This window comes from Microcebus murinus, chromosome 4, assembly GCF_040939455.1.
Source record: "Microcebus murinus isolate Inina chromosome 4, M.murinus_Inina_mat1.0, whole genome shotgun sequence".
In the NCBI taxonomy this organism is placed as follows: domain Eukaryota; kingdom Metazoa; phylum Chordata; class Mammalia; order Primates; family Cheirogaleidae; genus Microcebus; species Microcebus murinus.
This window is the reverse complement of record NC_134107.1, coordinates 108,302,326-108,371,429: the sequence shown is the minus strand read 5'-3', so window position 1 is coordinate 108,371,429 and position 69,104 is coordinate 108,302,326. Positions and strand designations below refer to the sequence as shown.

At 56.2% G+C, this 69,104-nt stretch overlaps 1 protein-coding gene across 5 annotated transcripts; it reads left to right on the top strand.

Annotated features, from left to right (window-relative positions):
- The first annotated feature begins 9,176 nt into the window (after positions 1-9,176).
- On the top strand, positions 9,177-57,975 carry IGSF9B (immunoglobulin superfamily member 9B). 5 transcript variants are annotated; one of them, XM_012739605.2, is made up of 20 exons: positions 9,177-9,451; positions 19,721-19,918; positions 21,569-21,715; positions 27,002-27,153; positions 27,477-27,594; positions 28,746-28,887; positions 29,206-29,351; positions 31,654-31,796; positions 32,092-32,232; positions 32,318-32,434; positions 32,636-32,786; positions 33,910-34,021; positions 36,237-36,412; positions 37,345-37,571; positions 38,425-38,509; positions 40,541-40,702; positions 41,397-41,442; positions 42,002-43,651; positions 51,068-51,189; positions 53,973-57,975. In XM_012739605.2, the coding sequence occupies exons 1-20, from the start codon at positions 9,388-9,390 to the stop codon at positions 54,179-54,181; spliced, it is 4,308 nt and encodes a 1,435-aa protein (XP_012595059.2). In that variant the 5' UTR covers positions 9,177-9,387; the 3' UTR covers positions 54,182-57,975. The 5 variants fall into 5 exon arrangements, with proteins under 5 accessions (XP_012595059.2, XP_075858774.1, XP_075858773.1 ...); XM_076002659.1 differs by having other exon boundaries at positions 33,910-34,033; XM_076002658.1 differs by having other exon boundaries at positions 29,149-29,351.
- Positions 57,976-69,104: the final 11,129 nt, after the last annotated feature.

Below are 69,104 nucleotides of genomic sequence, written 5' to 3'. Positions count from 1 at the left end.
CACAGCACACACAACACACAGCATACACAGCACACACAGCACACGCAGTACATGCAGCACACACAGCACACACAACACACAGCATACACAGCACACACAGCACACACAGTACATGCAGCACACACAGCACACACAACACACAGCATACACAGCACACACAGCACACAGCACACACAGCACAGGCAGCACACACAGCACACAGCACACACAGCACATGCAGCTCACGCAGCACAGGCAGCACATACAGCATACCCAGCACACAGCACACACAGCACACACAACATACACAGCACACACAGCACACAGCACACGCAGCATATGCAGCACACACAGCACACACAACACACAGCACACAGCACACACAGCACACACAGCACACACAGCACACAGCACACACAACACGCAGCACACAGCATACATAGCACACGCAGCACACAGCACACGCAGCACATGCAGCACACGCAGTACATGCAGCACACACAGCACACACAACACACAGCACACAGCACACACAGCACACACAGCACACAGCACACACAACACGCAGCACACAGCACACACAGCACACGCAGCACACAGCACACACAACACGCAGCACACAGCACACACACCCCTCCCTGCATTCTCAAGCCTTTTCACACTTCTCCCGTACCCACTGACACACATGCACTCCCCTGTGTTACAGTGCAGCACTCAAATGTGCACACAAGCACTAACACACGTGCACGCGAAACATGGGCACCACCCCAAACCTCTGACAGACCACACAGAGGTGGCTCCACCGTTCCCTCCCTCCTCTTTCCTATCTCTAATCTTCAGCTTCTCATCTTCTCCTGGGGCTGAATCTTTTGTCCTCTTTCTTCTCTCTCTTAGCAGTGGCTTTCTTTGGCCTGGTGCTCTTGGTGGACCCATCCATGGGGCTTGGCCCCAGCACAGTAAGGAGGGTTACACATCCACCGCACGACCACATTTCCACTCAGAAACGTGGATTTGTCCTCATTAACGCGAATCCTGGTGACATGAGGCTCCTGCTGGCGCCACCTGCTGGTGGCTGTTCCCTAGCGTCTGGAGCAGGTGCGGGGTGGGGAGCTGGGTACCCCAGAGGCCAGAATCAAGGTGTGTAGTGCAGGGCAGCCTGGATTTCGGGCTCAGGGCGAGTGTAAGGAAGGTGGATTTCATGTGGACCAGTCTCCATGGGGCATGCCTTAGGCAAGAAGACGAGAGTGTTCTAGGGACATCAATCCAGGAGTTCCGGCGTGGGAAAGCACATGAACTGTGGGTCATGTGTGTTAGCCTGTGATGCTTGAGGATGTGGCACACACGGGCCCACACGAGCAGCTCCAGAGGGTGTGGCCTTTGTAGATAATGTATATGTGCTTATCTGAGAGATTCTGCATGTGCGTGTGTGCACAGGAGTGTCCTGCATTTGTGTGTGTGTCTTTGAATGTGTGATTTTGCGTGTGCACATGTCCCTACAATAGGTGTGTGTGTAATGTGCTGCTTGCATGTGTTTGTGGAGATATGTGGGTTTCAGTTGCATTAACATACCATATGGCAAAAGCCTTGGCATTTCTGATTGTGCCAAACCCTTCAACCTTGACACAGGGCCCCGAAAGTGTCAAAATTCCCTCTACGCTACAAACTCCTGACCCTCGCCAAGGGTCCTGCCCAACCGCCAGCTGACACTCAGCGTCCTCCCCTTCTCTCCCGTGGTGCCCTTCTCTAAAAGCCCGTCATTCATGAGGCAGAGGCAGCGGCAGATTTTGGAATTCTGTGTACGGAGATTTCCCAGCTACCATCTCCTCGGGGTCCGAGGGCAGCTGAACTGGCCACTGACCCCTTCTTGTCTGTTGAGAGTGGCCTGTTTGCCCGGATGCTGAGTGGCATGCCATCCACCCGCCCCCCCCACCCGCGCTGCAGCGCAGGACTCACGCCTCAAAGAACCTCCACACAGGGCAGCAGCCGAGGGCAGAGAAAGGCCCCTTCTCCCCACAGCAAATGCTCTTTTCACGCCAGCCTCTGTCTTGTTGGAATGTTGCAGAGACTGCCTGGTGCCCCTCAATTAACCTTGGGGAGCTGCCAGGAGAGCAGTCCTTGTGGCAGCTTGCCCCTCCACCCGCTTCCCGCCACATCCCTCCTTCTATCAGCTTATTGTCCCCGTTCCCCACCAGGCTCTCTTTTCAGTGCCTCAGCTGTCCCCTCCTACCCCGCCCCACCCGGGCTCCCCTGGCAGCTGGGCCCACCAAGTCCACAGGCTTTGCTTTTCTAAGTTGGTTTCCTAGAAAGGGAGTGGGGAGCTTACCTTCTACGCCCCCCAAAGGCAGGCTCTGGATACACTCTCCTCCTCCCCCAGACAGGTGCATGCCCTCCCCCCATGCCCGGGAGCACACCCTCTTACACACACCCAAGTCCCTACATCTGGGACTTCCCAGGCTGAGGAGTCCTCTCTCCGCTGTAGATAAGGCCCTGCTACTTCGCGTTGTCCCCTAATCACTTAGAACAGACCCTGGGCTGCAGGCAAGGTTAGAGGTTAGCACCACCCTCGAATTCTAACCGGAGCCGTAGCAGACTGGTCCCACAGCACAGAGGAGGCCAGCCTGTGCGTTCCTCACTGGGCTCTGGCAGACCTCTGTGCACAGCACCTTGAACCTGCACTGGAGACTGGCCACCATACCAACCCCTTAGCTCATGCTATTCTTCCGAGCAAGCCTACTGTTCACGAGCTGTGAGTTCTGTGAAGATAAACACATGTGTGCATTGTCCAGCCTGAACCCTGGGTGCTTGGCTGACAGCAGGCGCTTGACATGTGCGGGTGGGTTCAGGCTGCTGCTGAGATGGTGGGACCTTTACGAGATTCCCAGTGGGGCTTTGGGAGGTTCCACGACTTGCTTGCTTGAGGATGCACTGGCAGTGAGGACAGGCAGGGATGGGACTCAGGTCTCCTGACTCTGAGTCCAGCAATCCCTCCCATATGTCATGTTTGCCTGTGTCCAAGCACCATGGAAACTTGTTGCTGTGGTACCCTCTGCCACGGATGCATTCCCAAGAATAAATCCAGCTCTGTCTCTAGGCTCTCCGTAGCACTCTGAAGCCCAGCAAGGGGAGGGACGGAGAGGAAGAGAAGGAGGAGAACGGAGAAGGCTGTGATGGGGCCGTGAGCGAGGCAGGGCAGCGGGGCAGGCAGTGTGAGGGAGGGCGGGGCGCTGAGGGGAGTCTCAGAGAGGAGGCAGCGGGACGGAGGCTGCCATTTCCATCTGACCTCTGGTGCCCGCCGGGTCCCCAGCCCTCTTTCCCCACCTCCTGCACCTGCGGGAGCGATGTCCGTGCCAAGGCTCCGGCGAGGCTGGGGGAGGCCGTGGCACAAAGACGCTCTGGGCATCTCCCAGCACTGCCACACAAGGCCCTTCTGTGTGGCGCTGAAGCTCAGTGTGGAGGGGTCCTGCAGTGGCAGTTCTGGGGTCGAATGGGTTCCAGAATAGACCCCCTGAAGCCCTCCAGCTGTGGCTCCAGGGCGGCCTCTCCTCCCCATCCCCATCCCTCCCATCTGTGGGTATGCAGCGAAGCGCAGGCCTCCTGCACCACCGCGGGCCTTTCTCTCCTGCCCACCTCTGTGTGTTCAGTTCCTTTGGGGCCAGGAGGCATGTTTTCTCCTCGGCCTTTTTTTGGACCAGACCTTCCTCCCTTTATCTGCACTCACCTGCACCATTCCCACCTGCGCCATTCCCACCCGCCTCGTCTCCACCCTTCTGAGCTGACCATTTCCTCGCTCTCCCCCAGCACAGTCTCTGTTCCAAACATGGCAGCTTCCTCATGCCACAAACTTACCAGCCAGGTCACCTCCTTGCCACCTCCTCCTGGGCATTCGGTTGCCACGCACCTTTACCGAACGCCCACTCTGGGTAGGTGCCAGGGTCACTAGGCAGACCAGACCCTTGACCTTGGTGGGTTGCAGACCACCAGCTTCCCTGGCTCGCAGTCTCTCATCTCCCCACCCTGTCTCTTCCTCTTCTTTCTTGAAGACTGAGCTCAGATCTCATTTCCTTTGCTCAGCCCTTACCATTTGCACCACCTCTGTCCCCTGTGGTTCTGCTGCGATTTGGGCCTGGACCGCTGTCTCTCTGGAGGTGCCATGTGGACACAGTTCAGCAAGTGCTGCTCAAGTGGTCAGCCTTGTCTCTCCAACCAGACGCCAAGTGACCGAGACTGTGGCCAGCCCCTTGGATGTCCTCCACAAGGCCTAGTGCAGTGCTGACTGCAAGCTGGTGCTCCGGTGCTGCTTGTTCCTCGGGGAGCCCCTTCTGTGGGTGCTTCTCCAGCTTTGGGCCTGGCTCTGTCCACTTGTGGCATTCTAGCATGGCCTGCCCCTTGGCTGAGTCCACTTATCTTCCTGAGACTCTGCTAGAATCACTCTTTAGCCAGTTTCTAAAAGTTGCCAGGGGCTTGAGTCCATGATTCCATGTGCCTCTGTGGAAGCTTCTATGCTATACTAGAATCCCTGGATACCCAAGCCTCCAAGATTTCAGGATAAAGCTAGGTTCCATTTTCCTCCTATGTAATATCACAGGGGCATGTCATGGGGCTTTCAGGGAAACTGGGACTAAGAAACTGCCCACAGGAATGTTCAGATCCACCTCTCCTGCAGACCATAGTTCCTGCTACCTTGTATAGTTCTTTACACAGATGGGGGATGATAACTCAGGCAAAAACGAATGACACAAAGCCCCAAGCTGGTAGGGCCGGAGCCAGATGGTGCCATGGAGCCCTGACTCCAGGCTGTCTGCTACAGTCCTGAATGCCAGGGTGTGTGAGTGAGGTCCACTGCTGCCAAATGACCCGGCATCTCACTGCGTGGGCCTTTAGCCATGGGCAGGCAAAGGCACACTCAGGTGGGTTAGAGTTGCCCCAGGAGGCCTAGGAACCACAGTTTCTAAGATGCAGCTCCTGGTAAGGTGAGGAGTTGCTGAACAGTGATGGTGACATGTTCTCATGGGACAGTTCACAATTAGGGATCCTGAGTTCTGTGGGACAAATGTCATGCAGAGCAGCAAATCTCCTTTCTACACTCCCAGCTTAAGCCACAAAACCATCAAGCATGTATTCTCTGAGATTCTTTAGAGTTGGCCTGAAACACCAAGAAGAAAGAGAGGGATCAGTATGGCTGAAGGTGCTATTTATGTCATTTTCAAGCAAACTTAAATTATGAATCCACTTTCTACTTCAGGCAAGAACATGTTCCCTCTTCAGCCAGACAAGGAACAAATATAGTTTGGCTAAAATTCCAGGAACTGGTTTCTTTACCAATTCATTTCTACTATGTTGCAACAAACACAACTTTAGGAACTCTGACTTAAGGCTCAGCACGAGAGAGTTCTGCTCTGTGGATATACACGATCAGACCTGTGCATGGCCAGGACAGGTTGTGGGGAGTGTCATCTGCTGCCCACTCTCAGGTGTGCCACATCTGGCACATGTACAGGATGCTCAGAGCACAGGGAAGCAATGCTGGGCTGCACCCTTGCAGTGGACGGGGTTCTCTAGACTCTCTTCCTGGGCTTGTGGACTCATCTGGATGGGATAGCAGAAAATGATCCACTTCCATCGTCGAAACAGGTTATCTTAAGTGAGGAAGAACTGGATCAGTCTCTAGGCCAGTCACCCCCACCTAAGTAAGCTGTGGCCTTCAGGGGAAATTGCAGCTCAGTAAGAGAACTCTGGATATTCCGCTAAATTTGAATCATAATGAAGTGAGTTTTAGTAAGAAAAAGGCTTCAGGAACTTACATTTGGAGAGAGCAAGGTGGATTGTTGAAGGGTGCTTGGGTCCAGAGAAACAACTTATGATCGGAGGCCACTCACCCACGAGACAGGCAGGGAGCTAGGAGGGAAGGGAGCTACGCAAGGTGCCTGCAAAGTTCTGCCAGCATTTTGAACCTAGATGAAAAATTCTTATGATAGGAGAGTTTGAGAACCTTTCAAAAATTTTCTACACTTCTGCATCAGATTGTAAGATTAGATATTTATATTTTATAAATCCAATTTTCTTTGTTTATTTTCTTCTCTCTTTCCAAGTTCTTTTAAAACATGCTGACTGGTCTCTGGTATATTGAGAGAAAACAAGGTGAAAGGATTTGCTTCATAAATAGGCTAGTTTTTATAACGGTCAAAGGCACATCTCTGAGATGTGGGACTGATGATGGCAGCTTAAATTAAAGTGAGAAAATTCTAAGATCCAGCTACCGTGTGTCAAGCCCTTTGGTGATGGTTAGTTTTAGGTGTCAACTTAACTGGGGTAAGAGATGCCCAGAAAGCTGGTAAAACATTATTTTGGGTGTGTCTGTGAGGGTGTTCTTAGAAGAGATTAGCAATTGAATCAGTAGACTGAGTAAAGATCTACCTTCACCACCAGTGTGGGTGGGTACCATTCAGTCCATCCATTGTGGGGTTTTCATAGACTAACTGATGAGACTAGTGTCTTGTATTGCCAAAAAGTAAATGCCTCTGTGAGATTAAGAGAAGATGACATACACTCCCATACCTGGTATCCATAGCATTCCTGGATAGATCACTGCACTTACTGGTGACATTGATGGCTATCAAGTACACCTAGGAGGTGCTTTTGAGAATGGCTCATGTTCCTTCCTGATATCCTCTCCAGCAGCTAGGGTCCACACTTAACTGGACATGTCCATGCCAGAAGGGGCTGCCATCCTTCCTGGATCCAAAGCTCAGCCATATGCCCAGAGGAAACGATTTGGTTGGTCTCATTCCTCACTGTGACCTGATATGGTGTATTTCTCTTGAGATAATCTGAAACCCAATTGAGACATATCTGATGATGATGATGATGATGATAACTTTTCCCTTTGTATTTCAATTTTCTTTCCTTTCCTTTCTGCCTTCACTCCCTTGCTCCACACTATTTCCAGTAGACTTACCCAGAAGAAGTTTATTCTCCTCTTTAGATAGTTCCTTTGAACCCTTCCCAACTCAACTCCTACTCTAGAGCTTGTTTTGTGTGTTTTTTTTTTCTTTCCAGTCTGACAGATGCTTTAATTCCCTAGTAGAAACCCCCACTCTGAGTAGGACAAAGTAGATGGTCAAACAAATTCAGTCCAGAAGGATGGTGAGAGTGGCCTTAGCCTTGGCCCTAGGGGAAGCTTTCTCTGACCCCTAATGCTTCCCACTCCCGTGACTTGCTTACACTTAAGAATGGTGAGGAAAGGAACTGGGGCTAGCTCTTAGGAATCCAGTCTCTCTCTCGTGGCCAGTTAGCTGCTTAGAGGTTTGGAAGAAGGAGAGTCCTATCATCACTAGTTCTGCAGACGGATTCCAGTAAGGCTTCAAGCCGTAGGACCCTGGAAAAGTGTGTGGGTGTATGTGTGTGTGTTGTGTGGGTGCGTGTGTGTGTGGGGGGGTTGGGGTGGGGTTACCTTAGGGAATGCTGCCTGCAAATTACTGCATCAATGAGCCCTGGAGCTTCCAGCTCACTTCATAGCCACAAGAAAGGCATCTTGTACCAGGAAGAGAACCTGAAGCAATGGCTCAGACAGAGAGGTGCCCAGAGCTATGCATCTTGAGTGTGTTTGCATGAGTAGAGTGGGTGGAGAGGACAGGAGGTTATTCCAGAGTTCTGGTTCTCCCAATTATAGCCACATGCTAAGACTTTACCAGTGTGTTTACTACTCTGCTGGGGGTCCCGGCTTTTCACTTCCTGGCTGGCAGTGAGCTAAGAGGGTTCAGGTTTCAGAGAATGCTGAACCTCCAATGTTCAAACCACTTTCTATGTGTGTGCATGTTGTGTGTGTGTGTTTGTACATGTGCATGTGCTTTCTCGGAGAAAGTCTCCTTGTTTTTCTTTTGGGTGCTTGACATCCTAGAGCCAGGGCTTTGTGGCTAAGGCGTGCTTTAGAGGATGACGTTCCTGAGCTCTCCCTCGCTTCCCCTCTGTCTTCCTTCCTTGGCCAACGGTCCATCCTGGGGAGCTGTGTGATTCTTACCACTGCTTTCCCTCCTTGAAAGAACAAATATCTTCACTGCAGCCTCAGAACACTGGTGTGAGGCGACTGCTTGTAGTAGATGTTTCCATGACACTCATTTATTTCTTTTGCAAATAAGACTGTGCTGGGGGAGGGGATGAGGAGAGGCTACCGTAGGGGTATTGGGAAATATGAAGATCTTCCGTTTCCTGACCTGTGTATCTCTGAAGGAATAAGAAGCCCTGTTTCCCATTTCCTGGGGTCTCTTCCGTCCCGAACTCCTGAACCACCCCCCAAATCCATCTTGGCTTCATTCTGCTGAGATGGGGCTAGGTTCTGAGTAAGGTGGGAGGGGAGGACTCATGAGCACGAGGATGAAGCCTTTTTTTAGGAGAAGAGAAAAAAAGAACTTTCATTGCTCAAAGTTAAGATTTAGTAATGATGAGCAACGATGACCGGCACTGGGGGTGGCAGCATGTGTGTATGCGTGTTCCAGAGGGGTCTGTGACACTTCACAGCTGAGCGAATGACTCATTCCACATCTTAACGACTTTTAGAGGTCATTTTAGTCATCCCCCTGCCTGCAGGCTGGATGGAGCCTAACTCAACATCACGTTTGGTGGAGGTGGTGTGCTGGGAGAAGAGTGTTTGTGTGCGGAAGGGACTGGGGGTGGGGGAGGCAGCGTGTGACCTCTTTGAAAAAATCTCCAGCGAAGGACGTTCCCTAGCTCTCCCAGGATGCCCGTTCCTGGGCTTCCCCATCACTGCATCAGCTTGGTCCTCCGGGAACTGCTTTTTTCTGGATGGAAACCGGATGTTGGGTTCCATGGGTGGGCGGGGGCTCCATCCCCTCAGACCTGACCAGGGTTATTGAGATATGTCAGGGTCCCGTTGGAAGCTACCATTTCCGTCACCAGAAACTTGCCATGCAGTGTGAGCAGAGAACAGAACAGAGCGGAGACGCTACAACGCCTTCTCTCCGGCAATGCGCATGATTCTGCGGCTCTGTGCTCGCCACACTTCAACGTACCTTGAAATGGGCTCGCCTCCTTCGCGCTGCGACGGACAGATATCCGAGCCAATTGCAATCTAGATTTGTGGGCACTGCCCAATAGGCAGGAGGCGGGGGGCGGTCCCGGAGGCCCGGCCCCGCTAGGTTTCACCGTGGACCGGGCTGCGCTCTGCCTCGGCTCGCAGTGCAGGTGCCGCTGCGCCGGGCCGGGGAGGCTGCGCGCCGAGCCGAGCGGAGCCGAGGAGGGATGGAGAGCTGGCCGCCCGGGCTGCAGGAGCACCGGCGCGGGGCGTAGGCGGGCGACAGGCGGGTGTGAGGCGGGCGCTCTGGCACAAGAAGTGTGCGGGCGCAGGGGCACTTTGCGATAGGATGAGGTTCTTGGCTGGCGCGCGGTAGTACTATGATTTGGTATGTGGCCACTTTGATAGCAAGTGTGATCAGCACCCGAGGTCTTGCGGCTCAAGGTGAGTTGAAGTGCAGTGTTCCTCCTCTGCCCCTCCCGGCGCTGTCTGCCCCTAGCTCCCGGGATCGGGCTCCCCGGGGCGCCGCGCCTTCCCACGGGGAGGCTCGGGCTCGGGCAGGCGCATCCCGGGGCGCTGCCGGGGAGGGCCCGGGGCCGCAGGCTGGAGGAGCGGGCGGGAAGGGGACCGAGCCCACGGGCTGCCGGGCACTCGGGGAAAGGACGCCTCCGAATCGAGGTTGGCTTCGCCCACCCTGGGCCCTATGGTTCACACCGGCGTGCCGAGTCCGTTGCCTCTTGCCCTAGCAGCCGCTTCCTCGAGCTTTGGGGAGTCGGCAGCTCTTCTAACTCTGGCTGCTGCGGAATTGGCGGGTCTTCGGGCAGGCTGCAGCACGCTCGAGCCCCGCGCAGCGCCACCGCTCCGCGGAGGAGCCCTTGCAGGGAGGCGCGACCCAGAGCCCTGGGACTCTCAGCACCAGGTCTAGGGCACGGAGTTCTCGGCCCTGCGGGCACCCCCCCGCTCCGCTCGCGCCCCTCCTGCCACACATCTTGGCAGCTAGGGGTCGGATCCCCTTTGCAGGGACGGGGGGGGGGGCTCTTGGCGCCCCGTGGGAGGAGAATTGATTGAGCCAGCTCGGAGGAGAGGAGTGTCCGCTTTTGGCTGGCCCTGGCGGGCGCCCGCGTCTATCTTAGCCGCATCTGGGCCCAGGCCAAGCGAAAGTTCCCCGGGAGCGCGCCGCAGCCGCGCGGACCCCACGCCGCCCTCCCCCCGGCTGCGAGGCAGTGCTGGCTGGGGGCGAGGGCGGAGGGGGAGAGGGTCCCCGCTGCCGCATCCCGGAGCGGGGGAGGGTTCTCTTCGCTTTCCCAGGTCTGATCTGGGGAAGAGGCAAGAGGGAAGCCAGCGAGTTGGGCGATGCGTGCGCGAGCGCGCGGGCTTTTGCTCTGGAGACGGGCAAAGCGACCTACAAGCCTCTGGGTGGCACCCCGGCTCTCGGCCCTTGTATGGAAGTAGGAGCGGAGCCTGGAGGGTGCCAGGACTCTGAGCTCATGGCTGTCAGCGCGCAGACACGACCCGGCTGCGGGCAAGTTCACAGAGCCGGGAGGAGATGGCGGCAGGAGAGAGCCGGTCCGTGGGTGGAAGTCAGCGGAGGACCCGCCACCGAGCAGCCACCGCCAGTGGCGCTAGGGCAGCAGGGGTCGGCAGGAGGCGCCTCTAACAGGGTCCTCTCATCACCTCGTCTGGGGGTGCGGAGGGGGAGTGCTTAGAGAAAGTTTCTGGAATGGAATATGTCTCCTATGCTCCTGGCGGGGGACGGTGTCTGAAAACAGAGCCGGCGGAGGGTGATTTTGTCAAGTGATTTGTTGATCTGGCTGTTTAAAACTCCCCATTTGTCAAGTGGGAAAACTGAGGCCAGGGCAGCAGCAGAAGCTTATGGAATGGGGGTGGATGTGAGGTGGGTCGGAAGTGAGGTGGGTCGGGTGTTCTAGAGAATCTGCCTGTAGCCTCATCCTCACCCTCTCCCCCATTTCCTTGTAGTCTTCCAATGCCCTCATCCTCCTCCCCGCCGGATTTTGGTATGTTCCTGCTATGGGACTGTCCCTGAAAGCACAAAAGGAGGAGCTGGGATCTTTGAATAGAAAGGAGACGCTGAAGGAAGGTTCTGAAATAGCCTCTAAACCCAACTCAGGATTGGGGGAATGGACTTCTTCGTAACTTTAAGTACAGAATAAAGGAAAATGGGTTTACGTTTCAGCAACACACAGAGTGGCAAGACAGAAGGAAGAGTTTCCGACATTGAAGGTTGTTGGGCATGAAGGTTATGCCTAGTTTTAGGATGCAGAGAGGTCCTTCTGTCTGGGATGAGTTGACATACAACCCTGTCTTGACATAGAGGGTGACCTTACTAGTCTTGGGGTCTTTTTAGCCTAAAGTGGCTCTATGTCTGGTGGTTAAGGACCCAGGTCTAGAGTTAAATTACCTGGATTCAAATCCTGGCTCTACTACTTGCTGACCCTCTGACCTTGGACAAATTACTCAACCTCTCTTAATGTCACTTGTGTCAATAGAAAATGGGTAATAGTATGACCTTAGAGGTTTTTGTTTGTTTGTTTGTTTTTGGTGAACATTAGTGCTATAAAGAAATGAGTGGCTATCTGTTATATAGTATATGCTCAATAAACATTAACCTTATTATTTCAATGAGATCCCAGGCTTCTTCTCAATTTCTTTCCCTTGGGCCATTCAAGGCACCAGGAGCTGAGTGTATGTTGAGGGGGGAGGGATTTTGTTAGGCTACCTCTGTCAGGAACTGAGACTCCTTCATGGGCTGACCTTGTCTGGGCAGAACCTCTTGTCCCCCTGCCTTCTAGGGACACACGTGCAGGACGTGCAGGCCTCAAAGCTGCGTGGAAGTCCTTTGCAAGGTCTGCAAAGCTGGAGGGTTGTCAGTGGCCAGAGGCTTGTGGAAGGACGCAGAGCCCAGGAGGTGAACTGCTGACAGCACGGAGCCTCTGGAGGGAGGGGCGCCTGCTCATGTGAGAAGCAGCAGTGTTCAGATGCTGGTGAGGGTCACCATGAGAGCTCAGCTGTTCTCTGACTGGGAGAAGTGACTTCTGGGGCAATCCCTGAATGGGAGGGAATTTGAGATGTTGCTCTTAGGCATTGGCTAAGCAGGTGCTGCTCCAGCAGAGGGGTGAAAGGGGATGGGACCCTAGGTACTGTCGTATTGGGATTATCAAGCCCAGGTGTGGGACAAAGGTAGGGATGGATGGGCTCTTCTATTTGACTTGGATCATGTATGTTTGGGAAGTGATTGAGGTCAGTGGACAGGTTGGGAGGGTGAAGAGGGTTGGAGTGATACCTGGAGTCTGGAGTGTGGTGATTGGCATAGTCTCAGCATCTCAGACAACTGCTGAGCAAGCTGGGAGGAGTTTGCCCCTCTGTGGGAGGCCCCTGGCCCTGCTTAGCTGACTCTGGACTCAGATGGGGGCGGGAAGTCTGGGCCTTTATGCCCAAGGCTGCCTTCTCTGTCACAGACCCTATGGTTAGATTATCCCTGACTATAGTGTCCCCAGATCAAAAGGGGTTCTGGCTCAGATCCTGCTGGTAGTTGGACCAGAGCCCTTTACCCTCTACCTGGTTTTGGCCCACACTTGTTCCTTTTGGTAACTAAGATTGGGGGGAGGTTTAGACCTGGAGTCTGCTGGCAAGACCCTGAGGGTAGCCCGTCAGCTGAGAAGAACTTGCCGCAGGAAGCAGTCAGTGGAGCGTGTGTGTGTGTGTGTGTGTGTGTGTGTGTGTGTGTGTCCCCAGCACATATGCTGGAGGCAGGGGTGTGTCTGCCAGCACGTGCCCTGGGGAAGTTTGGGGGGATGTGTTGGAAAGGGCACGGCCGAGGGGCAATGGGAAGGATCAGCTTTCAGTTGCTGGCCTATGGCCCAACATGTGACAGTCTTGGAGTTGTTGGGTCCCAGACCCTGGGTGGTTTCATGTTTATGGCTCTGAGACAGAAACTGGGATCTGGTTACCCAAGGAGCAGAGGCTGCCTAGCTGGAAGCTGCTGAACCCCAGCATCTCTCTGCCCCTCCCTCCCTCCATGCCTTTGCTCTCTCCTGGCGAGGGCACCAGCTCTCAGACCCTGGCCTGCTGTGTCTCCTCCCTTGGCCCTCTTCTTCTCAGCCCTGCTGGGGGGTGCTCCCTCGTTCCCCCACAGCCTTCCTGTTTACCGGGCCCGAGACGTCGGGGTGGGAGGTGAGCCTCAAAGAGGGCTGGGCCTGAGATTTAATGTAGCTCCTTCTCCACCTCTTGTGGTCTTCTCAGGCTGGGTACAGGGTCTCCTTCCATCTGCTTGCTTGCATGCCTTAAGCAGCCTGTCTGAAGAGTGGGTCTGAATGGTGACAAGAGCTGTAATTGGTGAGAACTTTCAGCTGTCTGGAGGTGTGTGTGCATGTACGCCTGTGTTCCTGTCTGTGTGCATGTGTGTGCAGCCTGTATGTGGGGGTGCACACACATGGCAGGCACCTGTGTGTTTGTGTGAGTGGGTGTGGAGTGTGGCGGGACAGGGACAGTTAGTGTGTGGGCATGAGGTGGGAGCCAGTCCTCTCCGAGTGCTGCGCCCTGAGACTGCCCTCAGAGCAGACTCCTTGCTTTCCTGTCCCCGGCTCTGCACCGGAGTCTAGGCAGCCCAGAAGTTACCAGAGGGGGAGGCTGCAGCCCAGGGGCTGCACTGAAGGCTGCCTGAGGTCCCAGAGAGAAAGCCCACGTCAGGGGCAGGTGAAGGCAGAGTTCGCGGAGGTGCAGGAAATGGTCTGTCTTGCTAGGGGTGGGCTGTGGTCCCGGCTGTCCTTAGCCCGCCACAGTCCAGGGTGCGATGGGAGGACTCTGGGTTGGACAGGCAGCCTATAGCCCCCCACCAGGGGCACTGCCCACGGGTGTGAGGCCGGTCTGCCAGAGGCAGCTGACCTATTTTTCTTAGGAATCTTCCTGCTTTTCTGTTCTCTCTTGCGTGAATAAGCAGGAGGCTGGGGAGCCAAGATGGGGCCTCCAGGAGGGTTCTGGAGGAAGACTCCATGTGGGCCGGGGCTGCAAGAGGGGCTCAGCCCCCTGACTGTCCTTCTGAGGACGCCTCTCTCAGCGGCCTTCTGCGCCCCGCGCCCCGTGCCTCCTGGCATGTGCCCACTGAGACGGGCTGTGGCACAGACTTGCTCACAGGCACAAATTGTACAAGGTGAGTCATTGTCTTTATTTTCTGGCTTCAGAGTGGGCAATGTTGACATTTCCTCAGGAGTAAATATGGGACTTAGCTTTCGCACTGACTTACCCAGGGAGCCCGACCTCGTGGCAGGCCAGGCCCGGGTGCCCTCTCCTGGTGGGGCCTGCCGGCCTGCCTCCACTTCAGGGCAGGCTCCTGGGCACCGAGTATGCTGGGCAGAGTATGCTGGGCAGGGCTGGCACTCCAGGTGGGGGCAGAGGGCTGGAGGGGGAGGTGTGGCTTTGCTTTTCTGCTGAGGAGCCATTAAAGGAGCAGAGCGGAGATTGAATTACTGACTTCCTTCCTGCCAGTGGCTCATGGGGAAAGGGCTCTTGGAAACGTAATCTAGCCAGAGCAAATTACGGTTGCTAATAGCATGGCTGCCTCCCTGGCTGCTGGGGGGAGCCCAGCTGAGAGGGGTCAGGGAGGAGAGGCACCCGCAGAGGGAAGGAGCCTGTGCGCCCACCCCTCCCTCCACAATGCCCTGCTCTTCGTAAGGAGCCCGGTCTGGACTTCTCTGACCTCTTGCCCTGACCCTGAGAGATTTGATGTGGAATGGGGGCTGGCATGACCATGGGGACACTGAGGGGGAGATCCCCAAAGGGTGTCCGGATGCCCTCTGCCCCACCTGCCTTCTGAGAAGGAGAACAAGGACACCATCGGTGTTTGGGCACAGGTCTGTTCTGCATCTCATACTTTCCTGGTGTTCGTCGCTTTGGTTTGGGCCACGGGGAGTCTGTCCTCGGCCTTCTTCCTGCCACCCCTCTGGGTGTGTGCCTCCCACTTGGTGAGCGACCGAGTCTCCCGGCTTCCTGGAATCTCCTGGAGCCTCCTGGCTTGTCGGGGAGGAGGGATTGGGGGACTATTGGGGGCTGTGCCTTTTTTGGACTCAGCAGGGATTATTTTTAGGCTGGCAGATGGAGGTGGCGGTGGCTGTCGCTGGTATTATTAGACAACAGGCCTGTGGTTTGGAAGTCTGGTGCCCAGAGGAGGAGGAAGAAGAGGAGGCTCCAATAAGGACTTGTACTAATGAGCGTCGGCGGCTGGGGCTCACTCTGTGTCCCCCCTTCCCATGGCCGCCAGCCAGCCCCAGGCAGGGGTTCCAGCGTCTCAGGCAGGCCTTCTCCCCAGAGCCAGCTCAGCTGCCTTTGAAACAGGCCGGCCCAGCCATCCTGGGCGGCAGGGTTTGGACTCTGGAAACCTGTCCGGAGTGTGGGTTGGGGAGGGCTGATCTCTGACTCGGTAAGAAAGGGGAGGGACAGTCGAGGAGAGGCCTTGGTCCCCTGGGCCTAGGGTGGGCCAGAGTTGTGTGATGGAGCTAGAATGAGTGGCCGGGTGAGCCACTCAGCCTCCAGTTTGCTCCTTGGCAAATTGGAGACAACAGTACTGTCCGGGGCCGCTGTGGGTGGTAAATGAGATTCAGGTTGCATTTCTCGAACAGCCTGGTATGCAGTAGGTATTTACAGCAGCCCTGGCTCCTCATACCTTCCTTTGGTGGTTAGAGTGTGTCCTGTTCTCTGGGGTCCCTTCCTCCCCCAGGGCTTCCCTGCAGATGAGCTCTGGGCTGTGAGTGTTGGGAGTGGGGCCAGTGCCAGGCTGTGGAGGCCTCGTGGTTCTGTGCTCACAGGGGGTCTTATGGCAGCCCTAGACTCAGCTGCCCACTGGGTACCACCTGGCCCAGAGAGCGGGAGATTGGTACCCTATGGGCTTGCCAAAGGTCAGCCAGACTGCAGGGACCGCCCCATCCTCCCTTGCCCTCCTGCTCTCTCTTTCCTGCCAGAACAGCGCAGAAGGAGGCTGGGCAGGTCCCTAAGCTGCAGATTTGCTAGGCTAAGGGCACCCCGTTCCTTCTCTAACAGGGTGTGTGAGACCCACCTTCCCATTGTGCCACCCCCGCTAATGCCAGTTTTCCCCTGTTGGAGGAGGGGGCCAGCCCCCCGGGGGCTGCTGTGACGGGGCGCTCCACCCTACCCTGCGCCTCCCAGTCCGCCCTGCCCACTCCCTTCACAAGCAGTGGGCAGCTGCTCCACAGCCCTGCTGGAGACAGCTCTGTCCCTGTCCTGGTTCCGGGTGCTCTGGCGGCTGTGTCTCTGTGTTCACGCATGTCTGTCTGCCAGGGCCAGGCTGGCCTGTGCCGGCTTGCACCCGGCCGGCCCTCGGCTCCCTCCTGCCTTGCTGCCTGTGTCCCTGCGCTCCTGGATTTGAGTTTGGTTCCTCCTGTTTGGATTTGTTGGTCTCTCCTCTACCAAGCCCCTCTTCCCTCTCTACTCCCTACCTGATTACTTTTTTTTTTTTTTTTCACATTGAGCTTTTCTGGAGAGAGTGTTTTATTAGACATACTTTGGCTCAGAAAGGATCAGGCTTGGGGGAAGTGCTTGTGTGGATGGGGTGAGAACTCGCTGTGTGTGTGTGTGTGCGTGCGTGTGTGTGTGTGTGTGTGTGTGTGTGTGTGTGTGTGAAGGAGATGAGGGAAAACTGGTAAATATTTTAGGATGCAGAAAACCAAGAGGGCTCCCACTGAGGGTGGGGGCTGGGCCTGGGCTATCAGCCCTCTGCTTTCTTTTGGGGAGACTGTCTCCTGTTTTGTCTTTTTATCATCTTTGGGATGTGTCCTCTCTGCAGCTGCCTCTTCCTGGTGGGGCTGCCTGCTGGGGGTGGGTCCCGGTGGGCTGGGGCTGGGGTGGGGCCTGGAGCATTTGCAGGGCCTGAAGGTGTGAGGAGGCTGCTCATTGCCATGCAGTGGGAATGAGGCGGTGAGGTGTGAGTGAGCAGCCAGAGCAGCCAGGCTGTGGGGACCCGTGTCAATGCAGACTTCTGGCATTGCCCCCTGGAGACTGCTGAGCAAAAACTGTTAGAGGTGCCTACCACTCCCCTCAGGCCTCTTCCTCATACCTGGGCCCTAGGGCTGGAAGCCCTGGAAAGGAGCCACCCTCTGTGGCCCACCCTGCCCTCTCCCAGGTAACCTGGCCCCTGGGAAAAACTCTGTCCTCTTCCCCAGGCTCCTGTAGTTTCTTTCTCATGTCCCCACAGGGCTGTGCTGCAGACACCAGAGTGTGCACCCGTGCACACACATGCTGCTGCTCTGCTTGCTCATGGTACCCTCCGTCCACCCGTTCCTTGTGGTCCAGCATTGGCCTTTGTGCTCCTGGGTGCTGGGAGGCAGGCTCGGCCTGTGAGGTGCCCCTTGGGGTGGGGGGGGGTGCTGCTGCAGCTGGGCACCTCCATGCCTTTCTTGAAGGCTGGGATGCAAACCTAGCCCAAAGCAAGGTTGGGGGTGGGGAGAATCGGGAAACCTGCTGGGGCCTCAGGCAGGTGAGTGTAACACTCTGCTCTGCTCCAAAAATACTCTGTGATCTTAGCTCTTTCTCTAGAAAACAGTGATGTCACTGGGAGCCAATCAGCTTCTGGATGGGCTTGCCTCCTCCTCTTCCTCCTCCTCCCTTTGCAACTTGCAGGGGAGGGGGAGGGGAGAGCAAGACACACAGAGATGACATACAGACAGACACGGAGAGACAGACACAGAAGCACACGCATGCAATGACAGAGCCCCTGCACAAAGAGTAGCAGGCAGACCCCTTCCCCTTGCACAAGCCAACAGAAATCCACAGGCCCCCATCCCCCAACACACACACACACACACACACACACACACATGCGCGCGCGCGCGCGCACGCGCTCATAGGACAGAAACAGGCAGGTAGACAGGATCACCCACATAGAGTGGGAACTAGAGAGAAAGAGAGACACTGGCAGAGACATAGAGAAGGAGCAGGAGACAGAGACACGTACACACACAGAAGAAGCCAGAGAGAGACAGAGACAGAGAGACACAGAGAAGGAGCCAGAAAGAGAGAAAGACAGAGGGACACACATTCATAGACACAGAAGGAGCTAGAGGGAGACAGAGACAAACAGATGGAGACAGGGAGACAAAGGAGCAGGAGAGGGAAACTCAGAGAGAGACAGAGACAGAGAGACACAGAGGAGCAGAGGCAGACAGAAAGAGCAGGGGTGGGGGGACACACAGAGGAGCCAGGGCAGGTGTGCACTCACACACGCACACACACGCACATGCACACGCACATGCACACGCACACGCACACGGACACAGAGAGGTACCAGACAGAGACAGGAAGGAAAGACGAGACAAGCAGAAGCACATGGGTCAGAGATGCAGAAAGTCAGACCGAGCCCTGGGAAGGACAGAGTCTGGTGCTGCTCTCCGGGCATCCTCTGTGTGGGAGGACCCAGCAGGCTGCTTGGCTCTGAGCCTCTGGCTTCCGTGCCGCAGCTGCTGTCCTAGGTGCTGCCTGCAGAGTCAGGACGCCCAGCCTGGGCCTGGGAGGGGTGGGCATGGGGAAAGCCTGGGTCCATGCGGGAGTGGTGGGTAGTACCAGGAGTGCAGGGCAAGGCGTCTCCTTTGCTGTCCCTTTCTGTGGGGCATAGCTAGACAAGGTGACCTTGTGGCCTGGCTGGCCGCAGAGGCCTGGTGTGGGCGGAGTGTCTGCTGGGGTGGGGCTGCTCGCCCTGTTTGGGGCCCAGGAGCCAGTGCTGCGGTGCGTGGGATGGCGTGCTCCAGTTTGTAGGAGGGGTGGGAGTGGGCCTCCTGCCTGCCTCCTTCCTCTCCTGCCAGCCAGGATGGGGACGCCCTGTCCAGCTATCTGGTTTCGTTGTCCTTTGCCAAAGGTAGGGACTTCCCAGGGCTTCCCTCCTCAGTTGCTAGCATCCTGTTCTCCTGTAGGTGATCATGTCGGGGGCTTCTTAGAGAGGCTGGTGGATTTGGGGCTGGGAACTGGGGGGCGGCAGGCCCCTCCCACTCCCCCTCTGCAGTAGGGCTGGCGCAGCACTGTTGGGGAGGAGGGGCTGGAGGCCAGCTGGGCCTGTGGGGTTTTCCTCTGGTGTTGCCATGGGCAGCCTCGGCTTAGCTTGTTAGGGAATCCCTGCTCCTGCATGGAGTACCCTTGTGTTGTGCAGCGCACATCCGGCCGGGCTGGGGGCGGGCATAGGAGGAGGCTGGCTCTGCCGTCTCCTACCAGGCTCTGGTGGGAAGCATCCTGGTTCAGGAAGAACATTCCATGTTCATAGGCGGCTGCAGCTCGGCAGGGCCATGGGCCTCCACAGAGAGGCTGAGGACCCTCTGCCTCCATGTCTATGAGTTCTTATGATTCTAGGGGGGTTGTCAGAGGGGGGCAGGGCATGATTATACCTGCTGCTCTTTGGGGCTGGGTAGGGAAGGTCTGGCTTGCAGGACTGAAGGAAATGGCTCCCCTCTTCTTCCTTCCTCTTCCCTTCCCCCAGGTCTGGGGATGCTTGGGCCCCAGGGAAGGGCAGGTGTGAGCAGAGGGGTGGAGAAGGGGAGGGGTGTACTCGGGGCCCTCCGGGGAGGGCAGGGTGGGTGGGGGCACAGGGGCCAGTAGAAGGCAGCCGAGAGGAGTGGGGCGCAGCCCCGTGACACGGCATGGAGCTGCCAGGGCAGGGTCTCTTGTCACCTCCTTTCTATGTCCCACTGGCTGTCCCATCAGGCGCCCACGGCCTTCGAGAGGAACCCGAGTTTGTGACTGCGAGAGCCGGTGAGGCTGTGGTCCTGCGATGCGACGTGATCCACCCGGTGACGGGACAACCCCCGCCCTATGTCGTAGAGTGGTTCAAGTTCGGGGTGCCTATTCCTATCTTCATCAAGTTTGGCTACTACCCGCCCCACGTGGACCCCGAGTATGCAGGTAAGGCTTGGGCGCTGGGCTTCCCTTCCTGGTCGTGGTCTTTCTGTGCTTTCTCTCTGATTCCCAGTGGTCACCAGGAGGTCACAGGCTCCTGCCCTTCTCTCTCTCTATTGCTCCTTATCTTTCCTGACAGCTGTTATCTCTCCTCTTCACAGTCTCTGTCTTTTTCCTCTGATCTTTTCTACGCTGGTAGGTTTTAATTAAGTGGTGGGAGGAGAGGGAATAGGAGGTGATGCAGATATAAAGCCCTTCCACAGAGCACTGCCGGGGGCTGCAGAGGGCAGGAGCAGGAGGTGGGGAGCAGCTCCTGCCGGCAGAAGCTGAGTCAGCGCTGCCGCCCTGTGCCGGGCGTGGCCGCGGTAGCGGGGCCAGATCTGCGCTGCCTGGCTTGGCTCTGAAGTGGGGGCGCCCTCCCATCCCTGAGCCTATGGATGCATCTCTGGCCCTGCTGTCTGAGGGGCTGGCGGGCGCCGGTCTCTGCTGCCTCTGCCGCGCCGCGCTCCCCTTCTCCTGGCCCCGCTTGTGTCTTACTTGGCGGTTACCCCACCAGTGGTGGCCCCGCTGTGACCCACTGCTGCTGCCTGCCCCCAGCCTGCGGGGAGCAGGGCATGGGGGGTGTGTGTGAGAGAGGGAGTGTGTTGGGGTTGACAGGGAGGGAGGAGACAGGCAGGACGTGGCCTGTCAGAGTGCTTCCATTTCTGCCTCTCCTCCTGTCCTGTGAGTGTGTCTCGCGCTCTTTTTTGGCTAGGGTTGGATTTGATGGTCTGGTTTCTGGGCAGATTGCTGGTGTCAAGGCTAGGAGGAAGGCAGAGGCGGGTGAGGTAATTGGCTCGGGCTGAGGGGTAGGTGAGGTGGGGGCCCACCCCGAGGGCAGCTCCGCCCTGATGCCCTGGAGGAGGCTCCAGCCGCACCTCTGACCTTCCCCTTGCCTCGAGAGTGAGAGAAAGCTGGCGTGCTGATGGGGGCCAGGCTGGGGTTAAGGAGGGCTGGCTCAGGGCTCTCTGCTCTGCCTGCCAATACTATGGGCCCCACTGCCCTCAGTTCCTAGGGTCGCTGGGCGTCGGTAGGATGTGTTGTCTCTCTGGCACTGGCAGGAGGATGGGGAGGGGACCCTAGCATCTGGTGCCCAGCCTGCCTTCCCTCTGCCCAGGTGAGGGGCAGGTGAGGGGCGGCCAGGTGAGGTGGTCCTGGGCACCCAGCTGGGACAGGGATACCACTCAACCTGACCAGAGGTGCTCCAGGGCCCACCAGAGCCCCCATCCTCTTATGTTGGCATGCTCTGTCCCCTCTCCCCCGTGTCATCCCTTCTCAGCTCTGTATCCATCATGCCTTACCTTGGTCCCGGGAGATCTCCAAAAGAATGGGAGTATTCTAAGGAACTGAGGCTTCTTTCAGTGCCAAACACGTTGAGTTGCCATTGCCGGCTGGGACAGGGCCAGCTGGGGAGGGAGAGTGGCTCTGTGGCCAAGGCATAGTGCCTTTTCCTTTGCCACCTGCTGCCAGAGGTGGGTGCCAGCTGTTATTTTGGGGACCTGCCATGGGAAATGGCATGAAGGTTATGACGGGTCCCCTGCCTTTGGCTGGGGTGGAGGTGGGAGCTGCTGGCCTTGCCCTGATGGCCTCTGGGGCTTTTGTCCACTGTTCCCTCAGGCCGGGCCAGTCTCCACGATAAGGCATCCTTGCGGCTGGAGCAGGTTCGCTCCGAGGACCAGGGCTGGTACGAGTGCAAAGTGCTCATGCTGGATCAGCAGTATGACACCTTCCACAACGGCAGCTGGGTCCACCTCACCATCAACGGTGCGTATGGGCTGCCTCTGGGGTGGCCTGGGAACACTGCTTCCCCAGGGCAGCCCTCTCCTGACTGCGCTGTGCCCTCCCCTTGCTGTGGGGGGTGGGGGGTGCCTTGGCCCTGTGAGCTATCAGCTGCCTCCTCCAGTGCCCCCTTGGCTGTCCTGGCCTTGGGCTCGGCAGGGGTGCATAGGAGGGCAGCTCCCTGAGCGCATGCGCTGCCAGAGCCCCATAGAGGGGGGAGGGAAGCTGTTTCTGGAAGCCAGGAAGGTTAAGGCTTTGTGGAGGCAAAACCGGTCCCTGCTGGGATCATTTCCCAGCCTTGGGATGGTCCTGACAGCCCACTCCCCTGTGGAATCCCTGCAGTCCCGCTGCTGGTCTGTCTGCTTGGATTGATATTGTGGCTCCTCGTTAAGTGTGTTCCTTCGAGGAGTATGTGCCCAGGGTCTGTCGTGGGCCAGCCCCGCCCCAGGGGGCAGCTAGACCACGGTGAGCAGCCTGCACACGGTCCCAGCTGTAGTGGGCTTTCCCGGCTAACAGAGCGTGAGCATCCTGGGAAGAGTAACAGTTTTAATGGCCGTCAGCTATTTATAGCTCAGGCTAGATGAACTGTGCCGTGTGTGGACGCTTGCGTTGCCAGCGTCGGGTGAGCTTGCTGAACCTTGGGCGGCTGTGACGGCACCAGGGGCTGGGGCCTTGGGGTCTGCTCGGAGGGTAGGCCCCCCTGTGTCACCTGGGGAGTCCTTACCTGGGAAGCAGTACTCTGGAGGAGCCAGAAGCTGGAACCGAGGAGAAAACATGAAGGAGAAGTGGTCTCCGCAGTGGGAAGGGGGTGGGGTTTTCCATTGTTTTGCTTGTTTTTTTTTTTTTTTTTTTTTTTGCCAGACCCTTATTCTTTATTCAGTTGATGACAAGAATGTATTCAGCCACCACTATGTTGAGACGCGGGTAGTTATTGAGGCTGTGACAGTGTCAGTGCTGGCATGTGCCACTTGCCGCTCAGGCCCTTGTGGTTTTGGGCCGGAGACTGTGGATGCTGGGCTTGGGAGACAGAAGCTGGTGCTGCTCTGGCTTGGGGGCTGCTCTCAGCATTGGTTTGCCGCGAAGGGCGGCTCTGCCCTCCCTGCCTAGTGGGGCTCCTTCTGGTCTGGGAACCTGTCCAGGGTCCTGGAGGAACAGAGTGTTTCATGTGTTAGCAAGACGACTGGCCTGTGGGAAGAGAAACCTCCACGATGGTGGCCCCACATCCATGTTGGTCTAGGCTGCCCGGCCCGCCCTCCACGTGGGATGCGGTTGGCTCCTGTCCATCAGTCCTGACAGACTGATCGGAGGCATATTTTAAATCTTGGGTGGGTTGTCCCTACCACCCAGCAAGCTTTTGAGTCAACCCCTTTTGATGCCAGCTGTTGTGTGAGCAAGGAATGAAAACTCATCTGAACAGTAACCCAAGCAAAACATAATTAGGAAGGTAAATGTGCTACTACAAGCTTGCCTGGATGAACACCAGGCCAGGAGTCCCCGTGCTGCTTCCTTTGCTTCCTGTGCCCTTTCCTAAACGGGGTGGAAATCATCTTGCCGTGCTGCCTGCTTTCCTGTCACTTCATCCTGGTGGGTAGTGTCCGTTTCAGGAACCCAAGACACCAAGCGTTCAGTGGACACGCACATGACAGGAAAGTAGAACTTAGTTTGGAATTGTATGCTCCGTGGCATCTCTGTCTCAGCTTGTGCGAGTGGGGATGGATTCTTTGGGATTCCTGATTGCGTGGAGTGCAGTGAGCGTGGAGCAAGACCCTTAAGGGATCTGGTTTGTGCCATGAACTCACGGCATGTTAGCTGTTTGATCCGGCAAGGCAAGTTACCTCTTTGAGCTTCAGCTTCGTCCCTTACAAGAACCAATGCCTATTTACAGGGCTGTTGTGAAAATTAAATGAAATGCTGTGTGAGGAAACATCTTGCAGTGTCTGGAACATTAATTACATGTGGGCAATTATGTGTGAGATGCTGGCCATCCTCCTTCTCAAGAGAGAAAAACATAAAATCCGATGAAAACTGAATAGCAGGACGGCAGGCCTGGAAGAGGTAGAGGGTTCTGATAGTGTAAAAGTCCCTGTGGATCCATCACTAACTGTCCATTCAAAGCGCACGTTTGGATGTGCACCCTGCGGCAGGCTGCGAGGGCACCGCAGGAGGCACGACCCAGTCCTGGCTCTTAAGGAGACGTCAAGTCCAGAGACGACCGCAACGTGGCTTTGAGCGCGCAGAGGAGAGCGAGCTGCTCTGGAGAAATGCCCTCTGCCGAGACACCAGGCCAGGGCCCGAGTCAGCCAGGCGCAGGTAGAGGTGGGAAGGGGACGCCTGGCAGAGGGAGGGGGCGGCAGAGTCGCGAGCCTGGACAGGTTGCTCACGCGGCAGTGCTGGGCGGAAGAGCTGGGCATGGCACGGCACGCTGCTGCAGGCTGGGACCCAGGACTGGCGATAGGGCTGGTTTGCCTAATCAAGGAGCCTACCTGCGAACAGGTAGAGCAGACCCTCCTACGGTAAAAGACAGGCCTCTCTGCTGCTTTCCCTCCGGCCCAAGTCCTGAGTTTCCTTTCAGCATAAACATTTCCATCGTTGAAGGAGAGAATCCAAGCACCGGCATTCCATCATTCCATCGCTTCCAAACTGGAATGTTTAATGTCGGCATTTTCTGACACGGATCACCTTTGGAAAGTGAAAGGCCAGTGAAAAATTAGAATTACAAATTGACTTATTCTCCTTCTGTGTTTTCTTTGAAGACCAGTTGGGTGGAAACAAACCCAATTATTTCTTTATCACATATAAAATACCCGAAAAGCCCGAGCCAGGGCTTGCTTTAGGTTTGTGAATTGCGTGGAGGAGAGGCCAGCCTGCTTCTAACCTGCACTATTAATTATAGGGCACTCGTGAAAAAGAATTAAGCCTGGAAGTGCAGCTGGCAAGCTAACATCTAATTCAGTAAATAATTGAGAGTCAAACCATTATTTTCCTGAAAACTCGAAATTGTTCAAAGTACTTTCCTGATTAGCACCTAAATAATAAAGTAATTATGTAATTAGTAAGTAATTTGTCACTTCAGGATGTAAATTTAATTTATTATCTTTTCTTTTAAGCTTGACACCAGAGGTAATCGGCCGTGGCTGCTGGCGTGTTTCAGGGCCAGGCCGGGCGAGGAGGGCTTTCTTGCAGATGCGCACGCACTGCCAGTGGGACGGCAGGCCGCAGGCTGGGACTCCAGGATCCCGGTACAAGCACGTGGAAGGACTTATCATTGTTTTTAGTATGTTCTTGGATATTGGATGAGAATTGGGTTTCTTGAGGACGTGTGTGGTCTGTGTTTCGGCGTGTGATGAAGTGTGCTGCTTAATTCCTTCAGCAGCCACTCTGCCTGTGCCCCATGTGCCCACACTGAGCTGTGGGTTTGAAGGTTGTGGACGAAAGTGGTCATGCTCTTCAGAAGTTGTATGTGTTTGCATTTGTGTTGGCCTGTGGGTGTGCATATGTGTGTGCCCTTCATTCATCTATCTGTGTCATTCGTTTGTTCACTGGACAAACGTTAGCAGAGCACACTGCTGCATCTAGGGACTGTGCTGACGGCTGGGCACGCCACGGCGCCACACAGAAGTGTGTCTCTCAAGGAGCCACCATTGTAATAAAGGGGACGGATGAGAAGCAGGCAAACACATACATATTGTCCAGCACCAGGACTGCGGGGACTGCACCCTCTGCCCACTGCCCTGCCTCCGTGCCCCCAGCTGCCCTCCTGGCTTCTGGCTGGGGAGGGCACACGGCTCTGACGCTCCAGAGACAATGTCATTCCTTGCTCCGGATTTAAAAAGAGTGTCCTTTGTGCCTCCCGTGGGTCTCTGGCTTGGGCTTTGCTGGGAGAAGGGTGGGTAGGAAGCGTGTATGAGTGAGTGAGACACAGAGGGAAGAAAAGAACAATGTGAGCGAGTAGAGAATGCTGGAATACTGTCTTATATGGATGGGCTGACCAAGCAGTGTTGTCGCAAAGACTTGCATGAAGCAAAGGAGATGGGGGGACAGAGTTCCCGGCAGGAAGAACAGCAAATGCAAAGGCCCCGAGGGCAGAAGATCTTGGCACACAGGAGGAAGATGAGGAAGGCCAGCGTGGCTACAGCACAGTGGGAGGAAGGAGAATGTGGGCCTACAGCACTCCACCTGGTTCTCAGGGCAGGGCTGTGGGGGAGGGGAGACGCCTCCCAGAGCTCCTCATCAGTGTGATTGGTAGGGAGATGATCGTGATGGAGGCAGTAATGGCCAGGACAACCAACATTTTACAAGATACTCCTCACAAATATTTATTCTTTACATCAATTCTGGAGGGGAGATGATTTAGATGAAGCTCGGAGAGGCTGAGTGAGCTCCCCAAGATTACGACAAGTGGCAGGTGGTGCTTGAACTGAGCTTTGCCCTGGGCGTCTGGGCTGGCATTCAGGAATGGGGGCCTCCTCGCCATTTCGGAAGACCCAGAAGACGGTGGGACTGATGGTCCAAGGGGTTAAGGTTGACCGGATTGCTTCTACAAGCAGCTCAGGCAAATGAGTCTCTTAAAAGCCGATTATCCAAACAGGATGGAGTTTTAATCAAATCTCCAATGCAGCGGGGAAGATAACTGGGCACAGGCAGAGGAGAGTTGAGAAGGGAGGAGCCTGCAGAGTGGGCTGTCCACTTTCACCCACGGGAGCCAGAGAGGGAGGAAGATGGATGATTTTCTTGGCAGAATCTGGGAAAAGTAAGACTCCTTGTAGCCTTGGCCTGTGATCTGTGTTAGGCCCAGACAGGGCTCGGATGGCAAACGTCCGGGAAATGCGGGGACCTTGCGGAGCTGGGGTCCAGGAAGTAGGGGCTCCTGTGCGCGAGGAATAACCCTGAGGAGAAGGGCTGAAGGGTGATCGGGTAGTCTGGGGCGCTGATGGCAAACAAGTGTTCTGGAAGGGCCACCAGAGGGCCGTCTCGTTGATGTCGTGTCTCCGTGCCGAGCACTGCGGCTTTCCTGCAGTGGATGCTTGATGACATTAGTTCATCGGGGCGCACTAAGTATGGTGGAGACGGTGTAAAGTTTAGATCCAGCCAGGCTGACCTGGTTGCAGGTCTCCCTGCCCCATAATATCAGGCCAGATTTTACCCCTCGCTGTCGCTGACTCCTCCTTGCGCCCCGTGGAGCCACACTGAGGATCGCACGCAGGGCGGGCACTGCCTGCGGGGCAGCCCCTTGGCTGATTCCATCCTTCACTGTCGTGGTGTCCTTTGCAGCCCCTCCCACCTTTACAGAAACACCCCCCCAGTACATCGAGGCCAAGGAGGGTGGCAGTATTACCATGACCTGCACAGCTTTTGGGAACCCCAAGCCCATCGTCACCTGGCTCAAGGAGGGGACACTCCTCGGTGCTAGTGGGAAGTACCAGGTGAGTGTGGGTCTGGGCTGGGGCCGTGGCAGTTGCTCTTCCCCACCTCCCTCCCCTCCAAGGCGATCTCCCCCTGGGGCCAGCTACCGACACTGTGTGTGCAGGCACAGCGGAGGTGGGAAGCCAACAGCTCAGCATGGGCGCGGGAGTCCTGTCTGTCGTTAGAGGGTGATCAGCAAGGAGGCACCTGCCCTGTATCCCCATGTGCATGTGTCCCTGGGGCCATCTCCACTTCAGCATCTCCGATTGCATCCCTCTGCCTGAGGGTAGCGTCGGTGGGGCCCAAGGGTGGGTGCTGAGCTCCATCCATCCTTGGCCCCCAGGTGAGTGACGGCAGCCTGACGGTGACATCAGTCAGTCGGGAGGACAGAGGCGCCTACACCTGTCGAGCATACAGCATCCAGGGGGAGGCTGTCCACACGACTCACCTGCTTGTCCAAGGTAGGGATAGCTCCTTGGGCTCTTTCATGGGACATCAGCCCAGGTGAACTATGGGGGACATTTCCCCCGGGCACACTTGGCACGGTGGGGGGTGGGGTGGAGGTGTAGCCGGCAGGGAGCTGTGCGGGGCTTGCGTGTGCTGCGTGCCTACCCTCAGCTCCTGCACAGGCCTGCCTGCAGAAGGGCTGGGCCCAGAGGCTGCGGCCAGGCGCCACAGTGTGGCAGGGAAGCACTGTGCTGCCTGGGTTCTGGTTTCTCTCTCTGTCCAGATAGCATCCCTGCCATGCCTCCATCTCCCCAGGAGGGGATACCTCTCTCAGGCCATCTATCCATTAGTGACGGCATCAATAAATACAGGAATTCCATCCAAGCCCAGACGGTTAAATAACACCAAGGGCATTTGGCACAGCTGAGGTCTGTGCAGTCAGCACCAGGAGATGCCAGTCTGCCCTGGCTGGAGCCCCAGAGTCCCTAAGGAGGGGCCGGGCACTGCCCTGGATGGGCAGCATCTGAGTTGAGGGGTCTGCAGAGCCCATGCCCCGCTCTGTCGTCTCACCCCTGCCTGCAGGAGGCACGCAGGGGAGGGTTGGCAGTGGCGCATGCGCCGCCACCTGCCTCCTGCTCTGAGTGCAGAGCCATAGCCAGGTCAGAGGTCCCTGCAGCCAACATGGAAGCTGCCCCTCATCAGGAGGCTGCAGCTGGTGCCTCTGTGTGGGCAGCCGGCGCCTCGGACTGTGAGGATTGCTCCCTCTGCCCACTGCCCCGCCTCCACCCCCAGCTGCCCTCCTGACTTCCGGCTAGTGAGCGGCACAGGCTCTGACTCCTCCGAAGGCAAGATCATTCCTTGCTTCGGGTTTAAAGAGTGGCTTTTGTCCCTCCTGTGTCTCTGGCTCAGGCTCTGCTGGGAGAAGCAAGGGCAGGAAGGGTTTTGTGTGCGTATGTGAGAGAGACGGCTGGTCTGGGCGGCCGTGGGTGCAGGTGGCAGGTGTGGTGGAGACAGTGGCGTGAGGCAGCATGTGGGAGCGTCTCCATGCCAACTGCCTGGGCTGTGCCATCCCCAGCGCCCCTTCCTGGGGTGCTCGGAGCTTCCTGGGAGGCTGGTGCTGTTGCCTGCCCGTCAGGTGAGGTGGCGTCTGTTCTTGTTCTCCCAGGGCCGCCTTTCATTGTGTCCCCTCCTGAGAACATCACCGTCAACATCTCCCAGGACGCCCTGCTCACCTGCCGGGCGGAGGCGTATCCCGGCAACCTCACCTACACCTGGTACTGGCAGGATGAGAACGTCTACTTCCAGAAGTGAGCACCTGGCTGGGACCCTCTCACTGAGGTCCCTCCCCGTCCCTGGGGGCAAGGCGTCCGAGGAGAAACTGTGCCTGTACAGGTGCCCCTGGGCTCTGGAAGCTTGGAGAGGCGGGTGGTCCAGTCTGTGTCCCACATGCCAAGGCCAGAGTCTTCACAGAGGGGCTTTGAGACAGGGGTCCTGGGAATGCCGGGGGGCCCGAGGTCTAGGGGAGGTGGAGGTGACCCATTGCCACCTTGCTCTGGTGTCTGCGGCAGGACCCCCTTCTCCCACCTGCCAACATCTCTCCCCACGTCTCCTTGCTGGCTTTGCAGCGACCTGAAGCTGCGGGTGCGGATCCTGATCGATGGAACCCTGATCATCTTCCGGGTGAAGCCAGAGGACGCAGGGAAGTACACCTGCGTCCCGAGCAACAGTCTGGGGCGCTCCCCCTCTGCCTCAGCCTACCTGACGGTGCAGTGTGAGTAGGGGTGCGGGAGAGGCCAGGTGGCGGGGGCTCCAGAAGGTTCAGGTCCATTGGCCAGACTGCAGGCTGGAGGGCAGCGGACACCGAGCACCACTCAGGGGGACGTGGGTGGAGGAAGGATGAGGGAGCAGGAAAGAATGAGGGAGGAGGAAGGGGCCAGCTCAAGAGGAGGCCGAGGCCCTGCGGGGCAGGAGGGTGGCTGGCACCTGCTGGTGTGTTCCGTGGCTGGGCATTGCTGTGTGTGCCAGCGGTTACCTGAGAAGCTGCACTTAGGTTGGGCTCGAGGAGAAGCAGGCCCTCTGGGCAGTTGCTTTGCATGTTGTCCTTGGCTGGACGCTGGCCAGCACCTCTGTCCCGCAAGCGGTTGCTCCTTTCTCGGGTGACTGAGGGAGCGCAGCCTGGAGCCAGGGCAGGGCTAGGTTTCCCGCCAGCCACATCCCTGCCGTTCCGTACCACGGCCATGGCCGTGGCCAGCAAGGGCAAGAGGGCCCTCTTTGGGGGTGTCTCATCAAGCTGCCACGCCTGCTTCCCGGGCACCCCTCGCTGGGGCTGCCAGCGATGCAGATGGATGAGCTGCTCCTCACCCAGAGCAGCCGTGGGCTTTTGTTGAGCACAATAATTCTGTTTGCTAATCTTCAGTGCTGGGAAGGCCAGTCGCTCTCCCACCCCCTGGCAGGCTGAGCATGTGTGTGAGAGAGAAGGATGAGTAATGAAGATTAATGTCTTCCTTTTGATTTTCGGATGGCCCTGTCACTCAGGCAACAAAGGCCCCACGCTGCTGCTGTAGGTGACACTCTCCATCGTCAGGGCTGGTGTGGGAGGATTGCTCACACCCAGAGGGGCAGGGGTGAGAAGTGGCCGCGTCTGAGACGTGGCCCGGGGTCAGCACAGGAGCTGAGGACAAGCAGAGAAACAGCTGGTGGCCCCAGGGGAGGAGCTCATCTGACGGCTGCCTGGAGCTGGCTGTTGGCCACGGCGCGGCCGTGGTGGGGCTGAGAGGGACCTCCTGAACCCCGCGGACCCCCAACCTCGCGTTCTTGCCGTTTTCTCATCGCGATGGAGCACATCGCTTCTCTACTTCACTGTCAACGTGAAAGGACGTGTAGCGTGCAGTGTTGTTAGCGCCAGGCTCACAGAGCCGTGAGGCCCAGGGCCACAGGTCTAGCCACCAGGAGTCGAGGACTTGCTCGTGAGTGAATTAGGGTGCGCCCCGAGGCGGGCTGGAGCCGAGAACGGAAGGGAGGGGAGCCCTGCTCCTCGGAGCGTCCCACCCCTCGGTGCGGGCTGCCGCCGTGCCACCGGGCAGGAAGGTGGCCGTGCTGGGCCAGGAGCCGATGGGAGGCGGTCGTTGGGATGCCTGGCTGGGATGAGGCCCCGGCCTGGGAGCCGCGGGCCGTCCGTCTGTCGGAGGCGAGTGTTGGTCTCCCCATCTCTCCCGGCGCCAGCACCACCCACCCTCCTCGTCCTGTTTTACCTCCTTCCTGCCTTCAAAGAAAAAAGCCAGGGGGTTGAGATTTACAGGTGGGTGAGACGAGGATCTTTATTCCTGCTAAAAAGCAGTGTTCAGAGTATTTCCCATTCATAAACCCTTTGAAAACCTTGGAGGAGAAAAAAAAACTACCATACAAAAGTAGGAAGCTATGTCTAAATATATAACCGGGCCTGGTATTTATGTAATGGTGCTCTCTGAAGAGCTGGAACGCTTAGCAGATCCAGCTCATTCATCCTCGCTGCCGCCTAAGTTCTGTGTCCTTCTCCCCCGTGGCCCTCAGGGGAAGTTGGGGAGACTCGAGAGGAGGTGACTCAGGCTGCGGGGCAGGAGGTGCGGGCGCCCTCGCCGCTCCCCCGAGGCCTTTCGTCTGCTCTGTGGGCAGGGTTGACTCTGCATTTCAGCCGCAGAGTCAGGTGGGGAAACCAAGGCCTGGGGAGACTGGACAAGCAGCAGAATGGAAGGAGGAGGAACACCCTCTTGTGGTTGCACCCGAGATGGCCTTATGTGTAGAACCAGCGGCTGCCCAAGGAGGCTTTGGGATAAGGAGCGGCCGGGACAGGGTGTGGCACCTGTTGGCTTTGGGGCCCAGGGCCTAGGGCTGAGGGCGAGGGTCGTGGAGAGCCCTTGCCCGACGGGCGAGGCGTTTCAGGAGCGCTGTGGACGGGCAGGCTGGAGCGGCCTTCGGGTGCCTCCAGTGCCAGGGCAGCAGCTCTGGCTGGGCATGTGTGCGGGCTCGCCCCGCCTGGACTTCTCACTTGGTGTCCCTGTGTCTGTCTCGTCCCCGCCCACGCTGGCTCTCTGCAGACCCTGCCCGCGTCCTCAACATGCCCCCTGTCATCTATGTGCCCGTGGGGATCCACGGCTACATCCGCTGCCCTGTGGACGCAGAGCCGCCGGCCACCGTGGTCAAGTGGAACAAGGATGGCCGTCCCCTGCAGGTCGAGAAGGTGCTAGAGGGACGCATGCTGGGTTCAGGATGGGAGGCCCTCCTGACACCGAGGTGCTGCCTCGGGGGCCTGGCTTTCTGCCAGGGCTTTCCTGCCCCTTCAGAGTCTCTGGGAAGACAGAGAGCTGCTTCTGTAGGGGTCTGTGGCTGGCAGTAGCTTTGCCGTTCGCCCGGATGCCCGCACGGCTGTGGCGGGCTCCGTCTGGTGTTGTCTGCGCAGCTCAGACCCACCTGGAGGGGAGCTGGGATGGAATGCCCGCGCCTGACCGATCCCCTGCTGTGTCGTTGTCCGGCAGAACCTAGGTTGGACCTTGATGGAAGATGGCTCCATTCGAATTGAGGAGGCCACAGAGGAGGCTCTTGGCACTTACACGTGTGTGCCTTACAACACCTTGGGGACCATGGGCCAGTCTGCTCCTGCGCGGCTTGTCCTGAAGGTGAGGCCCCGGGGCTGTCAGCGGCCTGCGTGCACACGTGTACCCGAACACCCGGCTCCATGTGAGTGCCTGTGCCCTCCCCCAGGACCCCCCGTATTTCACGGTGCTACCAGGCTGGGAGTACAGGCAGGAAGCCGGCCGGGAGCTGCTCATCCCCTGTGCGGCCGCAGGGGACCCCTTCCCTGTCATCACGTGGAGAAAGGTACCTGGGCTCTGGGGCTCCTGGGCCCTGGGGGAGGTGGCGGGGCCCCAGTGCCCGGTTCTGTTCCTGCTCTGTGCCGAGCAGTGAGGCGACTTCCTAGAGCAGTGGGCGCCCTGGAGCAGGGCAGCATCAAGGGTTGGTGCTTCTCTCCTCACCTCCGTTTCTGTCCCCACCCTCTTCCCTGCCCCTTGTTTGGCCAAGGTAGGGAAGCCCAGCAGAAGCAAGCACAACGCCCTGCCCAGCGGGAGTCTCCAGTTCCGCGCCCTGAGTAAGGAGGACCACGGGGAGTGGGAATGTGTCGCCACCAATGTGGTCACAAGCATCACTGCCAGCACCCACCTCACCGTCATCGGTACGCAGCCCGCAGGGGTCAGGTGCTGCATGCTGGCGGCGTCCCATGGTGGCTGTCTGTCCTCTGCGGTGTCTTTCTGAAGTCAGTCCAGCCCCTGAGCCAAGAGTCCAACACGTGCAGCCCTCACCGGTGTGGGCTCTGTAAGGGAAGGTCTTATCCTGGAGGTCTTCCCCTGACGGGGACGGGCGGGTGTGCCCAGCACCCGCTCTGATCCAGCAAAGAGGCAGCTGTGTAGCTGGCAGTGACTGTGGACACGCCCCGCTGGAGGGCCCGGGAGCAAGCTGGATACACTAGGATGCAGAGGAGTGGGCCATGCGGCATCTTGGATGGGGATGCCGAGCTGAGACCTGGGGCCTGGGGCTGGGTGGGGGGACGTCTCTCCCTGGTGCTCCCATTTTTGATGGCTCGAGGTGGGTGTTCCCAGGACCTCACCTGCCCTTGCAGCCTGTCCCTCTGAGTCCTGACAGCTATGATTGTGACCACAGCCAACACTTTGGGCTGTTACTATCGGCTTTAGGCTCTGTACCTACCCAGGGTCTGCAGCCCTCACCATTCATAGTTCAGGAGGTGGGCGCTGATGCTTCCCCCATTGATGCTCGGTGAAACCGAGGCTGGCGTGGCTGGCACCCCTCCCCTGGGTCCTGTCTCTAGTAAGTGCTGGGCCCAGGACTCAAACACCAGTTGAAGATCTTACCTGCTGTGTCGTGCTGCCTCTCACGCCAGGGTTCGGGTGGAATGTTGCTGTCTCGTGAGGCCAGAGAGCTTTGCAGGAGAGGGGACTGTTTGGCTTTGCCTGGGACTTTAGGGGACAGTGTTTCTGGCTTGCCCGAGGAACACAGGATTTGGGTCTGGGATCGGGAGCATTCTGGTTTTCCTTTGGCCCACGTTCCTGATGCTCCTGCGATCTAGTCACAGCAGACTGCACAGTGGGGTGGGCTTCCCTCCCCAGCCCTGCTAACCAGTAGGGGCGGGGAGCCAGCACTAAGAGCATCCCCTCGTCCCCAGTAATGTCACTTGCAGTATTGCACGTTGCTGCCACTGGGGCTCCCCGCAGTGAGACTGTGGGCCCCAGCACCACGGGCCCAGTTCTCTTCAGTCTGAGCGGTCTCTGCTTGGCTTCCAGGCACCAGCCCCCATGCCCCGGGCAGTGTCCGGGTCCAGGTCTCCATGACAACTGCCAACGTGTCCTGGGAACCCGGCTATGACGGAGGATATGAACAGACATTCTCAGTTTGGTACGGACCTCTGTGAGTCACCCCCGCACGCTTTGCTCTCTGCTTCCTCCCTCCCCCCGACAGCAGGCCTTCCCGTGTGGGGGGAGGCGGGGGGCGTGGCTCCGCCCCTGACAGACCTGCGGACAGCGAGGTGGGCCCAGGCAGCGACCGGTTCTTGTGGGCGGCGGCTGCCTGTGGTCTGTGAGCGCCTCTGGACAGGGCCGTGTCCCAGCCCTGCGGTTCGGGTGCCCGTCTGGGCTGTGGCCCAAACCGTCAGCACTCTCTGCTGCCCCTCCTGGCTGGTCCCCTGCTCCCTGTTTTGTGCCCAACTTCATTCCTTGTGGTTCCTTGGAGTCTGGGAGAGACTCCTAATCCGTGAGAGCTTTGTGGAATAGCCCAGCCTGAAGGGTAGAGTCTGCTTTGCCGTCTGTCCCTTCCACAGGGGCCCAGAACCCAGAGTGGAGAAGTGATGCTCCCCATCCTGGTTGTGTTCAGCAGCGGCACTTTCTCTCTAAGACTGTGTTTCCCTCTTGCTTTTATTCCTCTGTTGTGAATGTAGCCAGGTGCAGTGTCCCCAAGCCTTAGGGGACATAGAAATCTCAAAAATGCATGAATCAGGGTGAGCATAGGGGGCCCAGGAGAGGAGGAAAGAGAGGCCCTGCTGACCTCCTCCCATCAGCCCAGGGCCGCTCTTTCCCCACACTCCTGTCCCGAGCCAAGAACTGTGGCCACTTGCCTCGTGGGTGACACCCTTGGTCGACCCCTTGGAGGACGAGCCCCCTCACCACCTGCTTCAGGCCCGTCTCACCTGGGCTTGTGCTGCCAGCCAGAGCCCGGGAGGAGGAAACTGAGACTCCAGAGGGGAACTCAGGGGATTCAGGAGACCCTCGATACATTCTCAACAGTGAGGGAAGTTGAGACGGGAACTTCCTTGTTGCCTGTCGTGGGGGTTGGGTGCTAATTTCCTGGGCATCTTGAGTTCTGGACAGATGAATGCACCTGCAGGGTGGGAGCTGTAACCAGAGCACTCTCCCACCCCTTCGTCCTTCCTCCTCCCGCAGCAGGGCTGGGGGGCTCCTCACGAGTCTGCCCAGTGGCTGCTGCAGACCGTGGTGCTGCCAGGCGGCTGCATGCCAGGGGAGGGGTGTTGGGCACAGCCAGGCCTTCCTTGGGGATGCCCGAGTGGAAGGTCTGTGCAGACAAGGGGCTCCCTTGCTGCTTGTGGCTCGCCCCACGCTGCTGCTCATCTGCATCGCGCCATCACATGCCGCTCACTGCTTTAGTGCCCTGGCGGGAAGGGCGGGTGCCAGGGTTAGGGGAGGTCTCCTTCCCGCCTTTCTTTCTGGCTGCCTCTAACTCCCCGAGTAATGACTCAGGCATTTGGCACTAGCTTCTTTCTGCTGTGCTTTCTGCAGGCTCAGCTCACCCTCCTGGGCATACATGGTAGCAGCCTTTATACCTTGAGGGGAACCCGGTGGGCACCGGCTGAGTTACGCTCAGGGCTGCAGCAGAGGGCCACTCCCACGGGACGACGTCTCCCCCCTGTGGTGACGTGGTGGCACTGCACCTGCTGCTCGCTGGCTGTACCGCTTGTTGGGAGCTGGGGTGATAGAGCCAAGGAAAACCTTCAGCCTGGTTTCGGGGCCCTCCACGCGTGCTGTGACCTTGCCTGCACTGTGATCTCTAACACTGAAGGCTTTAGGGACCCTTGTCCCACTGTGGGGAGACACTGGGCATTTTGTCACATGCCCTGGATGTCCTCAGATGATCCAAATCACACCGGACTGAGGGAGCCTGTGGGTTACGCTGGGTCCCACTTTTAACTGTCCCTGAGTGGCAGCCAAGTCACCGGGTTCCCCCCTAGCCCCGTCACTGCTGAGTTGTGCCTCCCCGCTTCCCAGCGCTCTTGCCCGCCCAAGGCAGAGCCCACTGCTGGGGTTGTCCCCAGGGCGGACTCTCCCACAGTGCGACTGGTACCATGGCAAGTCGTGAGCATGGCTCACAACTAAGGGCCCTTTCAGAGGAGGTGCCAGCCGTGGCTGGTGACCTGGCATCATGAGGATTGGCGTGGCCACAGCCAGGCAGGTCTCCCTTCTCTCATCCCCTCTTCCGGCCCTGAACCCGGAACGCCAGGCCCACCACTGCCTTCTCCGTGAGGACCTTGCACGCACTCTCTTCTCTCCAGTATAACCCACCCGGCCCCTTGCTCCCTGCCCTCTCTCTTTGTTTTGGCCAGGATGAAGCGGGCACAGTTTGGGCCCCATGACTGGCTGTCCTTGCCGGTGCCGCCGGGACCCAGCTGGTTGCTGGTGGACACCCTGGAGCCTGAGACAGCATACCAGTTCAGCGTCCTGGCCCAGAACAAGCTGGGCACCAGCGCCTTCAGTGAGGTGGTCACTGTGAACACTTTAGGTGAGGGCCCCTGGGCTGTCTGGAGGCTGTTTCCGGGGGAGCTGGGCTGAGAGGTGCTGAGCGGGCTGGCCCAGCGATGAACACGTGTGGCCTACCGCATGCCGGCGCCTTGCTCAGTGCTTCGTGGTCTCCCGGTATGGACTTGTCGTACCCTTCCAGGGGCTTTGCCCCATCTCAGAACACTTTTGGCCAGATTCCTGTTGTGTTTTTACATGGAAGAAAGAGGCTTAGAATTTTATTCTTCCTTGTGAGGCCACATGTTTGCAACTTCTGTGGCTTTACAGGGGAGATTGGGACTCCTTCCTCCTGGGCCCTGCCCGCAGGCCCTTTCCTTTGTCCCCAGCCCTGTGCGGTGGCGGGCGTGTGGCCGACTCTAGCTGTGGAGTCGTTTAGGACATGCTAGCTTTTCCTTCCTGGACCCAGTCGCTCACTTCTCCCTGCCTAGCGCGGTGGCATCTGCTGTCCTGGGGGGGGGGGAGGGCCGCTGGGAACAGGCTCCTCCCAGGTGGAGCGGGCGCGCGACCCCGCCTGTCCCCCAGTCCTCTCCTGAACAGCCACCAGGGTGGGCTGCTCACCCGGCTCTCAGCGCCTCTGCTAGGCCTCATTTTGTCCCCCGGGGCCAGGAAGGGAATTGTGAGTGACCAGGGTGCTGTGAGAAGATACACCCAGCTCCTTGGAAGAGCACAAGAGAGACTTTGATTCCCCTTGCATTCTTCCTCCTTCCCTCTTTCCCATTTCCCCCCTTTTGAGCCTCATGGTTCCCTCGTGCATGTTCTCTAGCAGAACTCTGAACGCAGAATCATGAAGCTCTGGCCCCACTGGCCCTGACCTCCCTTCCCTCTTGCCCCGGGAATGATGTGTGCAGGAGCGTGGGGGCCGTGGTGACCTCATCGCTCTGATGCCATCCCCCTTCTCCCCTCTCCCTGCCACAGCATTCCCTGTCACAACTCCAGAACCCCTGGTGCTGGTCACCCCACCGAGGTGCCTCATAGCTAACCGGACTCAGCAGGGTGTGCTCCTGTCCTGGCTCCCGCCTGCCAACCACAGCTATCCCATCGACCGCTACATCATGGAGTTCCGCGTCGGCGAGCGCTGGGAGATGCTTGACGATGCCATCCCGGGCACTGATGCAGAGTTCTTTGCCAAGGATCTGTCACAGGTGAGGGCTTTGCTTTTCCTTGCTGCTTCTTCCCAAATTGTGGAAGTGACGTGACTCTAGAGCCACTAGAAGCTTTGAGTGAGCTGCTCAGACTGAGGTCAAGCCACGTGCTGCACCTCCTCACCACTGTTCCTGGGTTCTCCAGACCTGCTGCTGAGGCTTGGACTCCGCAGGTCCTGGCTGCAGAGGTCCCACAGATTCAGGGCCAGCTTGGTGGCCATGGGAACTTGAGCTGCATTGAGGATTTTCCCCAAGTTCTGACACACGTGGGGCAGGGCAGGCAGAGAGGCCAGCATGGACAGACAGATCACTGGCCTCAGCTCCCTGCTAAGTCTCACCTTGGGGGGGGGGCAGGGCAATTCCCAGAAGGATTGTCTCCTAGGTTTGCCCAGGAAAGAGACCCCTCTTTTAACAATTTAGAACCCCTAGAGGAAGATGCATTATCTGTTTTCCAGCTGATCCTCTTTAAATTTGGATCTCTCTCTGGCTGGGAAGAGGAAGCAGCTTGCTTCATGGACAGGGACAATCTCATCTCTCTTTCTCCCTTCCTTCCCTGGGCACTCATTTAGTGGCATGCTGCAATTGGCTCACAGTGGCCCTTGAGAGCCCGTTGTGTGTATCTCTTCCCACCTCTTTCAGTGATCTCACATTCTTAGCTTGAAACCAGCCATGGTGGGAGTGTCTACACACAGCAGTTGGCCACTGCTACCAGTCACTTGCTGTCAGACACTCAGCAGTGCTGAGCAGTGTGCTGGGCTCTGCGTTCCGTGGGAGGCCATGTGCAGGGCCAGGGGGGAGGGGCCATGGTTGTCTGGGATCCCTCACCGACGGGGTGTTGTCCCTGGGGCTGTAGGACACTTGGTACGAGTTCCGGGTTCTGGCTGTCATGCAGGATCTGATCAGCGAGCCCAGCAACATTGCCGGCGTCTCCAGCACAGGTACTTCGGGGGCGGCGCTTCTCTTTCAACTGCAGGGACGTAAGCCCCAGAGCTGCATGGGAGTCCCTTTGCTAAATAGCTAGTAGGGGAGGAGAGGCTGCATCGGAAACCGCGTGAGTCATGGCATTTCTTAAGCCCATGGGATCCATGCTTATGTGACGCGTGGGATTTTATCCAACTTAGGTTTCCGACACACCTGTAAGATAGCCACATAAAGAAATTCAACTAATCTTATAGTGATCAAAAAGGACTTGATGTAAGCGCTACTTGCTATACATTCTTGGTTTCTTCTAGTGCTATCCTCTGGAATGCGGGTGGGGCCGTGAATCAGTGGGAAGGAACAACAGGTCAAGCTTTTATTGAATGCCTGTTATAGGCTTCTTTATAATTACATGGGTTTTATTTGGAAAATTGTTGTTTGTTGTTGTTTGCCTCCTTTCCTTCCTCTCCCTAGATCTTTTCAGGCTAAATAAAGCCAACTCCCTAGCATTTTCTCCATTTATCTTCCTTTCTCTTGGCCCTGGTCCCATTGCTACACATCTCTCCAGCTACAGTCCCTGAAACGTGGCAGGGTCCTCCCCGAGTGAAGGAGCACCCTTGCTACAGGGAGAGCGGGCAGGCGACGGCGCCGCTTCCTTAGGCGCTGCCCGCCCAGAGCCCCGGGCCCCGGTGGACGGATCTTGGCCACGCAGCGGTGCAGCAGCACTTGCAGAGCCAGGAGGGCACCGGTGTGCGCAGTCTGCAGTGGCGTGCGATCGCAGGGGCCGGAGTGGACTGTGATGTCTGCCTCTTCCATTAGGGGCCACCAGACTTTTTTAAAAAAGAAAGTTGTCCTCCTATAGGCAGCAGAAGCGGAGTACTTCTGTCTTGGCTTCTCTCCAGGAAGAGACGCAAAGATGGAGGAACAGCCAAGGCCAGAGTAGAAGACTTGAGCGTTTTGCAGGCTCACCTCAGTGGCTGTTCTCTTCCCAGTAGCTTCCTGCCCGGCTCCCGGAAGGAAGCATGCCTAGTCAGACCATTCCACATGGTGGACGAGGACGCAGTGACCTCAGCATTCCCTGTAGTTAGGGCTCTCCCTTCTGACAGCTGTAGCGTTCATTTTCCACTCAACCAATCAGCATAATTTCAACGATTTTTATCTGTTATTATTGATGTAGCAATGGATTCTGGCCAAATATATCACAATATATCGATTTTCCCCACGATGAACCTAGAGTGGCACTTACTGGTGTAACTGTCCTATGGGTATAATACACAGGCCGGGGGCTCGTCCTGGCTGTGCCATTAATGAGCTCTGGGAATTGAGACATGAAGGGGGCCTCAGTTCTTTACTTAAGAAGAGAGAATCGGGCTCATTTCTTCTGTCCCTGCCAGCTGTAGCGTTCTTCTGTACCTGAGCTGACCAGAGTATGCTAATCCTCCCTGTAGAGAGCTGCATGCCTACGGGGTTAAAAGATGGGTGGATCTGAATTCTATTGTAATAATCCCTCTCCCTGCTATAGTATTTTACCTTCAAGGCGCCTTCACACCTGGGCTCTCACTCTGTGGAGGCAGCATGGTGGAAGGCAGAAAATCCCAGACTGGAAGTCAGAACGCTGGGTTCTGGTTTGGGGCTGAAGGCAGTGTCTACATAAGCTAGTCTCTCCAGCTAAGCAGGTCGGAGCTTTTTCACTTAGAGAGTGGGAATAATACGTGTGCTCTGTCTACTTTATGGGGGTAATGCGAGAAGGCCCAATAACCTGCATGGAAGTGCTTTGCAAAATGTCAAGCACCAGCAAGCACGGATTGTCGTCGAAGTAAGGCGTAGATACCTGTCTTTTTTAGAAGCTATGTGAAGATTACTTGACTTGTGGGGACCCTCCCGTACCCTCGTCATGTGCCGTGCAGGCCTCTCCAGGTAGAGCCTAGTGTGGGGCCTGAGCCTCAGTACTGCCTGTCCTCAGAGGGAGGGCAGGGGACTTGAGCGCTGTGTGTTAGGGCGGTGGCGGCCCAGGGAGGGGCGGACTCAAGTGCCCTCTGCCCTCCCTGCAGACATCTTCCCACAGCCGGACCTGACCGCGGACGGGCTGGCGCGGCCTGTGTTGGCTGGAATTGTAGCTACTATCTGCTTCCTGGCAGCTGCCATCCTGTTCAGCACCCTCGCCGCCTGCTTTGTCAACAAGCAGCGCAAGCGTAAGCTCAAGCGCAAAAAAGGTGGGTGTCGGGCAGGGTGTGGTGGCTCACGCCTGTAATCCTAGCACTCTGGGAGGCTGAGGCGGGCGGATTGCTCGAGGTCAGGAGTTCAAAACCAGCCTGAGCAAGAGTGAGATCCCGTCTCTACTATAAATAGAAAGGAATTAATTGGGCGACTAATATATATAGAAAAAATTAGCCCGGCATGGTGGCGCATGCCTGTAGTCCCAGCTACTCGGGAGGCTGAGGCAGGAGGATTGCTCAAGCCCAGGAGATTGAGGTTGCTGTGAGCTAGGCTGACACCGCGGCACTCACTCTAGCCTAGGCAACAGAGTGAGACTCTGTCTCAAAAAGAAAAAAGTGGGTGTCGGTCCCCTTCCCCACCTAGCCTGGTTTCGGATGCTCCCCATCAGGAGAGAGGGACCATTGTTGGCATGAACTCCCCTTGGAGATGGGAACACTGGGGTCTTGTGGGCAGAGCTGCCAATGGGACTGGATTTGAAAAAGGGAGTAAAGAAGCAGGGGTGGTGGGGAGAGGCTAGCGCAAAGGCAGGGCTGGGTGGGCAGGGGCTTCTGAGCTGGGCCCAAAGATGCCCGACGTGAAAGCAGCTCTTCCCCTCTGCACTTGCTGTGCCCTGCTCACCCCGGGCAGGAGGGGCCACGCTGCTGGTGGCTCAGGCCTCAGTGGGCTCTGTCCCCTTCTCTTCTCTTCCAGACCCTCCACTCTCCATCACTCACTGCAGGAAGAGCCTGGAGTCACCGTAAGTGTGTCTGACCCTGGGCGAACCATACGGTGGGATGTGGGGAGGAGCTGGGTGGTTTGCCTTGCCCAGTCCTAATTCCAAGTTTCTAAGCTGTTGACTGTTACCTGACCCACGTGTTTAAGTTGTCCATACTGAGAGAGGGAGCGCTAAAGTAATAGTCCAAATTAGCGAGTGATCCATTCCTCTCTAGCCTTGGAAGGCATGTGTCTAATTTGTCTCCATCCTAACAGGCATGCCTTCTTAATATGTCTTGCTCCAGCTGGTATTAAAATGAGCTTGTGTTTGTTGCACAAGCCGGGAGTGGAGCTGGAGGTGCGCTTGGGTGGGGGTGCAGACGCGGGGCAGGCGGAGCGAAGGCACAGGGGTGCTCATTGCAAAGAAGGCTGGGGCACGCCGGACAGTGGAGACGGCCAAGTCTCTCCCTCCTCAGCAAGAGACGCAGCCGGCTTCTCCAGCATCGCCTTCTTAGGAGTCGGCCGGTTGTTGGGAGGAGGATGGGAAGCCCTAGGCCAGCATGCCCCCACGCCTCAGGCCTCCTGGCTCTCACTCCTTGCAGCTTGTCCTCCGGCAAGGTGAGCCCCGAGAGCATCCGGACGCTCCGGGCCCCGTCAGAGTCCTCCGATGACCAGGGCCAGCCCGCGGCCAAGAGGATGCTGAGCCCCACCCGGGAGAAGGAGCTGTCATTGTATAAGAAGACCAAGAGGGCCATCAGCAGCAAGAAGTACAGCGTGGCCAAGGCCGAGGCGGAGGCAGAGGCCACCACCCCTATCGAGCTCATCAGCAGGGGGCCCGACGGCCGCTTTGTGATGGACCCCGCCGAGATGGAGCCCTCCATGAAGAGCAGGCACATCGAGGGCTTCCCCTTCGCGGAAGAGACAGACATGTACCCGGAGTTCCGCCAGTCGGACGAGGAGAATGAGGACCCGCTGGTGCCCACTTCTGTGGCTGCCCTCAAGTCCCAGCTGACCCCTCTGTCATCCAGCCAGGAGTCCTACCTGCCACCACCAGCATACAGCCCCCGGTTCCAGCCCCGTGGGCTGGAGGGTCCCGGCGGCCTGGAGGGTCGGCTCCAGGCCACAGGCCAGGCCAGGCCGCCGGCCCCCCGGCCCTTCCACCATGGCCAGTATTATGGGTACCTCAGCAGCAGCAGCCCTGGGGAGGTCGAGCCACCCCCCTTCTACGTGCCAGAAGTGGGCAGCCCCCTGAGCTCTGTCCTGTCATCCCCGCCCCTGCACAGCGAGGGGCCCTTCGGCCACCCCACCATCCCCGAGGAGAACGGAGAGAATGCTTCCAACAGCACGCTGCCCTTGACTCAGACGCCTACGGGGGGGCGCTCCCCTGAGCCCTGGGGCCGGCCAGAATTCCCCTTTGGGGGGCTGGAAGCCCCAGCCATGATGTTCCCCCACCAGCTGCACCCCTGTGACGTCGCCGAGAGTCTGCAGCCCAAGCCCTGCCTCCCCCGAGGACTGCCCCCCAGCTCCCTGCAGGTGCCCGCGGCTTACCCGGGCATCCTGTCCCTGGAGGCACCCAAGGGCTGGGCGGGCAAGTCGCCCGGCAGGGGCCCTGTCCCAGTGCCCCCCGCCGCCAAGTGGCAGGACAGACCTATGCAACCCCTGGCGAGCCAAGGGCAGCTAAGACATACCAGCCAAGGTATGGGCATACCTGTGTTGCCTTACCCCGAGCCGGCCGAGCCGGGGGGGCAGGGTGGCCCCAGCACATTTGGCCTGGACACCCGGTGGTATGAACCCCGGCCCCGGCCCAGCCCTCGGCAGGCCAGGCGCGCCGAGCCTAGTTTACATCAAGTGGTGCTACAGCCTTCCCGGCTCTCACCTCTGACCCAAAGCCCCCTCAGCTCCCGCACCGGCTCCCCCGAGCTCGCTGCCCGCGCCCGGCCTCGCCCGGGCCTCCTGCAGCAGGCGGAGATGTCGGAGATCACCCTGCAGCCGCCAGCTGCGGTCAGCTTCTCCCGCAAGTCCACGCCGTCCACGGGCTCCCCTTCCCAGAGCAGCCGCAGCGGGAGCCCCAGCTACCGGCCGGCCATGGGCTTCACCACTCTGGCCACAGGCTACCCCTCCCCTCCGCCGGGCCCCGCGCCTGCCGTGCCTGGGGACAACTTGGATGTGTTTGGACAGACGCCTTCCCCTCGAAGGATGGGGGAAGAACTGCTCCGACCGGAGCCCCCGCCACCCACTTTACCTACTTCAGGGTGAGTGTGAGCAGCACCTGCCGCCCGCACCCGATCAGCCTCCCTCCCCACATGCCGCCCCGCCCACACCCGTCCATCCACCGACGACAGGGCTTGTTCCGACATGCTGCAGCATCCCCTTGGGAGAGGAGTTCTGGCCGCCACGGCCCGGCATTGGCAGGCTGTGGGTGCGGGTGGCGGGGCTTACCTGCCCAGGTACCCTGCCAGCAGTGTGAGGGATCTTCTTCCCCTGGCCCAGGGCTCCCAGAGGCCCACACGCTCCTGGGAGCGGATCACCGGAGGAAGGGGGCATGGCGTATCAGAGCAGGTGGCTTCTGAGGGGACGCCCAGCCCCTCTTGGCATTGAGGGCTCTCCACGTCCCCGCGATCCCGGCGTTGGGCAGTGGTGTGTCCAGCCTCCTTTTCCTCCCGGCCCCTCCTCCTTGCTAAGTAGGACCATACCTGGAACCTGGCTTCCCAGGACCAGCAGGCCAGGCGCCTCCTGTTCCCAAACTCTGCCCCTTGGCAGCGTTAGTGAGCGCCGGACTCCAGCCCCTCCACGGCCTCTCCTGGAGTGGTGCGTCCTGGAGGCCGGGGAAAGTCTCAGGCCTGTGACCGTGTGCGGGAGCCACACCCCACCCCTGTGTGCCTCGCAGGAAGCTGCAGAGAGACAGACAGACAGACAAGCTCCCGCGATCAGCCTGCCTGAGAGAGCACTCTCTAAACTGTAGCAGCTGGTATTCCAGGTACCAGAGCCTGGACACCTGTCTGTGCCTCCTCTTCTCTCGTCTTTCTGCCCTGCCCTCCCCGTCCTCTCCAGTCAGTCTTTCTCTCTGCCCATCTTCCTTCCTTCGCCATCGTCTCTGGGTTGGCCCGACTTGCTCAGAAGAGCCTGCCACGTCTCCGTGGCCCTGGATGCCCTCCCCTCCCCTTCTCTCTCTCTCTCTCTCTCTCTCTCTGGCTCCGTCCTTTGGTCTCTCTTCTTGATGTAGCCGCCTGTGGAGGGAGCGGAGAGTTCCAGAGCAGGCTGGCCTGGTGGTAGGCAGGATGGGGGTGGCCGAGGTGGGAGCCCCGCGCTCTCCCCTGCCCCCGTCCCCCACCCTCTCTGGTACCTGGAAATGCAAGCTCACCTCCCACCCTCGGCCCACCGGGCCGCTGGGGAGGAGAAGGGCGCGGCGGGTGGCGGGCGCAGGAGAGCTCCAGCCAGGCCCGGCCCTGCCTGCAGACGCTGTCTGGCAGCCCCGTGTGTGCTTGTGCAGCCGCTCATCTGCTTCCTCCCATCGTGCGTCTGGGTCTCGTCTCTCTCCTCTCCTCCCTCACCCATTCTCTGGCCTCGCCTGTCGGTGCTCGCTGTGCTCCCCCCCTGCTCCCTCTGGGTGTGCGTGGGCAGTTGCCCCCGGCCGGTGTTGATAACTGCTTTGTTTCTGATTGATCTCAGCTATCTGGGCAGTGTTGTCGAGACAAGCCTCTCCTCAGCTCAATAGGTAAGGGAGCTCCTCGGCTGGGCGGGCGGGGGCGGGCAGGCGGAGGGGCTTCGGCAGGGCCATCGCTTCCCGGACAGGGGATCCGAACCATGTCCCCTCACCGCCCCTGGGGTGGCAGTGCCGCTCCTCGATCCTCACGGCTTCTGGGTTCCCCACATCGTGCCGCTCCGGCTGCCTCACCGGGCCACGCTGGCTCAGGCGCCCGCCTCGCTGCAGCTTCTGGCCACCCCATGTCCAGCGCCCCAGAGCCCCCGTAGGCCCCCACTCAGACACCTCGCCAGCCTGCTGCCCACACACCCAGGGCCTCCCCAGAAGCCCAGGGCCTGCATGTACCCCAAGGGACCCAGGCGCCCGACATCGGCTTTGCACCCCTGCACCCCTGGGGCCTGCTGTGGGGCCACTGGTGTCCGGACAGCCCCGCCCCGTTTTCCCAGCAGTCCCAGGCATAGTGTGCCCCTCCTTCCTCCTCAGCCCCCTGGCAAGAGAAGAAAAGCTCTTCTGGGGTGGCTCTTCCCTCACTGCCTTCTTAGGCGCTTCACGACATTAGGGCCTCTCCAGGAGCACAGCGTTGACGTGTGGCCCACGTCTTCCCTCAAGAGCAGGTCTTCCTCAGGGTCGGGTCACCTAAAGTCCTACCAGGGCTAGAGCAGGAAGTGTCACCACTTCCCTGTGCGCCTGGCATTCGCAGCCTGTTCTTGGTTGTCACAGGACTGAAATGTGACCTCACCCTTGGGTCCAAATTGCTTTTAAGATCCCTGTAGTGGCTGTGCTGACTTCCTTGGGCCATGCTGTAGGGAAGGGATTTGGGGAGGACCTTCCCAGGGGGAGAGGGCAGGCGTCCCTGGGGCAGAAGGGTGTTGCCCTGGCAAGAGAAGAAAACCCCTGGGGATCAGCACTGCGTCCCTCCCTCTGCCCCACCAGGGCTGACCCTGCTCTAGCAGCCTTCCAGGTGGACGCTAAAGAAGCCTGGGCATTTTAGGGACTGTCAAGTCTCTTAGCGAGAGTTAGAGCCACCTGAGGCTCACTCTGTCTCACAGTAACCTGGAAGGTGCTTGTTTTTGCTGTAGCCTCCATTGCCCGTGCCCCTGGGAGCATGCCCATGCAGGCAGCGGGCACCTGGGGGCAGAGAGTGAGCCTCCCACCTGGCGCTCTTGGCTTTCCCAGGCAAAAAGTAGCTACATCCCTTCTACCTAGAGATGTCCAGGGAGGCTGGTCCCCCTAATGCAGGACTGTAAATCTCGTGCAATCATAGGAGTGGCCTCCCATGAAGAGGACTGCGTTGGCTTGTCTTTATGATCTGCAGCTATGAAATTATCAGCAGCCCAGAGGTCCCAGAATTGAGGGGAGGCTGCCAGGCTCCCACCCTGCAGCCATGGGAGGGAGCAAGCTTTCATGAGCTCACCTGCTCCGGGGTGCCCTCCACCTCCCTCATTCTCCCTCCCTGTGCCCTGGAGGTGTGAACGCTCTAGACCAGCACTCACCCAGCTTCTAGAAGCTTCCTGGACTCCATTCTCTTTTGTTACTTCCTCTCTCCCTCAACCGACTCTGTTGGCCCCCTCTCTCCCCAGGGCCCCCACTGGGCCAGACCCAAGAGAGCCCAGCTAGCTTGTCCCTGCTGTGGCAAACCCAGAAACCAGGGGCAGTGATGATGGACCATTGTCCCTCTCCTGGGCCTGGCTGCACCCCAGCCTAGGAGAAGGAAATCCTCCTGCCTCCTTCAGGTCAGCCCTTCCTGGTGCCGGCAGCAGGAGCCCTCGCTCTGCCGCTTGCTGAGAGCCTCCCGGGGTGCAGTAGCTGCTGGGCCGTGGGCGCTGCAGGCTCCTCCGTAGATGCTGTCTTCATGCTGCGCCTTGCATGTGTCCCCCTTGGTCTTGCTTGGAGAAGTTGTGACACCTCTTGTCTACGTGCGTTCGCTGTTTCTTTTCCCTTCAGTTTCTTTCCTGTTTCTTCTGCCCACGCCTGTAGTTGTTTCTCTGCCTCTCCGCTTTTCTCTCTCCGTTTTTCTCCTTTCCTAACTCCTATCTCAACGTGGGGAGTAGGCCTGTCCCGTTTGTGGACTGCGGGGCGGCCGTGCCAATCCTTAGCCCCCCGTGTGGTGCTAGTAGTGCCCTGTCCCCACATCTTCTAATCCCCTTCCCTGTTGAGACCTGCAGTGACCTCGGCGAGGCCTCGGTCCAGGAGCGTGGGTGTGGCCGGGGAGCCGTAGGAAGGAGCCCCACTTTGGAAACAAGCCCCTGCCAGTTCCCAGGCAGAGCACGGGGCCTGAGCGCTGACCCCACTGTCGAGGTCCCACCTCGTAGCTAGGCTGGGTGGGTGCAGGCCTGCAGGCCCCTGGCTCTCCACGTGGACGTGGAGGATGGAGCCACCGTTTCCCTGGCTGGGGCTTATACACGAGTGGGCTTCCTCTGCCTCCCGTCTGCAAAATGCATAATCAGGCAAATGGAGTTTGCTCTCAGGCAGTTAGAAGAGGAGGAAAATGCTGTCTAAGCCATTGCTTGACCTGTTGACCGAGGTAGGATGAAACTGGGCGTTAATGGTCAGTTCCCAGGCCTGAAGGGCAAGAAATGTCCAGATGGGTTTTACTTTCCCGTCCTGAGGTTTGCCTGAACCTGGCTGCATCTTTCCTCAGCTCCTCTGGGTAAGCAGAGAGCGAGGCAATTAAGACCACTTGGGCTACATGGGCATGATTTAGGTTTTGTATGGATTTTTTGAAAAGAGAGAAAGAAAAAAAGGGAGCAGTAAACTAAATTCCAGGCAATTTTTTCTAGTTCTGAACTGCAAGAAATACCACCGCGCCTAGGCTTTGAGGCCTTCCTCTTTCAGCAATACCCTGACTTCCTGGGAGAAGGAAAGCCCCAGAGTTGGTACATTCCTGTATGTTTAGGAATTTTGGCCAGAATTTTGGCCAACTGGAAAGAGAACTGTGACCTCAACTTCTTGGAAAGCCCAGGGTTGGAATCTGTTGTATGAGGGTAACCTACAGGTTAAAATCAGGTTTATGCAGCAGCGTGGTTCTAGGGATAGGATGGAGTTGCTTAACTCAAGCTTCCCATTGTGGCATCAGGACCAAAAGCTGCATTCCTGGAAGGGTCCTGGGTGGACATCGACAGTGGACATGGTCAGCGTTTCTAGTAAGGGGAGGCAGTTTGATTCCAAGAAGCCTTTACGTGCTGTTGTAGTCTGTTGGATCACATTTCATGTCCGTCCTGCCAGACACTTGCTTTTATTTTTTCCTCCTGCCTTGGGTGAGTGTCTTGGTGTTTCCAGGAGGCTTTTTCTGTCCTGTGGCTGTGTTTGAGCCCTGAGCCAAGAGTTGAAACAGGTGGGCAGCAGGTGTCCTGGAAGGGCTGTAGCTTGGCTGTTTCTCAAGGGAAAATTGGCTTCTCCTTCTCAATGGATCATTACTGTTTGGGAATTTTTGTCTGAAGATATAACTTCTGCCAGATTTTCCCTACCCCTGGTCTGTCTTACCCTGGCTCTACCACTGAAGCAGAGAAGAGGAGTGACTAGCTGCTAGTGCACTGCAGGGCAGATTTATTTCTCAGGTGTGGGGTGGATGCAGTGTTTTTCTTCTATACAGCGTCTATAGCTATGTTTATAGGGAAGAAGTTTGAAGACCAGTTTAGCCAAGAGGCTTGGTTCTCTCGCATAACTGGATTACTGGACAAGTTGCTTAACCTCTCTAACTTCAGTTTCTTCATCTGAAAATGGGGCTCAATGTAGTAGTTACCTTTTAGGGTTGCTACAAAGATTAAAGGCAGTTCTCGTACAGAACATAGGACAGTGCCTGACATGGTAAGTGGTAAATCAGTGCTAGATGATAAAAGTTAAAGAGTGGCAAGGTGTTGATTCTAACAACCAGATCAGCCTGGCAGCTTCACCTGGCTTGAAGACCCCACGGGGGTTCCCTGTCCCAGTTTCTCTTGTGCCCTACTAGGCCAGGGCGGGGTTGGAGGCACTGGTCGTGCCCACTGTGTGCCCGCCCAGGCATGTGTTGCTCACCTTGTGCAGTCTTTTGAAGAGGCTGGCCAGGACCAGAAGACAGAGGTCAACGGAATGGGTGGGTTCATGTCTTTGATTTTCCTTTTAGGCAGCAGGAAGAAGCCTTAGTCAAGGAGGGGGTGAAGACACTCCACCAGCATTGGCAAGGCACACTCCCTGCTGCCCTAGGCCTCTCACCCTTTGTCTGCCTTCACCGTTCCCTGCCAGCTGCTGCGGTGGTGCAGGATCTCTGTGGGTAGCCTGCAGGGGTTGTAAAAGAGGAAGGAATGTGGCATTGGCCTATTAGGTCTTTGGGGGAGACTTCTGACGGTGAGTTGGACTACTTTTCCATGGGAAGCATATGCCTGTGTGAGCTGCTTAGCTCTGCTGGCAGGGGCTATGGGAAATGAAGACATTGTCTCTGACCTGAACTTTGGGGGAGTTTCTTGATACTTTATGGACTAAAGGACTATAGAATGATGACATTCCTCAACGAAGATGGAGGTCACTTCATTGGCAATTAATGCAGTAATCCCCAGAGATGAGAGAGGCTTATCTACAATTAGCCTGTACATTTCCTCTTTCCTCCTCCCTGCAAAGATATTTGATGTTGGGGTGGTGGGCTGCAGTTTTCCCATCCCTCTAACATTTTTTTCACCTCAGACAGCCTGCCTGCAGACCTCTGGGGACTTCTTTTGCCCTCACAGTGTTGTCCGTCCTACTTCTTTTAATCAGGATTTACCAAAAACCAATTGCAGTGGAGATGGGGGAGGGAGATATGAAGGTTGAGGTGAGGAAGAGTGTGAGTCACATCCATACATCATGGCCCTAGAGCATCCCTGCTTCCCTGATCATGCGCTAATGCCAGTGCGGTGGGAGACAGAGTGACCCATCTCTCTCTTTCCCCCTTTGTTCCCCAGGCACCCAGCTGGGCTAACTTGGAGAAGAAATGGCATTGATAATGCGTTTTCTAGGTTTTCTTCCTTTATGACTCTTGAAAAATTCTCTCCAGTATACAGTGTCGCAGACCGCCCCTCCCCAGTCCTCTTCGGCCCCTTTGCTACCTGGGCTGCTGCAGGGGCTCCAGGTGAATTGACAACCACGTCCTAACCATGTAGGCAACCCACCATGCAAATGACAAAATTCATTTCACAATCACAGTGGAGAAAGAGAGACCTGATACGTGTTCTCCTCTCCCAACCACCGCCGTTTCTCTGTGGGATCTTAGAATGCAGAGACTCTTGACACTTGTCACGGATGGCAGGGGCCCTGTGAGGCTGCCAGCCCCAGGTGCTCTGTCGTAATCTCCTGCCACCCTCTTCTGTTCTCTTACGTGGCTGGAGGGTCTGAGCCTCGTCCGCAGGTCAAGGAGACACCCTGCTGAAACTGCGGTAGATGACAAGTATTTGTTGCCATCAGCTGGTGAGGTTCTGCCTGAGTCTTGCAGCTGAGGGGACGAGCCTGGTGAAGCCGGGTTTTGTGTCATGCATCCCCCCACGTGCTGGCTTTCCCATTCAGCCCTTCCCGTCCCTGCAGATGGGGGGCAGTTGGCGGGGAGGGGTGTTGCTCGCCTCCTGCTCTAATTTGCCCTTTTGCTTTTCATTCAAAGGTCTTGATCGTGATGATTTCCAGCAACTTCAGACATTGAACCTGCTTCTTCTCTGTCACTGACGCATCCCAGCTCGAGTTACGTGGGACAGGGCTTATTATTAAAGTCTCTTTCTCTTCCTTTCCTAGGGTTGCTCTGTGGGTCTGTTCCATCTGAGGTAGTTCATGCTGCTGGAGTTTTCTACAGGGTTTTTTCCTTCCAGGAGCCATAGAAAAGCAGGTGTCAGGGAGCCGTCGTGGACACCTTGGGCTCCGTGGAACGGACCCTTTCCTCCTGTGGGCAGCCATCTGCCTTTCTTCCAGCCCCTCTTCAAAAGCTCCCTCATCTGGGAGCTGACCTGTCCTCTCTAATTGTCCCTTCCAGAACACTTCCACCTGCACCCGGGAATGCTGCTGCACCTGAGAGGCTGGAGGCTCTGAAATACCAACGGATAAAGAAGCCCAAAAAGTCATCCAAGGGCTCTTCGAAGTCAAAGAAACGATCCGGTAAATGGTGGGAAGCCTGTTCCTCTTTCCACCGTGCCTTGCCACACGAGAAGTGCTGGGCTCAGGCCCCAGCCTTGGGTTTTCTCTTGAGTCGAATCCCCCAGCTTCTCTTGTTCTCTATTTCTTTTTTAACACCAGTTTTCAAGCAATACACAAATGCAACTTTCATGTAAAAAACAAGAAAGATAAGGCTAAAATCTCTGATCGCCTCCCAAGTCATTTCCACCCACCTAGGGAACCACGTGCCTTCAGGACCTGTTCTGTGCATACAGCTTTAGAAAACGTATCATGTTGTTTCAATGTGTTTTTAAACAACATAAATACATATGTGCTTTTTTCACTGGGTGTAGTATACCTTCAAATATTTCCAGCTCTTTAAAAATTTCTCCTCCGTAATTTCAGGCCTTCTAGTTGAACAGGGGCTTGGTGAAGCCCTGCCCAGTGCTCAGGGTAGGTGGTGGCACGGGCCCAGCCTCTGTGTGTCGGCCACGCTTGTCTCAGTGAGAGAGAGTAAAGCCGCGGTGTCCCGTGGAAAGGGCACTGCTACTGTGATAGGCCTGATGTTTATCCAGCAGGGACAGGTAGCTTCTGAGACAGTGCAAAAATAATCCAGCCCTCTTTTAGACTTTGGAAAATTCCTTAATATTTATCAGAGACTCTTGTTTCACCAGTGGGTTTGGGAATGTTGCGGCAGGCTGTCAAGGAAGAATGTGGGACCGTGTCTTTGCAGGTCTTTGATAACTACTGGAGAGCAACTGTCTTTACAGATAGGGTTATACAGAAGTGGAGCCCATTGAATCTTTAGAAGGTGGTGATGACATATTGATCACTTAGCCTTTGGGTGGTCTTAATAGCCTATCCATTTACAGATGGGAATACTGAGGCAGAGAAAAAGGAAATGGGTTTTATAGGGCTTGAGTGACAAATTGGAGTCCAAAGCTAAATTTTCAACCCATTTAAGCCCATTTCAATTTAAGACCCCCCCACACACATATATGTGCATATACATATGTAATTTACATATTTATTTATTGCAAAAAGTCTCATCAGATGCCTATATTCTTTCTTGTTCTAATGGCAGTGGTCCTGTTACCTGTTCTATGTTGACAAGTCTCAAATGTCTGTCTTTGGCCCAGATCTCTTCCATGAGGTCAAGTCTCGTATTTCCAGTTGCCCGCCACACGTGCACGTGGGCGTTTTATCAGCCTTTAAGATGTCTAAAATAGGGCTATCGATTATCCTCCCCGAACCTGCTTCTCCTCAGCTCTTGCCTTCACGACTTCCATCCAGTCTACTCGGTGAGGTCTGCAGAGTCAGCCGCTCCAACACAGCCCGAGTCTGGGCCCTTTCTACTGTTCCCACAGCTCCCCCTGCACTCTGACCCCTCTCCTCTCCCACCCGGCTGCCGCAGCAACCCGCAGGGGCCCCGCTGTCCTGAGCTTGCACCCTGCAGAGTGTATTCCACACACAGCCATCAGAGCAAACTCCAGAACCCGTAACAGCAGCATGCGTGCCCCCCCACTTCTGATAAAACCTCCCAGAAGCTCCCATTGCAAGCAGAGCAGATTTCAAACTCCTGTGACACCCCATCCGTCTTTCAGCCTCATCCTGCTCTGGCTGCGATGAGCTGCCTTCCATCTCGGCAACATGCCATGTTTGCTCTTAACTCAGAGCTTTCGCACGTGCCGTTCCTTCTGTTGGGAATAATTTTCCTTCAGATCGGTGGAAGGCTCTTAAGTCAAGACTCAACTCACGTGTTCACCCTTCAGGGAGCATAGGTAGTACTTCAGCTGTCTGCTACCACACCTCATCTTTCTTTGTAGCACTTTCAGTATCTGCAAATTTTCCTTCTGTATTTTTTACGTCTTGACAGTTCGTGTCTTCCTCCCCACCCCTACACTAAAGTATAATCTTCTAGAAAGTAAAGGCTTTCCAGCTGCATCCCCAGAAAAGCCATGAAGCAGGAGTGGCCCTGGCAGTCCAGGGAGCATCCAGCTCTGACTGTTGCATATGATTAAAATCTTGAGTGAAGTCTGTCCTTACTTGGAGTGGGTGAGAAGGATGTACTGAGTCCTGATCTGTTCTTAGAAGCTCTGGTCCCCAGTACCTGGGATGATGCCTGACACCTGGGAGGCACTAAAAAAAATATGTGTAGATTGATTGACTGGATCTATGAATTGACAGAAAGAAAAATCATATCCATCCAACTTTTTTTTTTTTTGAGACAGAGTCTCACTCTGTTGCCTGGACTCGGGTGCCGTGGCATCAGGCTAGCTCACAGCAACCTCAAACTCCTGGGCTCAAGCAATCCTTCTGCCTCAGCCTCCCGAGTAGCTGGGACTACAGGCATGTGCCACCATGCCCAGCTAATTTTTTCTATATATTTTTAGTTGGCAGATTAATTTCTTTCTAGTTTTAGTAGAGGTGGGGTCTCACTCTTGCTCAGAGCTGGTTTTGAACTCCTGACCTTAAGCAATCTGCCTGCTTTGGCCTCCCAGAGTGCTAGGATTACAGGTGTGAGCTATCACGCCTGGCCCTCCTCCACTTTGACTCTCATTCTCATGAGGCGAGCAGGGCTGGGTGGTTTGTTGCCTTAGTGGTGAAGAAGGTGGTTTGCCTGCAGCAATGTGGTCCTGCCTGCCTACGCCCAGGTGGTTCCTTTGTTTTAATGTTGGAAGCCCAGAATGTGTCCTGGCAGATGGAAGAGGTGAATGTGTAAGGCTGCATGCTTCCTTTTCACCCACTTCTTCTCTTTTCTTTGCATACCTGTGCCGTCTCCCCAGACGGTTCTGCCTCCCAGGCTCAGCAGCTTCCTAGCTCTCAGGTTCTGTGGCCCGATGAAGCTGTCTGCCTCCGAAAGAAGAAGAGACACTCTCGTCCCGACCCCTTTGCCCGGCTCTCAGACCTGTGTCACCGCCAGCTTCCGGAGGACCAGACAGCAATTCTCAACAGTGTGGACCACGATGACCCTGGCCATGCCACTCTGCTGTGACTCGGCCCCACTCAAGTGTCCCCAGGGCGAGGTGATGGGCTCAGGGGCGGGGAGGGACGTTGCAAGGGACGCGTCCTCCTCTGCCCACCGGGGGTGGCCCAGACCCCTGTCCCCCAGGCCCATACTCCTGCTGGAGTGGGGGTCTCCCTCCAGATCCAGGCCAGCCGGCCGTGCCTCCAGGGCAGAGCACTGGGCAGACCTTCCACCTGTGGGTCGACGTCAGGAAGTGAGTTGGGGACGGAGAGACATTTGTCTCCTCCCTTCCTCCCCCTGCTTCACTAGATTGATTTTTTCTCACTTCTTCCAATGTCTTTGGAAGCGAAGAAGAGGAAAGCAATGGTTTTTCCTGCTCTCTGCTTCTGTCTCAGTTTTCCAAGTCCTGGAAGAGGGCTGGACTTCCTTCCCGTCTTCCAGACGCCGCGTATATATAGATATAGACACAAATGCATATGTATGTAGTGTGTGGGCTTCTCTATGTGTATATATATGTACATTGAAGCAAAGTGCTGTTGCTCTCTGTGGTCAGTGCAGGCAGGAGGAGGAGGGCAGTGGCCCGCTGGGGTTTGTGAGCAAAGATGTCTGGAGCCGGCTGGGTGCCTGGCGTCCGTCTCGGGGGACTCTTCCTCCTGGAGCAGGACTCATGCTTCTCCGCTGAATGCACCATTTGTCTCCTACCTTCTCCCAGCCAGAGCAGAAGCGGGGCCTTGCCGAGATTACCGGCTGCCAGCTTTGGGACTTCAGCAATGAGTTACTACAGAACTAACACAAGCCTTCATTTCTTGGCTCCTGGGTGAAGAAAGGGCGGCCAGGCACCCTGACTGGCGTCTTTCTTCCTTCCAGCTGGGCTCATGCTACAGAAGTAGCAGCTGCCTAGCCGTGGGGCCAGAGGCGAGCCCTGGTGCGCAGACTCGAGCTCATCCTTCAGCCCCTTTGGTCCAGCCAGGCCAGGGGCCCCGTGGCCAAAGCTTCTCCCACCCTGGAGCCGCCCGTGCTGAGCGCCAGGCTGCCGGGCTCTATTTATACCGTCTCTGGCGTGGCTGTCTGGAGCACGGCTCCACGGCGGCTGATCGGATCCTCCTTTCCTTTTGTGGGAGCTAATTCCCCACATTGATTAATTGCCACTTGAGAGCCTCCTGCGGCTCCTTCCTGTGCTCGCCACGTGCTGCCTGCCTCTCTTCTCTGCTGGGCTTCTCCACCCTGCAGACCCCAGCTCCAGCAGGACGGGATCAGATGGAGCTAGGGAGCCTCAGGTTTCTGTGTTCTGGGGCACTCTGGGTCCCCGCTCTCTCCCCAGCTCCGTTACATGGAGCTGGCTGAGGCAGACGAATGCAGGCAGAGGGTGGTGAGTGGGGTCTGGGCACTGACATTTACTCTGCCAAAGTCCTGTCCTAGTTCAAACTATTAGCATCCAGAAGCTTCTGTGAGGCCATCTTCCTCCTGAGATGCATTTCTCTCTTCCAGTAAGATAATGGTGCTGCCCAGGAACTGGGCAGAAGGCCCTGAGGGTGGGGTGGAGGGTGGATCTGCCATCTCCCGCACTTTGTGCAGGGCTCCACTTTGGCTTGGACCAAGTAAAGGTAGCTGCCAGGCTCCTGGAAGTGTTTCCTTCTTGGTGCTGCTGTCTTGGTGGGTGTGGGGGCACGCCCCACCCCAGTTACCTGCTTGGACCTGAGCCGTGTCTGAGCGCTAGAAGGCTTCCATCGGTCTCACTGCCACTGCCAGAGGCTTGGCCCAATGACCGGGACAAGGTGGGTCCTCGGAGGGCTGTGAAGCTGGTCTTTCTTCATCCCCTCCATCGGGGGTGGATTTCTCTGCCAGATAGGCCCTGGTGCTTCCTTCCTCTTACCTGGTGAGCTGGGGACCAGCTGTGCCCTGAGGTCCACCGTGAGTCACACCACCACAGTTTACTTTCGAATGCATCTGAAGGTGTCGTGGTGAGAGGTACATGGGGCAGAGTTTCTGCCCCTGTGGCGCTGGACCCTGCACCCTCGGAGGGACCCTGGGCCTTCCAGCTGATGCACTTCTCTGGGTATGAGGACCCGCTTGCCTGCTGGGCAGCAGCTCTGGCATAGTGGAAGAGGCGATGTTGGGGACTGTTCTTTCTGCCCCCGTGCCTCCACATGCTGCTCACTCCAGCACTGTCCTAGGGGATACTGGGAGCAGGCTTACCTGAATACCAGAGTGAGATGGGGACCCGTCACCAGTCTGTGCCCTGGGAGCATTGAGTCCTCCACCGGGGCAGAGCTCAGGGTGGTTGGCCTGGGTGCTGGGACGGACTGGGAGCATGGGACGTCAGGCTGTCGGACTTTGGGATGAATTCAGCCAACTTCTTTGAGCACTGTCCTGGAATTCCAGCCTGAGGTTAGAAAAGAGGAGGAGGGGTGGGAGGCTTTGCTCCGTTAGGGTGTCACAGGCCCAGAGCCAAACTCTGTGCGCTGAAATGCTCGGACACTGGGTTCCAGGAGCCCCAGTGCGAATAGAGGTGCTGACTCCCTCTTTCTCCACCTCCCCGGCAGCGCCCTTACCTCAGCACGTCAGACCCGACGGTGGGGGCTGTGCTTTTTGTTGGCATTGGGTGGCAGCTGCCCTGTGGTGTCCCCAGGCCAGGGGAAGGACACCAGGTCTAGCTTCTCTCAGTGGCCTAGGTCTCATTCTTCTCCCAAGAAGCCTTCCTTCTTGTGACAGTACCCTCGGAGGCTGACAGCCTTCCTGCACCCCAGGAGCCATTCCATCCTCCGGGTGGAAATTGGCAGAACACAAGCCCCTCCCTCCATGGGATGGCGGTAGCCATGTTGCAGGCACACGCGTGGGTGCTGGGTGTGAGCACATGTGTAATAGCGTTGTCATGAACGTGTGCATGAGGGGCGTGCAGCCATTTCTAGGGACCAATGTCCTTCAAGGGTATTCTGCCCTTGAACAATAGCAGTGACCACGATCCAGCCTCTTGGGACTTTCGTGCTCCACCCTGTTGGAGATCCCAAGTCTTCCAGACGTCCCTTTCCATGGTCAGGTGGTCTTGTGGTAGAAGTGACTCAGATGAAAACCTTTTTCTGTGTCTCAGACTTGCGCTGCCTCTTCCGTCTGCACCATGGCTGGAAACTGGCTATTTCAGGGTAAGGTGACCCACAGACCAGGAAGCGGGTCGGTCTCCAGGGGCCCGAACGACTGTACACGTGTAGGGAGAGAAGATGAGCCACAGGGGGAGCAGGTGAACCCTGTTTCCTGATTTGCTGGTTGGAGCCAGGGCTCCGTGGCTGAGAGGGGACCCGTGCGGGGCTGCCTGTGGCCTGGGCCGCGTCTGGTGGTGGCTGTGCCTGTTGCCAGCTTTCCTCAAGGGACTGGGGGCAGGAGAGGCCTTCTGAGGTTCTACTTTCTCAACAGGAAGGATGCCTTCTTCCCAGTGGGCTGACAGGGTCTGCATCCCCCTTGGAGGGGCCTGTCTCTGGCCATGCTCTCAGGGAAGGCTCGAGAGGGTTGGATTGGGCTGAATACTTACTGATCTTTTTCCACGCCCTCCGTCTTTATTTTTGATTTGTGATCTAAAATATTTGGGGCTGGACTGATTTCAGTTATTTATTCCTCTGTCCTCTTCATGCAGAGGAGACTGGGTAAGGTTCAGATGTTGAATTTCCTGACTATTTTTTTTTTTGGTGGGGGGAGGGCAAGGCTGGTGAAACAGTAGCTTCAGAGGAGGACAGATTTCAGGGAGCGCCAGGACGTCTCTGCCGGCCCGGATCTGCATCCAGGGCTGAAGACTATGTGGCTGGAATCTGTTCCTTCCAATTTTGTTAGCAAAATCCTTTTGGGGGTTCAGGGGTGGGCTGGGGGAAGAATTGTACATAAAGTATATTTTATTAATATGTAGAGAAACCTAGGAAAAGACAAGCTAATGGTTAATCTTGGGCTTGCTTTGCTTGCATGTAAAGGAGCTTCTTGGTGGGGGCACTGCAGAGATTATTGGGGAGCAGTAGGAAGGGGTGAGAAGGTCAAGACAGGCGGGAACACAGGAGGCCCCCGTGAGAACACCCCGTGGCTCCCTGTGGGAGCTGTGCACGTTCCCGGGGGCTTCCCTGCCCAGCGCTGCCTTGGGTCCTCTCCCAGCAGAGCGGGGGCGGCTCCGGCACGGCGGGCGCCTGCAGCCCAGTGTGCAGCGTTCCTTGTGTTGGGGAAGGGCCCAGGAGGTGTCTTAATGGCCAGGTTTAGATCGAATGGGGTAGTGGGTGGGACAGGGGGTTTCGGAAGGGGAGTCAGAGAGTAGGAACATGGAGGGGAGGCCCGTGTGCTTTGCCAGGTGTCTGTGAGGCTGGAAGGGGCGTACAGTCGGTCAGGTGTGGATTGGGAGCGGGGCCTGGGGTAGGATGGTGAGACCCTGCCAGGGAACACCAAGCCTCACCGTGCACTCTCTTTGGGGCATGCGATAGCTTACTTACCCCGAAGGATGATTGCCTGGTGGGGCCGGCTGGGGCATGGTGGCCGTGCAGGGCATGTGGGGACGTGTGTGGCAGGAGGCCTCTGGTTGAGAACGGACTGGGGGCGGGGGGCGCTGGCATATGGCCCAGACTAGACTGCATCTTGGAAGAGGTCTTGCTTTTTAGGCAGACTTCCTTGCTTCTTCTCGAGTCAGCCTCAAACACAAAGTGCCCAAACTAATCATGGACATCCTTGTAACATGTTTCCACTTTGTTTTTGGGGCTCTTCAGGCCCAAGGCTGGGAGACTTGTCTTGAGCTGCTCCTCCTACCACCACCTCCTCATGAGAGTTTTGTGTGTTTTCTTCAGCAGAAGTGGCAGGTGGTCCCTCTCCTCTTCCGTGCTCTGAAAATGTTTGCAAGACATTGGTGATCGGGTTGGAGAGGAGGGGCTGGGGCCCGGCTTTCCTCTCTCACCCTTTCTGCTTGCAGTATACAGGCTCCCTTCGGGCCCGGAAGCTACGCAGTGGCTTCGTACCTAGAGGACTTGCCTTACTTTCTCTGCGTTTGATAGGTTGAACTCACCGGTCTGTGGCTGAGGTAGGAAGGTGAAAGTTTTGCCCTGAGATCAGAGGCCACCCATTCTTCCGCACTCCTTAATGTCTCCAGCTCTGCTGCTTTTTGGATCAAGAGGCAGAATTAAAAATCTCTTCTTTAGAAGAAGTCAATAAACCAAGGATCAAAGCCCGGTTTGGACTTTAGCACTCTTACCCACTTGACACTTGGGTTGGGGTATCCGTTACCACCCCTCCCTTTGACTGCCGGTGAATCTACACTGGTCCGGAGCCTTATTTCTGGGCCCTTGTCTATACTTTCAAAACAGCCTTTCAGGAGCAAATATGATATCCTCACCAAATATCTTGTGTGTTGGGTTGCTAAGAGGGTAGAAGTTTTTTCATGACCTCATTTTAAGCTGATGGAAAAACTCTCAATAGATTGAATCAGGTCCAAAGACACCCTCACACCCCAAAGGCTTCTGTGTAGCAGAAGGAAAAATTAAGCATTAGTGCAAAGGTTATCAATGGCTGGCTGCACCTTAGAGAAGGAAGAATCAGGGAATCACTGTTGCTAAATACTTCGGTAGAACAGCAAGCAGTCACTGAAATCGTGGGTGTTCTCTTCTGCGGTGGGTCAGTAGTAGGACTTAGGGTTTCTGAAGTGAGCTGGTGACATCGTCGTCAGCTTTGACTGCTGCCTGGGAGATTGGAGAGTTCCAGTAAAGTGGGACAAATCTGCAGCTCCCGTCCCTGGTCTCTAGGCTGTCTACCTTTCCCGTCACACTGGATGGGGACACAAATCGCTGTCTGGGCCCATTTTCTTTTGTATCTTAAAGAAATGTTCTCCACCAATCCCATCTCGCCCAGGCACCAGATTTCCCAGATTTATTTTGGGAACTGGGGTGAATGCTCCCTTACACGCCCTTACACACCAGTTAGGTTCACTTTCCTTTAGCCCCCACTTCTTTATGGCTCTAGGGATCTTGAACATGTGCATGGTCCACGACAGGGAGGTGGTTGGCGGGGAGGGAATCAGGGAGGGCATGAGGGTTGGGCTGGGGGCGGGGATTTGCATTTTCAGCCTTAGACACGCCTCGAGCATGCTTTTGGGCGACGCGTGGGGTGTTCACATACTAGGTAGAAGGGCGGATGCCCAGCCCCCTCACACTGGGGATGAGGGCTCAGGGACCTTTGCCGCCTTGTGGCTTCAGGATCTATGAGACCTCATTTCTGGGGGAGGGATGCAAACCTCCTTGTGGTTGTCTTGCGATTCTCAGAAGGGAGATCTTCAATTACTCTATCAGTGAGTGTCTGTATTGCTTCCTGAGAACAAGGAGAGGTCTGTCCTGGGTCCACGGGGTCCTGGCCGGGTCAGAGAAATGGGATTGTCCTGCCTGTCCTGCAGGGACCAGGCTGTCTCCCGGACCTCTGCCCACAGCCAGCATCTAGTCCGCAGTTCCTTTTCCAGGTCCAGGAAGTGATGTGTGTGTGTGTCTGTGGTGTACATGTGTATTGTGGTGTGTTTCTGCAGTGTGTGTATTGTATGTGGTATGCATGTGGTGTGTGTGTGGTGTGTGGGAGTGGTACATATGGTATATGGTGTGTATGGCATCTGTATGGGGATGTGTGTGTTTGTGATGTATGTGGTGTGTGTGTGTGGTGTGTGTACATGGTGTGTGTGCGGTATATATGATGTGTGTGTGTGGTGTGTGCATGGTGGGTGGGGTGTGTGCATGGTATAGATGTGTATGTTTGATGTGTGATTGTGCGGTGCATGGTGTGGTGTGTGATTGTGTGGTGTGTGTGTGTGATGTGTGCATGTGATGTGTTCGTGTGGTAGGTGTGGAGTGTGATGTGTGTGATTATGTGTGATATGTGTATGATGTGTCTGTAGTGTATGATGTGTGTGTGATTGTGCGTGTGCATGGTATGTGGTATATGTTTTGTGTGTGGTGTATGATGTGTGTGTGATGTGTGTGGTGATTGATGTGTGTGGTGTGTGTGTGACTGTGCATGTGCAGTGTGCATGGTGTGTGGTGTATGATGTATATATGTGTGGTGTGTGGTGTATGATATGTGTGTGATTGTGTGCATGTGCATGGTATGTGGTATATGTTTTGTGTGTGGTGTATGATGTGTGTGTGATTGTGTGTGTACATGGTATGTGGTATATGTTGTGTGTGTAATGTGTGTGGTGATTGATGTGTGTGGTGTGTGTGTGACTGTGCATGTGCAGTGTGCATGGTGTGTGGTGTATGATGTATATGTGTGTGGTGTGTGGTGTATGATATGTGTGTGATTGTGTGCATGTGCATGGTATGTGGTATATGTTGTGTGTGTGATGTGTGTGTGCCTGGTGTGTGTGTGATATTTGTGGTGTATGCTGTGTGTGGTGTGATTGTGTGTGCATGTGCATGGTATGTGATATATGTTGTGTGTGTGGTGCGTGGTGTGTGATTGTGTGGCGTGGGGTGTGTGTGAGGGCTTTATACAGACACACTGATTTGCCTGACTAGCGTCACCAGGCCCAGGAGACCCTCATTTTGGTTGGCTCCTTCTTTGCTAGACAACTTCTGTTTTGGTAGGAGGATAAAATTAGTAATACACCTTCTTAAGTGTATTTTTTATGGCGATTGTACATAAAATTATATAAATATATATATGATTTGCTCTATTTTAAGGAGAGAGGGAACTTATTGGGGGGCAGGGGGCAGATGCAGCGCTGGCGACTGGGCCCTTGGTGCACCTGGAGGGTGGGGGTGGGGCAAGAGCTTCAAGCCGGGCAAGGTGCGCAGGGCCTGCGCCTGCGCACATGCGTGTAAATGTAAAGGAAACCTATACAAAGTCTATCAATCTTAGCTCTATATCTCTATATCTATATGAAGTCATAGTTTGCTCTATTTTTGTACCTGTGCTTAGAGATGTTTTGAGCAGTGCCCCCTTCCCAGGTGGGCTGGGATATAGCTCATGCCTTGATGCCCCCTCCTGCCTCATCCTCGCTTTGATACACTTGTTCAGAGTTGCTTTAAGTCTTTCTGATGGAAATGTGTACATATGAAAAGTTTGTAACATAAAGCAAATAATCACTTGCAGAAAGTACATGTGAGCTGAGGGTTGTGTGGAGCTAGGAGGTCTGAGAGCCCCGGAGAACCGGGATGCACTCGCCCCCTGCCGCTGGGAGGAACTGCGGCAGACCTGCTTAACGGGGCGGGGCTGGCGGGCAGATGGAAATGCTGTGGATCCTCCCACGCGGCTGTGGGCCGGTGCCCAGCTCCTCAGAAGGAAGCCCGCCCAGCAGCATTAGAAGGGGGTCACGGTTACCTAGGGGCTTGTAATGACACCTGTCCTGAGTGGTGGCACTGTGACTCCAACAGCTCCTGGAGGGTGTGGTGGTGAGAGAGTTTGTGAGGCTGACAGCATGGGGCTCGGTCTTGGAGAAGACACACCCTGGTCATTCTTGCTGCAGATTCTGGAAACCAGTGTGAATGTAGTGTCTATTATTGTAATAGTATCAATATGTCATCTGTGTTTTTTTCAGTTATTTTTAATTGGGAAATAAAGTGCCATCAGATATGGGATGGTCCAATCATGGGACACCGGGAAGGGGGGGATAAGGAGTGAGAGATTAACTTTGGGCAAGACTGGGAGGATGGGTCCTAGGAGAACCTTGCTTGTGGCACCCAGCCTGGGACTTAGAAAACCGAATAATGTTTTGGCAGAGTTTGACCCAAAATGGGAGATTCTGGCAAGCAGGCATTTACTTGTCCTGGGCAGGAAACTCTGTGCGCCATGAAGAATACCTCTCTGAGCCGATCTGAGACCTCACGCACGCTGCAAGGCCACACACCCAGCAGCCTCCGCATGCGTCTCCTGGGTGCTAGCTCTTCCTTCTGCCTCGCCAAGAGCTCAGAGCGATGTGCTCGAGGCTGGGGCAGGGCCAGGTGGTGCGGGCAGGGGGGGCAGGGCCAGGTGGTGCGGGCAGGGGGGGCAGGGCCAGGTGGTGCGGGCAGGGGGGGCAGACCCACGCCTGCAACCTCGCAGCTCTCACTCCTGCTCGTCACTCAAGAAACGGCAGTACTAACCCTCCTTCCCCAGCCAGAGCGGGCTGCTCTCTAGGAGCTCTTGTCTGTGGGGCTTGAGCATTAGAGGAACTCAGATGCCTCGGCCCTCGGAAGGGCTCTTTTTACATTTTGGGAGTATTGTGGGGAGAGGCTGGGTGAAGCTTGAGTCTGACTCCTGATGCTCATGGGGCCCTGCCATTCACTCAGACACTGTTCTTGGGTCCTCAAATTACCTGCTCAAACAAAATACTTCCCATTTTCTGAGGACACTGAAGGGAAATGGACTTTGTCCGTGCAGTCCTGGAAGGGCTCCAATACTGTGTCCAGCTGGCAGGGTGTCCATCTTGCCGTCGACTAATCTTTCCTGCAGTCTCCTTGGGAGGGCCAAGGAGGATACAGCCCCGTGTTCCTTGTATGATTTTGCAGGGAGCTTGAGCAAGAAGGGCAGCAGATTCTGTCCATTCCTGGCTTTCAAGCCCCCCACCCCCAAGCCACCAAAGCCTCCACCCAGGGAGGATTTCTAGTCCTGTTCTTTTGGCTTTTAGAGCCACCATCCTCTCCTCTGTCAGCTCTGCCTGACTTCTGGAACACACGTGATCAGCAGGGTACACCACGCCAGCACCATAAGCACCTCATGGGACTAGTGCTCCCACGACAGCCAGGGATCTCCCAGTGCTTGGCTGTCATTCCACAGTGAGCCAAAGGCTTGGTCCTTAGAAACCGCAGCAGCATCACGGGACAGGAGGTCAGGAGAGCCACTGCCTGCACGGTGCCATTCCATTCCTCAACCTGCAGACGGACTCTGTGTTTTTGGAGGAAAAGGGAAGGTGGAAACATATTCCCTGCCTGGAAATTTGAGCGCTTAGAGAGGATGTGGCACTGCCCTGTGCCCTCTCTGTGACGCAGCCCTCAGCAAGAGGGGGAAGGGTGGCTGCTGAGGACAGACAGCCCTGCAGCAGTCTCCAGTGTCCCCGAAGAGCCAGCCTTCCACAATTCACGTGGAGCAAAGGGGATTAGATCTGAGTGTGTATGGAGTCAGCAAGAGACCTGTGAGCCCCTCAGATAGTAGGGCAGGTGGATGATGCCCACAGCCACTGCCAGGAACCTGAGCTGTTCCGTCTGCTTCTCACATACTCCTTGGTCCCCATAGAGTAGAAAGGACATTGAATTTTGGTGCTTTTCTCTTTCAGTAGGAGGTGGGGGAATCTGTAGGGTTTTTTCCATTTTGCTACCTCTGTCTGCTGTGTATTACAAGAGTTTGGAGTAGACAGAGCTGCTGGGAATTGCTCTCCCAAAGATCAGCGTGGGCCTCTTCCCCGTTGTCATCCACCGATAGCTTGGGAAGAGGGATCTGTCCATTCTCCTAGGAGTTTTGCTGCGGACATTCATGTTAACCACTCTAGGCAGTACGAAAGTGGGAGATGGGGGACGGGAGAGCCCACACAGCACACTTCCCTGTGGGTAAGGGATTGGCCACGGCACTGGAGCGTGGGGTCCCCCTATGCTCAGTAAACTAGTGTAGTGTCTGGGGACAGGGAGGGGTGCTCACAGAATGATCGTGATGCTGGAATTTGGGGTGGGGGGTATAGAGGGGAATGGCTGCTTAGGGGAGAACAGCAGTTTGACACCTCATTTACTGAGTCATATGCATCAATGTCAGAAAGTCTCTGTTCAGAGTTAATTTCCTAACTGCCATTCGTGGGGCGGAGACAGAGGGCCTGGGTGGGTGTGCTTCACCAGCCCTTCTCCGCAGCCCCTGCGTGAAGGGACCACGTCTGCTTCATGTCAGTGACTCTTGCCCCTTTGTCTTCAACTTTTTCTCTTCCACCAGGAGGGGCTTTTATCATCCTGGGTAGAATTCTTCCGTCGCACACCTGGAGGCAAGTTTTCTATGACATCTTTGCCCTGTTTCACCTGGTGGTCTGCAGACACGCAGGGGTGGGGTGAGCAAGCATGTGGGCGGGGAGGGGCTCCCGGCGCTACCTCCCTCGGACCCCCAACACTCCGCACCTCTGGACGCCTGGTGGCCTCTTGCTCTAGCTCTTCTTTTCTTACAAGTCCGGATATGACCATCAGTTTCGTCATGAGATTTCTTGCTCTCATTTCGAACTCTTCTTTCCTTTCTCCTACTTTCTTCGGGGCTTACCCCATCCATGCCAGGTCTTCTTGCGAGGACCATTCTAACCTCATGTCCATTTCTTGAATGTTGAGTATACAACATAACTGCGCTAGGGTGCTTCATGGTGCTGTTCTTGAAGAAGCCAGTGGACTGAATCTTTGGCTCCGCTGGTTCCTTATCTCTTGCTGTGTTTTGTCTTCTATTTCATTTTTTTCCCTAGGGGTTTGGGGTGGGAGACTTAGGGGTGGCTTTTGTGTTCTCTTTCTCTCTCTCTGTCTCTTTCTCTTTTCTTTCTGTATGTGTGGACTGGTTAAAGTCAGTTATCGTGGGCAGCTGACTTTATGGCATTGATTGGCCGACTTTAGTTCAATATTAAAGATAAACCAACACATTGTACAGCTGCACACAGAACACCTTTGAGTGAAATTGAATGGCAACTAGAGGCTTACTTTTTGAACTTCAGGTATGTAACTCAAAAGTAAATAAAACACTATTTTTTCAGTAAGCTTTTTTTTTTCCTTCTAAGAGATGACTTAGAACTCAAACTATAAGAACATTAAATCGGTGCTGTACCAAAGCCTTATATGAACATGTTCTATGCTCTGTGTAACCTGTCTGTGGGGAGCTCCCTGCTCCATCACCTGTTTCTCAAAAGCCTGGGAATGCCAGCGTGTGCCAAGCCTGGGGCTGGGTCTTGGGGATTGGGGGCCAAGGGGATCCCTGGGAGCAAAGGGCGATGGTGAGGACGGGACACCATTCTGCTGCCTGAGCAGACTCTGAAAGGAAACCAGGCGTGTGTGTGTGCATGTGTGATTGTGTGTGCGCGTGCGAGCTTACAAGTGCATGATGCCAAAGTGCGCACTACGTGGGCCCTGAAAGGGAGAGCCAGGCCGGCTCTGGGGGTGGGGTGGTGGGAGGAAGGGGGATGCTCTCTCTCCTGTTTCCTGTCTCCTTCCCTCTTCCGCTGCCAGTGAAGGGAGGTGTATTGGAAACAGCTACACTCTCAACCAGGTGCTTTTTTCCTCAAAATCTCCAAACTCGAAGCATTCATAAAGGGCCTATCCGAGGGGCAGGCACCTCCAGCCCCCAAATCACAGATTTCCAAGAGGGAGGCACTTTTTCCTCTCCAGCCCTTGCTTGGTTTCTCGGGGAAAAAGGGAACTTCCGCCAGGGTCCCTGGGCCTGCCATTCCCGGGCTTGGGCCATTGGCTGTCCTGATCCACTTCTTCTCAGTCCACCGAGAAGACCCCACTGGAGATGGCCCCTGAGCCACGCTTGCTCTGTGGCCCTAAGCAATAATGCCTGCCCTGGCTACCAACGACAGCGATCCCTTTGGCCTTAGACTTGCCGGTTAAAAACTGAGTGATGCCCCAGACTCAATTAGGGAGAGACTTGCAGCCTGCCGCGGGCTGTCACGCCAGGCTCCACGCGCTGGTATTGTCAGGCTTGCTAATACTAACCAACTCATCCCCAGTAACACTGCATGTTCATATCCTGAATTAAAAATTGAAATGCGCGAACAAGTACATAAGCAAAAAGAAAGAAAGACACATCAAACGACAAGATGTGTAGCCAGTGAAGGTCCCCCTGGGAGTGTTGCAAGTTTAAATTAATTAAAGAAGGTTAGTATTTAACTGCTCCTCATGTAACATTACTCTGCTTCAGAAATGTTTTGTATTTTGATATAAATAAACATTTGCTAAAAAAGTTCACTTTCTGATTTTTTTTTTGGTACCTAAGAAGTATTTCCTGATGTTATCTAATCTCACCTCTGGCCCTAGGTCTCCCTAATCAACACATTTTAAACTCAGGGCTCCACATAATTCTGAAAGGATTTGAAGCTTAGAGATGACGCAGCTGCTCTTCATTCACTGAGCAAATGCACGTGAGCGTGGCGTGCCCGTCCTGTTCACTTGGATGCGTCTGTGAATAAAATGGACAAGGCTCCTGCTCTTGGAATGGCTTCTATTCTAGCAGTCGCAAGGCAGACAATGAGTAATTATTGCATTAAGAAAATTACGTCAAATGGAATAAAATGATAAGTGATCCGGGGACAAAAAATCTAGCAGGGTAAAGGGCAAGGGAGGTGGAGAGGGAAGACGTTGGTTGCAGTTTAAAATACAGTGTTCAGAGTGGGCCTCACAGAGAAGGTAGTAGTGGAGCAAAGACTGTGTTTAATGCACTTAAACTACTTTTACTTGGTAGGCTTTTAACACTGCCTGAAATCTTTGCTGACTCTTCAATTATGTGATGAAGGTAAATTTTTGGTTTGACACCATCCTGGTCTGAAGGAGTCCCCAGCTAACAAGGGCTGGCCCAGGGCAAACTCTCTTATGCAAGAGTCAATGGTGCAATGGCCCGATGGCCCCTCTGTGATTGAATTATCTTCCCACTGGGAGGCATCAGCAGGCTCCCACGTGTCACTCCTGCCTTCCAGGGTTGATTAGGTGGGTTTGATTGCCTAGGTGGCATAGCCTCCTTCCCTAGCCACGTGGTCTTTCCGATTTCTTGGTGTCCCTTCTTTACATTCTATCTAGGCAATGCTCTCTGGGTATCTATCAGCTCGTACTATGCTTGTTTTTAATTTTATTTGAGATTTAGGTAAAGGGAAAACATCAAGATAGGATATTCCTATTTATGTCTGTTGTTCCAAGAAAACAACCAACCAAACACACAGACAAAAATAGGTCTATCTACAAATTTTGAAACCTCTGCCACGGTTTTAAAAGCCTGTACATAAACTTCCCTGAAAGCTGTGGGGTGAGGACGCCAAACCAGGAGGGCCCTCTGGCGTCCACACGGCTGTCCTTCGCCTCAGTTGCTTGTCACAATTCCCTTTCTTCCCTAGTTGCCATTGCTTCTTCCCTCTGCCCTCCCCCTTTTCTTAGCAGGCCGTGATGAAGATCTTTCCAATATTTCTTATATTCTCTGGTCTCGATTTTCTAAAAGCACATACTTGGAGTGTTTTGCAGTCTCTTATTTACACATAAATGAATGTGGCCAGCAGTGCCAAAGCCACCCAGTGAAAGCCAACTCTGAGCTCCCGTACGTGAGGCTGTGCGGCGAGGTCCCCTCAGGATCTCCTATGGGGCAGCTCGTTGGTCTGAATGAGCCTTGTGGCTGCATTTGCAGGCTCTGGGGCAAAGCTAAGTTTAAAAAAAGTAGCATAGTGAGGAAAAACAAATTTTAGTCAGGAGAACCTTCTCTGTGTTAAAAATTGTGCTATTTAAGGGAGTTTAGCCTATTTTTAAAGCTGGGCCCAACTTTATGTTGACGCAGTGCTCCATATGTTAAGAAATCCCTTCGCTTTTACTTCACTGGGTGCTCGCAGTAACCTTATGGGTTAAGCAAGCCCCAGCCTCTGTCCCTCCTTCCCTCCCTTCCTCCATCCTTTCCTCCTCTCCTTGTTCTACAAACACTTTAAGGCAGCAAGAAGTTGCCTAGAAAATACAAGAGGCCCCGCACCGTTTCCCTCAGGCCCCCTTTCAGACGGACAGGCACAGCCCCGGGCCGCCTGTGTTCCCCACGAGGCCACATGGCCCCTCAAGTCTAGGAAGTGACACTTTGGGGCCCCACTCAGCGATGCCAGTGCTTTTATTAGTGGAAATGCGGGTAAATCACCGTGAGAAGAGACCACGAGACAGCAAACTTCGTAGGCCTATAAACCTCAAGACAAGGCTGGTTTCAGGGTCAAGGCTCTTTGCTCCTAGGCTCTGGGGAGAGACCGAGCTGGCCCAGGTGTGTAAGGGTCCCCTGCCGTCACGCAGGCGGTTGGTGC

Excerpts from the sequence above, each read along its gene's own strand:
- IGSF9B (XM_076002657.1), top strand. The coding sequence starts at position 9,388 with ATGATTTGGTATGTGGCCACTTTGATAGCAAGTGTGATCAGCACCCGA. Across the intron at positions 28,888-29,148 it reads GAGAACGTCTACTTCCAGAA|GACCCCCTTCTCCCACCTGC; the intron begins GTGAGCACCTGG and ends TGTCTGCGGCAG. Across the intron at positions 29,352-31,653 it reads AGCCTACCTGACGGTGCAGT|ACCCTGCCCGCGTCCTCAAC; the intron begins GTGAGTAGGGGT and ends GGCTCTCTGCAG.